Below are 72,089 nucleotides of genomic sequence, written 5' to 3'. Positions count from 1 at the left end.
TGTTCAATTAAATCTCATACTATAATGTGTCATATGTCATAGTATTGCATGTTCAGTTAAATCTCATACTATAATGTGTGATAATATGTCATAGTATAGCATGTTTCATAAAATGTCATACTATAACATGTCACAATATCTCATAGTATAGCATGTTCAATTAAATCTAATGCTATGATGTTTCATAAAATGTCATAGTATAGCATGTTTCATAAAATGTCATACTATAACGTGTCATATAATGTCATAGTTTAGCATGTGTCATAAAATATCACACTAAAGCATGTCATAAAATTCCAAAAATAAAACATGTCATAAAATGTCATAGTATAACATGTTTCATAAAATGTCATAGAAAAGCATGTTTCATAAAATGTACTACTATAACATGTCATAAGTTGTCAAAGTATAGAATGTTCAGTTAAATCTCATACTATAATGTGTGATAATATGTTGTAGTATAGCATGTTTTATAAAATGTCATAGTAAAATGTGTCATAATATATCATAGTATTGCATGTTCAATTAAATTTCATACTATAATGTGTCATAAAATGTCATACTAAAGCATGTCATAAAATGTTAAAATAAAACGTCATAAAATGTCATAGTATAGCATGTTTCATAAAATGTCATACTATAACGTGATAAAATGTGAAAATAAAACATGTCATAGTATAGCATGTTCAATTAAATGTCACACTATAGCATTTCAAAATATGTCATAGTTTATCATCTGTTATTAAATCTTAATCTGTTAAATAAATGTCATAAGATGTCATACTATAACATGTTTCATAAAATGTCATAGTTTAGCATGTCATAAAATGTCATACTACAACATGTAAGAAAATGTCATAGTATAGCATGTTCAATTAAATGTCATACTATAACGTGTCATAAAATGTCATAGCATGTTCAATTAAATGCCATACTATAACATGTCTTAAAATGTCATAGTATAGCATGTTTCATAAAAGGCCAAAGTATATCGTGTCATAATATGTCAAAATTAAACATGTAATAAAATGTTATACTATAGCATGTTCAATTAAATGTCATACTATGACGTGTCATAAAATATAATAGTATAGCATGTTCAATTAAATGTCATACTATAACGTGTCATAATATGTCATAGTATAGCATGTTCAATCAAGTGTCATACTATAACGTGTCATAATATGTCATAGTATAGCATGTTCAATCAAGTGTCATACTATAACGTGTCATAATATGTCATAGTATAGCATGTTCAATCAAGTGTCATACTATAACGTGTCATAATATGTCATAGTATGGCAAGTTTAAAAAAATGTCATACTATATCATGTAATAATATGTAATAGTATAGCATGTTCAATTACATCTCATAATATAATGTGTCATAATATATCATAGTATAGCATGTTTCATAAAATGTCATAGGATAACATTTTATAATATGTCAAAATAAAACATGTCATAGTATTGCATGTTCAATTAAATCTCATACTATAATGTGTAATAAAATGTCATAGTATACCATGTTTAATAAAATGTCATAGGATAACGTGTCATAATGTCAAAATGAAACATGTCATAAAATGTCATAGTATTGCATGTTCAATTAAATGTCATACTATAACGTTTCATAATATGTCATACTATAGCATATACCATGGGTGACCCTACCAGGGGCATAAAGCCCCCGACAACATAGCTGCTAGGATCTTCGGGACGCACAAACCCCTCCACCACGATAAGGTGACGGCTCAGGGAGAGGGCTTTATGCCCCTGGTAGGGTCACCCATGGCAAACAGGTGTCTAGGGGAGGGACCAGACCAAGCACGGCTCATAGACCCCTATGATGACGACTAACCTGGGTATAGCAAGTGTGAATTTAAATATGCATTACTGTTATAATTTCTAATTTATATATAAGTTGCAATAGGCTAGTAAATATTAATCAGAAGACTAGATACAGCTACTAGAGGGCAAAGGTAAGTGACACAAGACAATTAGGTTGCTTTAGAAGTAATATATTTTGAAAGTAGTTGCAACAAAACAAAACAATAACTAAAACCATTAACCACAAAACCCTCCAAAAAAATACAATATTTACAATAAGAAATATCAAATGCACTTCTTATTTGTTACATCCTCAACCATTTCACAGAAAAGGAATCAAAATGAATCAAACTCCATAGTCCTGAGTTCTTTTTCCTGTTCGGGGGATATTCAACAGTTCGTTTGCACCGGTGGAATGTCCATAGAGTTATTCAAATTTAGAATGATGGGAAACGCGTGATTAACTGTTGAAAGATTGAGAAGTGGACTGGTGAAACGGGTGGAGAATAGGTGGGAGAGAGACAGGCTACTTTAGCCTCCTACCCAACCAGTGAAAGGGACTCAGGGTCTTCAAGCTCCTGGATAATAGCTCGCCATCACATCACCCATTAAAGGGCACCTGGCCTGCATTGGAGAACAGGACCAATTAAATATCTGATAATTCATATTGTTAACAATAAATCCTGTGTACACATTCATATCAGAGTTTCAAATAAATGTTCAATATCTGTACATTTGAAAATGCTCAGGTTTTAAACTACAACCAAACCCATAAATAAAACAGTACAAGCAGCAAAAAGCAAGATGGCTAATGCTATAGCTAATGCTAATGCTAAAGCCAGTATTTAACCCACCAGGCTAACATGAACAACAGGATAAAGGCCTGGTCCACAATCACATGTTAGCATTAGCATGCTAATTTTAGCTAATGGTGGCTAACACCACAAACAAATTACATAGGCTCAGACAAAGCTCAGACTCACCAATTCCAAAGATCATAGATGCCCAAATGACAGGCACAGTCCCCCCAGTCCTTAGATCAAGTTGGCCTCTACAAAGTTACAATGATGCATAGTTGACTTTATACAAGATTTACTAAATAGATTGTATGTCTGTTTGAAACCAACCTTCAAAGCAGCTGTCCTCAACTCCTCTCCCACACTACTGAGCTGAGAGGAAGTGAGGCAGCATAAGTATGGAACCCTGATTGGCTGGAGAGACCAGGTGAACTGTCATGTGACCAGTGCATTCAAGGACTGAGTGGAAGAGTGGGAATTTTGAATCTCTCATGGAGAAAACATGTTAGATGTTACATTTTTCCCCTTTGGTTACATGGGCATGAATGTTCCCTTGCCCGGACGCAGGTTACCGGGACCCCCCTCTGGAGCCAGGCCTGGAGGCGGGGTACGAGAGCGAGCGTCTGGTGGCCGGGCCTTTGCCCATGGGGCCCGGTCGGGCTTAGCCCGAAAGGGTTACATGGGCCCCACCTCCCGTGGGCTCACCATCTGCGGGAGGAGCCGTAGGGGTCGGGTGCAATGTGAGCTGGGCGGCAGCAAGGGGCGGGGACCCTGACGGTCCGATCCCCGGCTGCAGAAGCTGGCTCTAGGGATGTGGAACGGCACCCCTCTGGTGGGGAAGGAGCCTGAGCTTGTGCGCGAGGTTGAGCGGTTCCGACTAGATATAGTTGGACCCACCTCGACGCATGGCTTGGGCTCTGGAACCAGTACCCTCGAGAGGGGCTGGACCTTCTTTCACTCTGGAGTTGCTCATGGTGAGAGGCGCCGAGCAGGTGTGGGCATTCTCATCAGCCCCCAGCTTGGTGCCTGCACGTTGGGGTTTACCCCGGTGGATGAAAGGGTAGTTTCCCTCCACCTCCGGGTGGGGGGACGGGTCCTGACTGTTGTCTGTGCTTATGCACCGAACAGCAGTTCAGAGTACCCACCCTTTCTGGGGTCCTTGGAGGGAGTGCTGGAGGGTGCTCCTTCTGGGGACTCCATTGTTCTGCTGGGGGACTTCAATGCTCACGTGGGCAATGACAGTGAGACCTGGAGGGGAGTGATTGGGAGGCATGGTCCCCCCCCTCTGAACCCAAATGGTGTTTTGTTATTGGACTTCTGTGCTCGTCATGGATTGTCTATAACGAACACCATGTTCCAGCATAAGAGTGTCCATATGTACACCTGGCATCAGGATTCCCTGGGCCGCAGTTCAGTGATCGACTTTGTAGTCATATCGTTGGACCTGCGGCCACATGCCTTGGACACTCGGGTGAAGAGGGGGCGGAGCTGTCAACTGATCACCACCTGGTGGTGAGTTGGCTCAGATGGTGGGGGGAGGAAGCCGGTCAGAGCTGGCAGGCCCAAACGTGTTGTGAGGGTCTGCTGGGAACGTCTGGCTGAGTCCCCTGTCAGAGCGAGCTTCAACTCCCACCTTCAGCAGAGCTTCGAACATGTCCCGAGTGAGGCGGGGGACATTGAGTCCGAATGGGCTGTGTTCCGTGCCTCTATTGCTGAGGCGGCCAGCCGGAGCTGTGGCTGTAAGGTCGTTGGTGCCTGTCGTGGCGGTAATCCCAGGACTCGTTGGTCGACACCAGCAGTGAGGGATGCCGTCAAGCTGAAGGAGTCCTATCGAGCCTTCTTGGCCTGTGGGACTCTGGAGGCAGCTGATGGGTACCGGCGGGCTAAGCGGCATGCGGCTTCGGCTGTTGCCGAGGCAAAAATTCGGGCATGGGAGGAGTTCGGCGAGGCCATGGAGAAAGACTTCCGGACGGCTTCGAGGAGATTCTGGTCCACCATCCGGCGGCTCAGGAGGGGGAACCAGTGCTCCATCAATACTGTGTACAGTGGAGGTGGGGAGCTGCTCACCTCAACTCGGGACGTTGTGGGTCGGTGGAGGGAATACTTCGAAGACCTCCTCAATCCTACCAACACGTCTTCCCATGAGGGAGCAGAGCTGGTGGACTCAGGGGTGGACTCTCCTATCTCTGGGGCTGAAGTCGCTGAGGTGGTCAAAAAGCTCCTTGGCGGCAAGGCCCCGGGGGTGGATGAGATCCGCCCGGAGTTCCTTAAGGCTCTGGATGCTGTGGGGTTGTCCTGGCTGACACGCCTCTGCAGCATCGCGTGGACATCGGGGGCAGTACCGCTGGATTGGCAGACTGGGGGTGTGTTCCAATTACAGGGGAATCACACTCCTCAGCCTCCCTGGTAAGGTCTATTCAGGGGTCCTGGAGAGGAGGGTCCGCCGGATAGTTGAATCCCGGATTGAGGAGGAGCAGTGTGGTTTTCGTCCTGGTCGCGGAACAGTGGACCAGCTCTATACCCTCTCTGGGGTCCTGGAGGGGGCATGGGAGTTTGCCCAACCAGTCTACATGTGCTTTGTGGACCTGGAGAAGGCATTCGACCGTGTCCCCCGGGGGCTCCTGTGGGGGGTACTCCGGGAGTATGGGGTGCCGGACCCCCTTGTGCGAGCTGTCCGGTCCCTATACGACAGGTGTCAGAGCTTGGTCCGCATTGCCGGTAGTAAGTCGGATCCGTTTCCGGTGAGGGTTGGACTCCGCCAAGGCTGCCCTTTATCACCGATTCTGTTCATAACTTATATGGACAGAATTTCTAGGCGCAGCCGAGGTGTTGAGGGGATCTGACTTGGTGGCCTCAGGATTGGGTCCCTGCTTTTTGCAGATGACGTGGTCCTGTTGGCTTCATCTGGTCGTGATCTCCAGCTCTCGCTTGAGCGATTCGCGGCCGAGTGTGAAGCGGCTGGGATGAGAACCAGCACCTCAAAATCTGAGACCATGGTCCTCAGCCGGAATAGGGTGGATTGCCCTCTCCGGGTCGGGAGTGAGGTCCTGCCTCAAGTGGAGGAGTTTAAATATCTCGGGGTCTTGTTCACGAGTGAGGGAAGGATGGAGCGCGAGATCGACAGACGGATCGGTGCGGCGTCTGCAGTAATGCGGACTCTGCGCCGGTCTGTCGTGGTGAAGAAGGAGCTGAGCCAGAAGGTGAAGCTCTCGATTTACCAGCCGATCTATGTTCCTACCCTCACCTATGGTCATGAGCTGTGGGTCGTGACCGAAAGAACAAGATCTCGTATACAGGCGGCTGAAGTGAGTTTCCTCCGCAGGGTGGCCGGGCTCTCCCTTAGAGATAGGGTGAGGAGCTCGGTCATCCGGGAGGGGCTCAGAGTAGAGCCGCTGCTCCTTTGAATCGAGAGGAACCAGTTGAGGTGGCTCGGGCATCTGGTCAGGATGCCTCCTGGACCTCCCTGGTGAGGTGTTCCAGGCACGTCCCTCTGGGAGGAGACCCCGGGGAAGACCCAGGACACGCTGGAGGGATTACATCTCTCAGCTGGCCTGGGAACGCCTCGGGATCCCCCCCGCAGAGTTGGCAAATGTGGCTGGGGAGAGGGAAGTCTGGGCTTCCCTGCTTAGGCTGCTGCCCCCGCGACCCGACCCCGGATAAGCGGCAGAAGATGGATGGATGGACTATAGCATGTACCATAAAATGTCCTACTATGACGTGATAAAATGTCATAATAAAACATGTTATAAAGGTCATAGTATAGCATGTTCAATTAAATGTCATACTATAACATGTCATAAAATATAATAGTATAGCATGTTCATTTAAATTTCATTCTATAATGTGTCATAATATGTCATAGTATAGCATGTTTCATAAAATCATCCTATATCATGTTATAAAATGTCAAAATAAAACATGTCAGTATAGCATGTTAAATAAAATGTCATACAATTAGGGTTCAAAATATGTCATAGTTTAGCATCTGTTATTAAACGTCATAACCTGTCATAAGTGTCATGGTGTGAAGATGTTGGACCCACATGCACGATCAAGCAATCTGGAGAATGTGAAAATAGTTTATTTGGTGAACTGAGGGGATGGTTCCGGAAAGACCCGAAGGCGGGGTTTTTTGCAAAGATAGATTTATGAGTAATGGAAATGATGGAATAATTCTCAGGGAAGTGAAGGTGTCCTACTTGTTTCGGAGTTGCCGTGAATTCGGGTGGTGTCAGGAGGTCCGAGAGCATGGATGTTGGCAGTGGGTGCCAGTGAGGGTCCTTTCGGTGGAGGGCGGATAGGCAGCGACAAGCTGATCGGATCCGGAGGATAGCCAGTGAAGAGAAAGCCAGGTTATTGGTAGGGAGTGGTTGCTGGAGATGATTGGCTGCTGGGAGGAAAATCACAGGTAGCTCGGGAGAGTCCACAAAGGAGTTATCTCTGGGAAAAAACAAGAATTTGTAAAGTTTCTCAAAGGTTAGAGGATACAGGAATTCGCTGGAGGGCTTAGGTTTTACCACAGAGGCTCAACGCTCAAGCGACGAAGGACTGGCAATCAGCTGCAGATATAGTGCTGGTAGATGATCTCAAATTCTCCACAGGTGTGCAGACCTGTGAAAACACCCTCCAGAAAATGGTTCCTCTGGCTCCCTCTGGTGGAACCTGAAAAATGTCCCAAAGAACCCACACCCCCTGACAATAAGATATCATAGTATAGCATGGTTCATGAAAGTATAATGTGTCATAATATGTCAAAATGAAACATGTAATAAAATGTCATAGTATAGCATTTTCAATTAAATGTCATAAAATGTAATGGTATAGCATGTTCAATTAAATCTCATACTATAATGTGTCATAATATGTCATAGTATAGCATGTTTCATAAAATGTCATACTACAACATTTCATAATATGTCATAGTATTGCATGTTCAGTTAAATCTCATACTATAATGTGTGATAATATGTCATAGTATAGCATGTTTCTTAAAATGTCATAGTAAAACGTGTAATAATATGTCAAAATGAAACATGTCATAAAATGTCATACTATAGCATGTTCAATTAAATCTCATTCTATAATGTGTCATAATATGTCATAGTATATCATGTTTCATAAAATGTCATCCTATAACATGTTATAAAATGTCAAAATAAAACATGTCATAGTATAGCATGTTCAATTAAATGTCACACTATTACGGTTCAAAATATGTCATAGTTTAGCATCTGTTATTAAACGTCATAACCTGTCATAAGAAATCATAGTAAAGCATGGTTCATAAAAGGCCATAATATGTCATAATATGTCAAAATGAAACATGTAATAAAATGTCATCGTATAGCATGTTCAATTAAATGTCATACTATAACATATCATAAAATTTTATGGTATAGCATGTTCAATTAAATCTCATACTATAATGTGTCATAATAAGTCATAGTATAGCATGTTTCATAAAATGTCATAGGATGACGTGTCATAATATGTCAAAATGAAACATGTAATAAAATATCATATTATAGCATGTTCAATTAAATGTCATACTATAACATGTCAAAAAAATGTCATAGTATAGAATGTTCAATTAAATTTCATACTATAATGTGTCATAATAAGTCATAGTATAGCATGTTTCATAAAATGTCATAGGATGACGTGTCATAATATGTCAAAATGAAACATGTAATAAAATATCATATTATAGCATGTTCAATTAAATGTCATACTATAACATGTCAAAAAAATGTCATAGTATAGAATGTTCAATTAAATTTCATACTATAATGTGTCATAATAAGTCATAGTATAGCATGTTTCATAAAATGTCATAGTAAAACTTGTCATAATATGTCATTGTCTAGCATGTCATAAAATGTCATACTATAGCATATACCATAAAATGTCCTACCATAACGTGATAAAATGTCACATGTTTAATAAAATGTCATACTATAACTCGTCATGATATGTCATTATCTAGCATGTCATAAAATGTCATAGTATAACCTGTGATAATATGTCATTGTTTAGCATGTCCTAAAATGTCAAAGTTTAGCACGTATATCATATCATAATATGTTATGTCTAGCATGTTATAATATGTCATAGTGCAGCATGTGTCATAAAATGTCAGACTATAACATGTCATAAAATGTCAAAATAAAACGTCATAAAATGTCATAGTATAGCATGTTTCAAAAAAGGTCATAGTATAACATGTCATAACATGTCAAAATGAAACACTTCATAAAATGTCATAATATAGCATTTTTCATGAAATGACATACTATAACGTGTCATAATATGTCATTGTCTACCATGTCATAAAATGACAGTTCAGCATGTGTCATAAAATGTCTTACTATAGCATGTGTCATAAAATGTCATACTATAGCATGTTCAATAAAATGTCATACTATAATGTGGGTCATAATATGTCATTGTCCAGCATGTCATAAAATGTCATAGTTTAGCATGTTTAATAAAATGTCCTAGAGTAGCATGTTCCATAAAATGTTATGTGTCATAAAATGTCATAGTTTCGTACGTGTCGGAAATTGTCTTAATATAAGGTGTCATAAAATCTCATAGTATAGCATGTCATACTAACACGTTTGTCACAAAATGTGATAGTATTGCATGTTATTCAGAAAATGTCCCACTACAGCATGTAGTTGTAAAGTAGTGGTACAGTATGTGTGAGAAAACCGTATTCTATGTGTCATAAAATAGAACAAACAAACAGAATAAGACACAGGTGTATTGAATGGAGCAACTGAAACTCATGAACAATCAGCAAAACAGGAAACAAGACACGAGAGAACTAAATGAAAATGAAAACTGCAAAATAAAACAGGAAACTGGAACTAATAATCCAACACAAACTCCACCTCATGTCATCAAATACTTGACCTAACAGCTCCAGTCAACACGTTATACTACATTTTACATGATGATTATATGATGTGCATGTTGATTCATGTATGTTAAGTGCCCTGTGACAACATTGTTGTGAAGTGGCGCTATACAAATAAAATTGAATTGAATTGAACATGTTTTTTTCTACACGCTTCAATCACAGATATTCATATCTGACAAAGCATCTGGCTGGGATCAGTTAGAGCAAACTACAGGGGGATCATACGGAGGTGATTATCTCCTCTGACTGCAGCTTAAAGCAGCGTGCTGCATGGCAAGCATGTCTCTGGTGTGTTCTTTTGGACAGGGGAGGTGTTTACACAGCATCAGCTGCCAACGGAGAAGACCAAACTATATCTGCTTAAATGTCAAGCAATGTCTCAATGTCACCAGATAAAGACACTAGGCTTCTTCAAATTTACTTTTTCTTTTACTAGATGAGTCTAAAAAATGGCTAAATTCAGGGCCAAAGTTGCTAAATGATTAGCAGAGATCTACTGTGTTTATCAGTGTGATGAGTATACCAGGAAATTATGCACTGATAAGCCGTGTTCTGCAAATAGATGTGTTTGTGTTTGTGCAGTAAAATTAGTTCATTTTCAACTCAGAATGAGTTTAGAAGTGAAATAACTTTGACAGGCACATGGAGAAACTAACTTCGACTGTATTTCCAGTACTTCACTTTCTTCCTCCATTAGAAGAAGTTTGTCAGCTACTTTAATCACGAGCAGTGTTTTCACTTTGGGGTTTGAAGAATTAAGCAGCGAGAATTGTTTTGCGTGAGTTTCAGCTAATTGCTTATTGCATCCTCCTTCTCGACTCCCTCTGCATCTCAGACTCTGATGTACAGAACATGGAGTTTAACTCGAGCTGCTTTTCAGATAAGGACAATTACAGTCTTCGCCCTCGCCAATAAGTGGGCTTTGTGTGCAGAACCTGAAAGTGCGTGGCGAACAACCCCATTTGAAGTTAATTATACATCACACACTCCGAGGCAGCCTGGAAGCCTGTAATTGTTGAGTCTGCCCACCAGACAGTTGTGCTCATCCATAGATATGAAAGTTGGATGAGTTTGTGATGCTCCAGCAGTCATACAGACGTGTGCTGCCTTTAGCCCCTCTCATGAAATATCTACACTCCCTTATGTCTCAGTCCTTCAAACTAAATGAAATATTTATCAGGTTCTCAAAGCCACGTCTGGATGGTTTAAATAGTTTTAATTTTGGGGTTTGGGTAGCAGAGGCAGGAGGAGGAGGAAGGCCACCATGCGCTCTGATCACATCTGGGGAGGATGGAGTTCTCATCATGGACCTGGATGGAGATCCAGACTGACGAAGTCGCCTTCTGAAAGCTCAGGAATTTCAGAGATTTGGTAAATCCAGGTGTAAAAGTAAAAATGGGATCTCTACTCATGAATATCTAAACATAGAACGTAAAATAAATAGAAAAATATAGACATGATTTGCAGTTTAGTATTACCAGGAATCAGGAATGTTTTCATTTTATGTCTAACTTCATTTCTACGGAGCCCATCTGGTGACACAGAGAAAATATTTATTTTGTGGCTCATGGGAACGAGATAATTAAAGGTAAATTACATTTCTTTACAATAATATTAATAAAAAAAAAAAAAAGCATAAAAATAAAATATCTAAAATATGTATCCATTGTGAATAATAAATATACAAGTATACGTAACACCATATGTTAGTAAACAAACATCACAACAATGAGATAATTAAATCTTTAATGACGTTTTTGTTTAATAATTATAGAAAACTTACATAATGGGAAAAAGGAACATCATAAACAGAAGTATTGCTAGTGTCACGGCGCACAGAACAAAGAATAAATTACAGTTACCAGCAAAATTAAGTGTCTCTGTCACAAACATTTATCTGGAGCACTTTTAGTTCAATCTAACGCCAATCAAAATAAAAATGCGTCACAAACATATTAGCTGATGTGATCGCGTAGATAGAAAAGAAATATTTAAAGGAAAATTTGACCATGTCTTTTTCCATCATTCCTGTAGGTGATGTTTTTCATTTGCTAGTGTGTCATATGGTGGCGTGAAGGTGTCGCGTCACATCCTGGGTTGAAACAGACCGTTGTGAAAAGCCGCTTCGCTTCTTTGGTATGCTGGAGGGTTACAACTGCACAAGGAATCTGTATAATAGATATCCATGCGCCACCAACAGCAGTCAGAAACCGTTTTAAAGGCCAGAAAGGCATTTAGTGTTACCCAGCAGCAACCTCCAAGCTAACCAGCTAACGGAGGTAAGCGGGCTAAAGCTAAGTCACGTTGTTAACCCGCTGAAAACCGCGGTTGTTCTACGTTCTTCTGACTTGAAGCGGGAGATCGGGTACCTGTCAATCAAAAGGACACGCCCCTAAATATGCCAAATTTTGAGATTAAATTACTTTTAAACAGGTGAGTTAGAAAAAAAAATTTACTCCCCCCACAGCTGTCATGAAGGTAAACCTGACCTATTAAACCTAAAATGGATTTTTGTACCAGGCTGCAAACATGTTTATTTCTGCTGTAAACATGTTTATTTCTGCTGTTGGTCGTTTTAACATGGGAGTCTATGGGGATTTGCTCTGTTTTGCAGCCCCTAGTGGATGAAGAGGGAACTGCAGTTTTATGCACTTCCGCATAGGCTTCACCTTTTACAGCTGGAGGCTGCCGCTTGATCAGGACACTAGAATGTTTATATACGAGCGCATCGTTTAACCTTTGACCTGAAGTTCATCCACAGTTCACTTGGCTTTTCAGCAACACACACTGTTCCAACACTGAAATTAAAACGCCTGCAGGTTCCTCTGCACTTGTGTTCTCGTTTGCATAAATTATTCCTCTTCCTTAAAATCCTGCATATAAGCAAGGTGTGATGTCCTCCCAAGACGTGTTTTTAACTGGCGTCTTCCCTGCTTCTTCCTCTGTGTTTATCAGCCTTTTAACTATCTGATCTCCCAGATGAATCAAGATATGCAAATGAGCTTCATGCAAATTAGACAGAAGTGTGTGTTGTAAGTCGAAGTGGATACAGAGGTGATGGCTGGGAGTGTTTTTGAAAGTCGGCGGTGCCAGACTTATTAATCTCCTGCGCTTCAGCGACGCAGCGTGGCACCTCATCTTCGCTCTGCCTGCTGTTTCCGCCGCCTCCCTCTGAAATTACAGCCTGTAATCTGTTTGGCACCACGACGAGTCACAGAGGGAAGAAAAAAAAAAAAGACAACGGGACGCAGGCTCGCAGAGAAAATAAACATTTTAATCAGGTGATGAATTTACACTTCACACACAAACCTTTTCTGAAAGCTGGCAGTTAAATATCAGCGAACAACATTTAGATTTAGACATACGTTAAATAATCTGATATATGTTTGGTGGGAAAAACAAGCTCATGCACACAACGGTGAGAAACAAGCCGACTGAAAAAAAAACTGTACAACTGACGTGGACGTCAGACAATAAATATGTATGTTACAAATCCATCTGGGAAACAAAAAGATCCGCCTCCGACAGTCGCCACCGTGGCGTCGTCAAGTAGAGAGGTAGATGTCGCTCATCGTCGATTAGAAAAAGAAAAGATAAAATTTGTTTAGGTGAGAGCTGAGACGCAAAAAGTCACGGCAGAACAGACCGCTTAGAAAGACAACGTAAACATCTACGGATTAATTATAGAGTCGGTCTAGTAATATTGATGGAAAATACGCATTCACACTGCAGTGGCTCAACGTTCATATCTGAGCGTTCCAGTTGTTCGTAATCTTGAGCGTACAGGAACAGATAACGTCATTACCGTGCCCGCTAAACCAACTACGTAAAGAGAGACTCCTCCAAAATAGCTAGTTCGTAGCGTCAATCATTACACCGCTTAAAACTGGAAAAATCTGAAACTGGTGAAAAGGTGAACCATGACAACTGGAGACAGTTTTTGTGATCGTAACGATACATTTAACAATAACTCGCATCTGTTTACAGAAGAAACTTTGTGGACGTAAAACGTGGAGGAAACCTGGGTGGAGCCATGTCTGCAGCCGGAATCTTGAGTTAGTTGTTAGGAAAAACGAGTTCACTTTGACATTTACGAAAAAAAAAAAATTTCTTCGGGAAAATTAACATTGACGTTAAACGCAGAATAATTTTCTTTCGAACTGTCTGAAACATAAAAATAACTGGTTACTGTTTGTTGTTCTATAAACAACATTTTTACTGGTATCAAGATATGTCAATTTATTTTGGATGATTTTGTTCACGTTATTTGTGGAGAAAAATCATGTCGTAAAAGTTTCGATCTTTCAAAATGTTGAAATAAACAGAAAAAAAGTCTTAATTTTGTACCTAAATGATGGGGAAAAAAAAACCTGTAAAAAATACAAATTTGCCCCCACAAACAAACACACGTGTCCCATTCTGGTCCGTCCATGTTTAATGTCCTGGGAAACAATCCTTCCGACTGCGGCATGATATTCTTTCCTTCAGAAATTTTATTGCAGGTTGTTTTGGTAAAAATAAACTTAAATAAATGTGTTCAGTGACATGTTGCTGCGGAGCTTTTGGGAAGTGACATCTAAAGAGTTCGGTACGCTGAGAAGCAGCTGTCCCAGCTCCGCTGGTCTGCAGGACAGCTGGACTGGGATTAAACTAGCCTTGTTTGGAGGTTTAATCCCGCTCCGTTTCCTCCGATGCCAAACGTCTGGTGGCTGAAAAGTCTGTTTCCTGAACTTTTCTGTCTGCTTTCCTGCGTTTGTCCGAGCAGCTTCCACACATTCCCTCGGCTTCCTTTAGGGAAAAGTTTAAAAAACAAGGGATGGACAGAAGGAGGAGTTTGGCTTCTATTTTTCTGCTTTGCTGAAAACAAAAGCAGAAAAACTGAAGATCGCTGGTTCAATCCTTGGCTGGGGAGGCTCAAACTGTTCTGGGTACTCCGGCTTCCTCCCACCGTCCAAACACATGCATAATGTTTGTCTCTCTGTGTGGCTCTGTGATGGACCAGTGACCTGTCCAGGTGTACCTCTCACCTGACGATTGCTGGGACAGACTCCAGCGACACTTAATCAGACAAAGCGGAACGGAAAATGAAGGTTTAAAACGTCTTTTCGCAGCTCGCTGCGTTCAGGCGTGAAGCAGGATGCAGGGTGAAAGACAACGTAGGAAACAAAGGCATTAACAATAAGAAGATTTTTAAGAAGCAGGAAAACAATGATGAAATTCCTCAGCTTTGACTCAGATCTTGGTTTCTTTGTAGTCTGTCGCTCTGAAGGAGTCTCGGATCGCCAGCAGGCCGGAGGCCAGAAGGAATCCGCCCACTTTGCTGTGCCACTCGTGTGATCGACCCCTGAAACATAAAACAGACAGAATAAGGTTTAAAAAAAAAGGGTTTAATTTAATTCCTAACTCCTTTAACTCCTTCCTGGGATAACTTTACTACTTCCTGGGACTGCCTTGCTGCCATACTTCTACAGTAATGTTGGATTTTGTACATAGACTGGAAATAAAAAGATGGGTGGAGCCTCCGTGACGTCACCCGTAGGTTTCTGAAGAGCTGAACAGAAGCTCGGTGGGCGGTTCCTACCATCGCCATCTTGGCAGGGGCATGCGAGTCGTCTCACCCGGAAAATACAAATATGGGCAAAGAGGTGGAGCTGAGAGGGGGGCTGTGAGCGTCATGGTGGGTGATTGACATCTAGCAAACTCCGAGCTTTCTGTAGCTAAAAGCTAACCGAGCTAACCCGAAGATAACAGGAGCTAACCAGCTAACGGAGGTGAGCGGGCTAAAGCTAAGTCACGTTGTTAACCGGCTAAAAACCGCGGTTGTTCTACGTTTTTCTGACTTGAAGCGGGAGATTGGGTACCTGTCAATCAAAAGGACACGCCCCTAGATATGCCAAATATTGTGATAAAATTAATTTTAAACGGGCAAGTTTGTGATGAAGGTTATCTGTTTCAATTTCTATTTATTAATGCAAACATATTACTTGATACATTGTATTTAATTTGTTGATATGAATTTTATTTTAGACGTCGTTGTCCCCCTACCGCAAACAAAAGGGTGGAACGAAGTCATGGAGTCATAAATGTGTACACCACCTGAGATTAGGGATGCACCGATGCACGCTCAATACCAAGCACGTACTTGGTATTTGGTATTAATAAAAGCGCACAGATACCACAACCGATACCACACTAGTCAAGCCAGCACAGATGTGTTTGACGCTTCGGGCATGTTTTAAAAGAAATAAATGCCTTGAATGTTAAAATGTGACATTTTTTTAAAGGCGAGATCTTTGTTCCAAAACCACATATTTATAGCTGTATTTAGGTAAAATGTGCCAAATCAGAATAAAACTTGTTGAAATTGTTAGATCTGTAATCTTATTATATTTGTAATGGTGAGGTAACTTCAGAAAGGATGGGTCATTTATTATAACCTAATGAAATCTTACACAGTTATAACAGCAATAATAACCATAGTCACAATAATGTTCACATAAACAGATTTGGTATCAGCAGATATTCACATTTCAGATGTCGGTATTGGATCGGAACTCCCAAAAAGTGGATCGGTGCATCTCTACCTGAGATGTTCAATGAACCAGAAGTTTCGTAGGTTTTACAGCCAAATTCAGCCGCAACAAACTGAACAAAAAGTGGATTTCAGTGACAAAAAACAGGATTTCTGTAGGAATAAAAGCATCTTTGTTCTAAAAACCACCTTTCAGAACTGAGCTGACTGGATCTGAAGTTGCGATGGTTAAACTTTCACACTAACAAGGCCAGAGAAAAGTGCCTTTATGTTTGTTTTGGACAAGAATAGACAGAATAAATGTTTATTTCCACATTAAATCTGCACATTTACGAAATGGTAGAGCAGGCCCTTAAAGGGTTAACTTGGTGTAATCAGCTCTGATGAAAGGATGCTCCACCAGGAGTGAAAGTAATCCAGTCAGAGCAGCAGAAAATCTGCAGTAAGTTGCTTTGAAAGGGCATGAATCACAAAGACACATCCTCCTCTTTACCCAGAGGGAGGGCGGAGCTTAGGATGGCGGCTGGCGGAGGTCAGAAACACGGAGCACGCTCTATTTAGGCAGATAAGATGGACTAAGCACCCTCTCCACATATTTCTTTAATAAGCTTCCTGTGGTTTTAAATCCTGTCGGCCTCTCTACGTCCTGCAGCTTTGTTTTAATGACCTTAACCTTAAAGGAACATTTCCCCCATTTTTCCTCCAGACTAATGAAGTAAAATAAATCTCCACCCTCCCAGTTAATCAAAACCTGCTCCCACCTGGTGTCTGTCCGACAGAGGTGTGTCAGTTGGGTTTTCAGGGCCCCTGTGGGCTCCAGCAGGTAGACGCAGGAGTGGACATGGGCCCTGACGGCGTCCGCCTGCACCTCCGGATGCTCCGTGGAAACTGAGGACAGATACAGCGGACCGGAGGAAGGGTTGGCCTGCCATGTCCTGAGGAAGCCAAAAATGATTGTTTTTATTCTTTTTATGCTCAAGCAGTCTGATAAAGTCACATTTTTACTGTAAATATTGATATAAATGCAAAGTGTTGCTTAGTTTTAATTAAAAAAAAACATCTTTATTTAGTTTTTTTTTTTGTATTAGAAATTGTAGCAGCGAGAAATTTCATTTAAGGGAAGCAGAAAAACCTGAATAAATGTAGAAAACATGTTTACAGAGTAAACTTTAGGCTGTGTGTTGATTTATTTATCTGACTTTTGCTTTAAACCCCCGCAGAGACATTTATAACATTCCCAGAAGAATAAAACAAATATTTATGACCTGGTTTTTTAAAACAACAAGAGTTGCAACTGATCCAAGAGAGACCCCCGCTGAACGGAGGCTCAGTGATCGGGGCGAATTGCAGCCGTCCGGCTACTGACTAAAGATTAAACTCTGTTTCAGATGAACTAGAACACCTTCATCGCCCTCGCTGCTCCGCAGAGCCCAGCAGGTGCAGCTCGGGGCCGGCTTTGCCTCATTACCTGAGCAGCAGGTGCTCCTGAGGGGGCCAGGAGCCCAGGCTGTGGCCCAGGCCCTGCAGGAGACAGCGGTAGACTTCGGCGTCCTTGGACAAGGTCTGGATGACGGCGGCCTGGCGCAGACTTTTATCCCACATCTGCTGCTCCCTCAGCAGCCGGTGGAGCAGCTCCTGCTGCGGCGCGTCCACCTCCACGGAGCCTCGCCACATCCACAGCGGGCAGCCGTCGTTCACCTGAGGACGATATTTAAAGCAGCGTGACTTCTTCGCCTGTCGTATTACACGAAGCGGAAAGCCTCTTTCTTCGTCTCATAAATGTAAAACATTTGTTAATTCTCAGGTTTCAGTCCAGAATTACTGCCCAGTGTTGCCAGATTGGGCGGTTTTCCACCCATTTGGGTTACTTTTGGTTCCACCAGGCGGGGGGGAAATGCGCTGGGCGGCTTTTACCCGCATATGGCGGGTTTTTAGTGGTGTTTTTTTTTTTTTTTAGTATTGTGAAAACAGCACAACATACTGATTCTTGCTTTCTTCTTGGTGAAGATCACTGAAGGCACAAGGAAGAAATACGCTTCAGAATGTCAGGCACGGGTCTGCAGCCGTTATAAAGGGGGCGGCGTGCCCCCGTGCCAGGCACGTGATTGGTCTGTCTTGGACAGACTTGGTAATAGAGCTTCCGTGATTGGTCAAGCCAGAGGGCGTGTTTTCAGTTTTCAGAGAACCGGGGTTACCATAGTAACCCAACGTTTTCAGCACTGTGTGGAAAGAGCTGCTAGCGTCCTTAGCGACATATTAATCATAGCAATGCCGTGTTTTGCAAAATATGTAGCCTATTTGGTTGATTTACTGTGTTCTTTGTTGGTTGCAATTTGTGATAAAATATTTGTCAACCATTTATCTGTAGCCATTTGATGCAGAAAGGAAGCTCTGGATACTTATGAGTGTTTTTTTTATTGTCCGTGTAAATATTTTACGGTTTTACACGGGTGTCTGGAAACTTCGTGGTTTGGGCTGGTTTTTATTGGATTGGGCGGGTTTTAAGCTATGATTGGGCTGGAAAATGTCAATCTCATCTGGCAACACTGTCACCGCCAGGAATTTCCCAAAATAACTGAATTGTATTGACACAACCGCCAGGGTCGCACATAGAACGCAAGTCTCAGAAGAAAGCTAAAATATTTTTTATGATTAAATATTAAATTTTATCATCAAATTTTGGGGTGAAAAAGAAACAGAACGGAGCATCGCTTGGAAAGCTGCAAGGAATTCTGGGTATTTGCTAAAGACTGTATATTGAAGGAGATACGTCTAAACTAAGCTACTGAGATATCTTGGCCCGAGAGTTGGTTTGACGCGCCGCTTCACCGTGGTTGACTTCCACATTCATCAATCTTGATTCCTTTTGCTATAATCTTGTGGAATATACACGTCTAATCGTGCCCTGCGGTCAAAAACCTTTTGCCCTTCCGGACCAAACATCTACCCAACCAGTGACGCGTTTCCCCTATATGCGTCACCTGCCCAGGTAACAATACAGCGCCTTCTAACAGCACCAATGAGGAACACAGTTTGACGAATTGGCTCTTATACTGTGTATAAAAAGATGAACGGAGCCTCATGATGATGACGGCGCGGTCCCACAGTCGCCATCTTGGCACCACCACGCATGGTGGCAGTGAGCTTCCACAATAATCATCTTCATATTCATGTTCCTGGTGTCTGGAGACGTTCAGAGGATGTTTTCCATTAAGGCTGCAACAATTTGTTGACAAAGTTGACAATGAAAACTCATTGATGTGAAATTTAATTGTTGACGTGTTGCGTTATAAACGCTGTAATGGCTTTGCTAATAAAACGCTGCTCCAGGCAACTTAACGCCATTTATAGACCGCGGCTTTTCAGACAGTATAGGAACTATAAACACTGCAATAACCCCCGGCTGCAGCCTGGAGAATGGGACGGGGCTGGATATTGGACGAGGTTGGACGTCAAATGGGCGTGGGGTTAGAATTAGGGTTAATCCAATCAAAATGTTGGGGGGACAGGGTTGGATGTCCAACCCTGTCCAATATCCAGCCCCCGCCTCATTCTCCAGGCTGCAGCCAAGACCCTCTCAAACACCAAGCAAACGATGCAAAGCACCACAGAAGTGCTGGGGGCAGGATTGTCATTTTGTTTAAACGATGAAGAAGAAACTGACGACGGCGCGACCTATTTCCAAAGGTTGGGGATATTTCACGCTAAACAAAGTGTCTGACAGGTAAAACGTGTCGTCTGCCACGCAGAGTCGGCGTACCACAGCAGCACGACAGTCATGCATGAGTATCTGGAAGGAAAACACCCCGGAGTCATGGTTTCCAGCGTTCCAGATGGCAAAGTTAGCATTAGCGAGTAGCGATGTGCTGTTGTTACCTCTGTCAAAGAGCTTCTGTTTTTACCGACGTTTATCTGTTTGTGTTCAAGATAACTCAGAAAGTTATGGATAGATTTTCATGAAATGTCCAGGAGTCGTTGGAAATGTGAAAAGGAAGAAGTGATTTAATTTTGGTGGTGATCCGGATCACCGTTTGGATTCAGGAATGTTTTAAAGGATTCTGGACCTTGTTTACCTACAAAACAGGGTTTTTCAAGATGTAAATAATCATTTCAATGCAATTCTAAGAAAATTAAGATGTTAAAATATTTTATTTATTTCATTTTCCTTTTGAGGCAAATTCTTTACAGCTTGGATATGACACTATAGCTTAGTTTGAATATTTCGGTATAAATTAGTAGTAAGCTGTTAAGCTTAAATTTAATATTCAGCTGGTTCAGGAGTCGTTCTTTCAACTTACTAAAGGACATGATGTTGTGACTGACTGGGAATCAGGGGGACATTCATATGATGCAGATGAAGAGAGTGGGGTAAAACATACTGGAGCCTGTAAAAAGATCTGCGTCAACTGGAAGCACAGATGGTGGGCGGGACAGAACTAATCGAGAGGAATCGAAATAATTATTTACAGATTAGTCGACTGTTAAAATAATTGTGAGTTGCAGCCATATTAAAACATGTTACTGCAGGGTAGGCAGGTAAATCTGGACCGGTTGGATTAGTAAATCTGGACCTGAAACCTGGACCGGTTGGATTAGTAAATCTGGACCTGAAACCTGGACCGGTTGGATTAGTAAATCTGGACCTGAAACCTGGACCGGTTGGATTAGTAAATCTGGACCTGAAACCTGGACCGGTTGGATTAGTAAATCTGGACCTGAAACCTGGACCGGTTGGATTAGTAAATCTGGACCTGAAACCTGGACCGGTTGGATTAGTAAATCTGGACCTGAAACCTGGACCGGTTGGATTAGTAAATCTGGACCTGAAACCTGGACCGGTTGGATTAGTAAATCTGGACCTGAAACCTGGACCGGTTGGATTAGTAAATCTGGACCTGAAACCTGGACCGGTTGGATTAGTAAATCTGGACCTGAAACCTGGACCGGTTGGATTAGTAAATCTGGACCTGAAACCTGGACCGGCCCGTTTCCTCCCTCTGTTCACCTTCTTGTAGGCCAGCTCCACGTTCTCCGGAGCTGGATGGGTCTCCCAGCCTGGACTCCTCTCTCTGGCCTCTTGCAGGAGCTGCTGGGTGCTCAGCTGCAGCCTCTTCATCCTCTCCTGCTGCTCCCCATCACCTCCACCCTGAGTCTGGAGAGCTGGGCCCTCTCTGGACTCCTCTGGGCTCTGGCCGGGCCAGAACTCTGGAAGCTGCAGAGGATTTGCTCCATTCAGCATGATTTCTGTGATAAACAGCTCCTGTCTGGTTTCCTGCCTGCAGTACCTGGAAAAGCTTCTGAGCCTCGGTGATCATGTTCGCCAGACCCTGGGTGGCGGCCAGGTTCTCACTCAGGTCCCGCTGGTCTGGACGACCCAGGCTGTACTTCCTGTGACTGGACCTGCAGCAAAAACACAGGAAGTCAGCGTCACGGTTGCTTTCATCATTTCCTGCTGGAGAAAATCCCCTCACAAACATCCTGGAACTGGAGAAGGAAAACTAAGTTATATAAGATTAACCCCAAAATAAACTCATTTCACTGCAGAATAAAAGTAGTCCTACCTTTGTAATACCTGTTTATGTAACAAAATACACAAATATTTCTGAATATTTAAATCATGCTGCTAAATTACAGAATTACATCCCAAAAATATGAAAACTTATGATGTGAGACAGTTTAAAGAAGTCTGAAAAGCAGCAGCCAAGTAGATCTGCACTGTAAATTATATATATATATATATATATATATATATATATATATATATATATATATATATATATATATATATATATATGCATATATACACATATATATATAATCTTTATTAGAAACAAATTGTAACTGAAATGAGCTGGCCAATCTAACGAAGGATAGATATGTCAATACTCTGAGGTAAATACTTCAATATCTGGCAGTTAAAACATCGATACTTTGATGAGGAGATACGACTCTGCTGATACAAAATACACATTTATTTTTACTTCTGACAGTTTTCGGCAATAAAACTGTGAATAAAGTCCAACAGCAGTTTATTGTTCTTGTGTCACATGATCACAGCAGCCTATCAGATGTCATGAAGACGCTGCTGTTTGTGATCTTGAGGTATTAATGTGTGTTTTTCCTCTGGGACGGGCTGTATTAGGCGGAGATCTTTCCTTCTTTTGCTGATTTCTTTCTCTTCAGATTAATATTAACAAAACAAGTGAATTCTGACACAAATGCATCACATGGATGTAATGACTGAAGTTTTGTAATGATTATCTCCATATTATAATCACACTTTCTGCACGTACGTCTGTATTTTATCTCAGTCCTTCTTCCGACAAGCTGCAGCTGCTTATCAGGAAATTGAGCCAGATTAAAACTGGATGAGGTTACGTAACTTTCTCTCTGAACAAACCGTGCAGGAAGCTTTTTATTTGCAACCAGTCGGTGTGTGTGTGCAGGATGGAGCTGGACCAGAGGTGATGAGGTGTGGGAATGGAATGGTGGCACCTAAACAACGACCTGACCAGAGTTTCAGGAATGATTTAGTCCAATCTTTAAGCAAAGATAACCTGACGAAGCTTTATTATCACTGCTGGTATCAACCAGCGCTGGACGAAAACGTTGGTTTCTGGATGAAGTCTGAGCCAAAAGACTGAACACACAACCTGAACTTGGTAAAATGTTGACTTTTCCAGTGAAAACGGAGGTTTTGAGAGGAAATGTCGCCAGTTTGGAGTTTATGGCCTGAAAGCAGCTAAACAAGCTGCTCAGGAGGAGAAAACCTATCAGAGAAATCTCCAAACTCCTCTGATCTCCGTCCGCTTTCATTTTAGGCCAAAACAGAACAGGACAGTCAGGGACAGAGCATCTTATGTAACCGTTAGCGCTTACGTAACCGGGACAATGTGGGTCGGGAACCTCACAACCTTCGATCTGTTTCCCATCCTGGACCCAGATGATGGAAGTTTCCTTTGAAAAGACCCGACCTCATGTAAACATGGACGCCCTTCGCTCACCTGGCTGCATTGGCGTCTCTTTTTATGGTGTTGAGGTGGAAGAGAGACGGCGCCAGGCAGACGGCGATGTTGGTGGGGGTCATCTGATTCTCGTCCACGCAGGTCACGACGTCTCGGAGGAAGAAGAGCAGAGTCCGAAGCGCCTCCCTGTTCTCATCGGGAAGCAGCAACATGGCCGACTGAGCTGCGAGCAGCTGCTGGTCCTTCGGAAAATCTGCAGGCAGAACAGAGATTTTCGTTTTTTACACGCTGCATATAGACGTGTGAATAAAATGTCATTTTTCCTGAAGGTGTTTGTACAGTTTAAAAACACAGACACCGGAATCTTACAAGATTAACCAGGAAAGCCGACTCCATGCTCCACGGTTATTCTTTTTTTTATCGTGTTCTCACATCAGGTAATTAATTTTCTCTTCATATCGCAATGAAAAGGGACATTTTCTCACGATAACGAGATAATTTACCTCATTTTCTTGTTTTCTCGAGGAAATGGCTGCCATTTTGTGTCATCACAGTTTCCTCGTGATGACAATAATCTATCTTGTTTTTTGTGTTTTTCAGGGACTGTCTATTCTATTCTATTCTATATATTTAGCAGATGCTTTTATCCAAAGCGACTTACATATGAGAATGAGAACAACACAAGCATGAAATCAAACAGTCAAACTGTAGTTTCTTCGCGATAACGGGGTAATTTATCTCGTTCCCTCGTTTTTTTCAGGGACTGTTTATTCTATTCTATTCTATTCTACTCATTTAGCAGACACATTTATCCAAAGCGACTTACATCTGAGAGTGAGAACAACACAAGCATGAAATCAAACAGTCAAACTGTAGTTTCCTTGCGACAATGGGAAAGAAAAGAAAAAATGATCTGCTCACACTGATAAATGTGTAGGAAGGACTCGCAGAGCCTGCTGGTGAAGATGGGCTCGGGGAGGTCTCTGAAATACTGCTTCACCATGTCGGCCACGTCGAAGGCGGACTGACTGTCGTATGAAACCCCGTCCGGGTCGGAATCCACCATCTCACGAAGATACTGAATACGAGATTTCACCCCTGACTTACGGAAAAGACCAACCTGAGAGATGGAATAAAAATGATAAATCTGAACTTATTGCAGCCTGTTAACTCTGTGGTAACGGGTAAATCTAATTATTGATCGTTTAACATATTGCATGTAGAAACAACTCATAATTTTGCTATTTCTGCAGTCCTCACACATTACCTGGTCCAAACACTTGGTCCGAAGGTAAATAAGGGCTCTGAGGATGCTCGGAGGAAGCGGCTCTCCCGTCTGCTGGACGCTGAGGAGCAGAGGAACACCAAACACCCGTCGTCCTTTCACCTCCATTGTATCGGTCTTCCTCGGAAGTTTGGGAACAGTCCTGCAAGGCCAAAATTCCCCATTAAACCTATCATGTTTACAGACTAGTTCAGCCGCGTGGAATGGGAGGAGTTATGGAAAATAAAGTCAGCTGGTCAAGTGTACAAAAATAACAACAAATAGCTTTATTCACGTTCTGGTCAGATTACATAATAAGCTTAATTTTACTACTGTCAGTTATTATAATATTGGAGGATATTACCAGACTTTGATAAAAATAAAAGTTATGGAGAATTAAGTGATCAATACCAACATCTCTATGCTGAAAACTGGGATGTAGCGTGAGCTTTGATGACTGGCACGGAGAATGATTTCATGGACTACACACAAAGAAGTATTTTATATGTCCATTGAAGTGGAGAAATATGATTATTTGCCTGCTAAAAAATTAAAAAAACATTCATTTTGGAATTTCAAATTTGAGAAAAATAAGATTTCATATGGGTAATACAAAAAAAATGTTGGAAAATATTACCTAAAGATACAAAAAAGTCCATAAAATGTCCTTTATATGAATTAAAACACATTTAAATGGTTAAAATGTGATAAACTTAAATTCCTTTTTGTTTATTATCCAATAAGTAATAAAAAAAACATGTCAGGTATGTACCTTTCTCTGAAACACAAATGATATCACACTTTACCCTTCATGTTTCCTCGGGTTTTCTAACAATACCCTTACAGTAGCTCTGAGTGCCATCCGCTGTCCTATTCATCAGATAATTTGTATATTTCTGATCATCTGGTGATCAATTTGGAGTCAGTGATTACATTATGGAAATAACATGAACAGATTACTAACTGCTGGACAGAAGATTGTCTGTCTGTATTTCATTAAACTGTTATTTATTAACAAAGACATGTCTAATTTCACAACTAATTAACAAATTTTAAGTGAAGGCAGTTTTTAAATATTTTAGGGGACACATTTTAATCACATTATATAGATTTTGATGACAAATAATTGATAAAAATGAACTAGTTTGATTATTTGTTAGGCTTACGCTTTTACAGTCCCATTTATTGCAGTTCACAACAGTCTGATTTATAAACAAGCCAAGTTACAAAATAATATTTTTAAGCTACTTCTAACAAGTTTAGCAGGATTTTATTTCTTCTCGCCCACATAGCTAGCAGCATGACTCATCTGAAAATAATAAACATATCTGTCAAAACAAACAAAAAAAAAAGCATTTAAAAGCCTCAGTTTCTGTTTATAAATTCTGTTTTTGTGCTCAGTAGTTATTTACAAAATGTTCACCATCGTAGATTCTGCGGTTTTGCTGTTCTTGTTCCGGACAAATGCTAAATTTTGTGCTTAGCTTAGCTACTGATTGGTAAATATGGTATAATAGCTTTATTGATGATAAAAATATATAAGAGCTTTGAAAATCATCCCATTAATTATTTATTTTCAAAATGTCATATTTTATAAATGTCATATCGGTTTGCGGCTATTACATTTGACCCCAACCTTTGGCTTTTGGCAAAAACTGGTGATGGAGATAAACACAGCTAGCGCTTCAGTTTATTACAGTTTTTATGGTAACTAAAAAGTAAAAATAATGAAAGAAATCTAGGCAATGGTACTTAAAGTGACATAATTCTGACTAGAAACAAGCTAGCTGTTAGCGTCTCTTTATGTGCTGAGCTAAGTGCTAAGCTAGCTGCCAGCAGCTAGGTGCTAAGCTAGCAGCAGCTGTCCAGAGCCTTACATTTACTTGAAGTATTGTGAAACTGCCTCATGTACTATTTCATTACTGATAATATGTCCAAAACTGTATTTGGCCATAATAAATAAGCTAATTTACAATAATGGTGTAAAGTAGTCATGATTTCTCTCATGTGCCTTGTGTTGTCAGATGCTAAAACTCAGCGGAGCAACAACAGGCCATGTTGAAGCTTTTTTCTTTAAATCTGCTGCAACGATGCACCTGCCTTTTCTGCATCTGATCCAGAAAATTACAGATGTCATTTCAGGAAGTGTTTCTGTTTAAAATGTTCATTTTCCACATTTATTTATTTATTTCATTTCCCACATTTAGCCTTCTCTCATTGAGCATAACACCCTGTGCAAAAATCTAATTGGTTTTTCTAGCAGTGCATAAAACAAGCAGGTCATGTGTTGACACAAATATGAAAAAATGGTAAACAAGCTGAGTATTTAAATGTTTTAACCCCAAAAAGGATTTTTTTCTTGATTTTGCTCCAGGATTGATTCTAAAACAAAGAGGCAAAACACTAATCTTAATTAAAACCACATACTGTTACAAATAAAAATGGCTGCAGTTGGGGCTTTGCAAGAAAAATTCCGACATCAGTTGTGTCCTAATTGTTTCCCTGTGATTTTACAGCCCCCTTTTACCCCCACCATGGCATTATTAAGATCACCAAAAGATGCTAGGACCACTAAGACCTTTAAACTTTGTTTTTACATGTTTAGAAAACATTAAGCAGCTGGTTTTAGACGATTTGAGATGGAGCCAAGCTAATTTCTGAGCCTGATTTTAAACAGGAAATCTGTTATATTACTTTTTATGCATATCTTGGATAATAAATCACATGATTCACCAAACAATTGGAATTTAAAATGAGTGAAAACTGCATATAAGCGTGCTTACTTGTCATTCAAACGGTATGAAAGTACTTCGAACTGTTTCCTTCAACATTTAGTCTTGGAAGTGAAGTGGAAACAGTTCAGTGCAACAGAGCGCAAAGTGAGCCGAGGCTGGAAGAAAATAAAATAAAAAAGTGGATTTTGTTCCAGCTGCTGAAACTGAAGCAGCAAGGAGGACACTTAAGATTCAGACACTTGCAGCTCTAAAAGCTAAATTTACAAAGCAACAAACATCAGCTGCCTCAGCACAATCCAAACTGAGGCTGTCAAGCTTCAACGCTCGTGATTCTCCTTCACTGATGACTTTCTGTCTTTTTTTTCTGCTTTGCAGGCATTTCTTCATGTGAATGACTGGAAAAAGTTAACTTTCCAAGAAGCAATGCAGTTTCCAAACAGTTAAATTACATGAATAATATCTTGTGACTGAGCACTAGGGAGGACTGGCGAGCTGTCCAGGGTGTACCCTGCCTTTCGCTCAAAGACTGTTGGGATAGGCTCCTGCTTCCCCACGACCCTTCATTGGACTAAGTGGTTAGGATAATGAATGAATGAATGAATGAATGAATGACTACTAGGGACGGGCGAATCCATACTCTGGAGTTGATGCGTTGATATCTGCCATTAAAAACATCGGATTTAATACTTTGTTTAATTTGGAGATACCGCTCTGCTGATACCAGTCGTTAGGGGTGTTGATATTGATCTGCATCAATATCTCAATCATAAAGTGCAAATCGCTCAAAAATCAGCACAATAATTGTTTAGCAGACACTTTTATTTTGAAAATGGGTGTATTTTGAGATCCCGGCATGTCGGTTTCCTTTTATTAGCAGCTTAATATTCATTATGAGAACAAATTTTTAAATTCACATTAATCAATTTAAACATCTGCGATGGACTAACGATTGACCTGTCCAGGTGTACGTGTCTCTCGGTCAATAGTTGCTGGGAATACTCCAGCAACCCCTTAAATGACTATTAAGCGGTTAAGAAAATGAATGAATGATTTAAATATCTGAGCTCATGAAATAATGTTAGATGACATTTTAGCTGCTTAAATGTGTTCAATCACCTGTAACATAATTTCAAATCAATCGAATCGGATTGTGACTGAATATCAGATAAAAGAGAACACTGAATGATTTTCCATTAAAATCGACATCATGTCGTATCAAGATAAAACTGGTGATTTACACGCCTACAAAACACGCCATTTGTTTTCACTTCTGTCAGTTTTAGGCAATAAAATGCAAAGTCCAACAACAGTGAGTCACATGATTATGGCCACCTATCAGTTGTCTTGACCATTTATTAACCATTTAATAAACATGAATAATCAAAGTAATTCAGTAGTTTTCTGAGCCTCAACCCCTCAGATAAACGCCGGTGTTGGGAGGGAAAGGAAACACAGTTCTTCATGCCGACAGAAGCTGTACAACGATATCATGACTGATTTACCTCTAATGATGAATGATGCTAAAATTTTATCTATCTTTTAATCTGTGTTCAAGGTAAGGCCCGTTAACACTTGATGCAGAAGATGACTGATGCCCAGCTTCATCTATCGCAAGGATAATTTGGTCCGTTTTAAAAGAGCTCAGCTATTCATCAGTTAGCGCAGAAAACGTAGCGATGCCACCGGAAATCAAAGGGCAGTGTTGAGTTGTAACACTGACATGCAACCGGGGAAAGGAACAAACTAGAGGAGAAGAGGAGGAACAGGAACCCGAAGAAAATGCATAAGAAGTTGAGAACAGCAAACAGCTTTGTGGTTTTATTCTTCTTCAGGTGTTTTCAGATGGTTGTAAACAACTTTATAGTGGCGCATCACCGCTACCACCCGGTGTCAAAACGTCTGAACTCAGTACTGCCTTCTGGTATATGAACCAAGCAGCAACCTCCGGCGGTTAAAAGTGAAGCCTATGCGGAAGTGCATAAAACTGCAGTTCCTCCTTCATCCACTAGGGGCTCCAAAACAGAGTGAATCCCCATAGATTCCCATGTTAAAAAGACCAACTTCACAGCAGGAATAAATATGTTTACAGCAGGAATAAACATGTTTACAGCATAAATAAACATGTTTACAGCAGAAATAAACATGTTTACAGCCTGGTACAGAAATCCTTTTTAGGTTTAATCGGTCAGGTTTAACTTCATGACAACTGTGGGGGGAGGGAATCTTTTTTTTAATTTTTTTTTTTTAGCTCCATTTAAAATTAGTTTTATCACGAAGTTCGGCATATTTAGGGGCGTGTCCTTTTGATTGACAGGTACCTGATCTCCCGTTTCCAGTCAGAAGAACGTAGAACAACCGCGGTTTTTAGCCGGTTAACAACGTGACTTAGCTTTAGCCCGCTTACCTCCGTTAGCTGGTTAGCTCCTGTTATCTCCGGGTTAGCTCAGTTAGCTCTTAGCTACAGAAAGCTCGGAGTTCGCTTGATATTAATCATCCACCATGACGCTCACAGCCCCCCTTTCAGCTCCACCTCTTTGCCCATATTTGTATTTTCCGGGTGAGACGACACGCATGTCTCTGCCAAGATGGTGATGGTAGGAACCGCCCACCGAGCTTCAATTCAGCTCTTCAGAAACCTACGAGTGACGTCACGGAGGCTCCGCCCACCTTTTATATACAGTCTATGGGATGAACTAAATTAATCTGAGGAGGCGGACGTTGCCCTTTACGTACATAAGGGAGCATTAAGAGGGAAACTGTTCGTTGGTATTTTTCTAACATGAGCTTTTCAGTGAATATTGTGAAGCTGCAACCGTCTGCATACAGAACTGATGCTCCACGATGTTTTAAGAAGTTTTGCGGAGCTGAAAGGATGGCAGGCTCTGGGTGAAGCTGTGCGGAAAGCAGTTTCTTCCTCTTCATGCTGGTTTATTTGGGTAAGTCATGAATAATAAAAAACTTTTCTACAGTATTTACCCTCCATCCAGATTTACCTCTCCACGCAGCTCAGCCTTTTGTTTCCATCCAGTTTCACCTTCCAACACCTACCTGCCAGCTCCGAACCCCCCCCCCCCCCCCCCCCCCCCACACAGGACTGTCATGCATGAAACCACACAGAAGCCGCTCTCAGCCTTCATCCCTTCATGGTCCTTACCAGTTCCAGCCCTGCTTGCTGGACGGGGAGTATTTGTCCATCAGAGCGGTGAGTTTGAGCAGCGAGAGCTTCTGCAGCAGGAGGATCTGGGAGGCCAACTGGCTCTCTACTCCTGGACTGGAGGGCAGGAAGGGCAGGCTCTGCTCGCTGGACCAGTGCAGCTGCTGGCTCACCCTGCTGGACACAACAGCAGAGACGGGTCAGGCATCACGGCGGCAAGCAGGCGGGAGGGCTCGTGAAGAGGAGACAGTATTTTTCTTTCAAGTTCAAAATACAGAAATATTTAATACATACTATGTCTGATATAGATTTAATTCACACATACACACATGTACTTCTGGATATAGTTTGTTAAATGAATGAAAAATAAACAGATGTATGGATCCAATATGGAAGTGACTATAGTTGTGCTCGTATTTATTCATACCCTTTCATTGAAGAAGGAAAAAAACAGCTGCCTGTAAAATAAGCTGAAATTGACTATAGCTGAAATTGGTCCTCTTCACCGAGGGCTGCCCCTGCTCTGACTGCATGGGTGTTGCAGTGGGGGCTGTCCCTGTCTGGTGGGTCGGGATCCAGCGCTGCAGCTTTACGGTTGTGGCGTGGGTCCTGTCTGCCCGGACCCGGGTGGCCCCCATGGTGATGGCCTGGGTGGTCTTGGTTGGGGGTAGCCCTTTGTGTAGAGGCTCCCTGAGAATACCGTTTCCTTATCTGGTGCACATCTGGTGCAAATGCACCTGGCCATTCATTCATCTTCTTTTAACTGTTACAGGGCAAATAGGGCATGGGTGAGGGTGGTTGTGGGTGGGTGAAAGGGGATGTGTATGTGTTAGTGTTTTATCTATTTTGATGTAAATTGTTTTATAATGTAAAGCACTTTGTATTGTTTTTAAGCACGAAAAGTGCTATACAAATAAAGTTTGATTTGATTTGATTTGATTAAAGTAATAGATAAAAATTTTAATAGAAAAATTTTCTTGAAAAAGCAAACAAATAAGATAATTTATTACATATTCCATCAGTCATAAACTAATATTTAGTTGAACAATCCTTTAAAGTTTCTGCTCCAGTCAGGTGTTTTCTGTTCCTCTCAGTCAGACTTCTGCACCTGTTGACAGGTATTTTGTCCCACTGTTCAACAGAAAAGTCTCTCATTTGTCCAGGACACATTTGTTTGTTTGATTGTTTTTCTTTCTTCAACTCAGTTAAATGAAAAAACAGTGTCTTATATTACTAAATTATATTTTTGCAAATGTTTAGTTATTGTTCCTTTTTTAAGTCTCCAGTTATTTGAGTGACTGTTGTAAATTCAGCCTTTTCTTTAATGAAAGGGGATGAAGACATATGAACACAACTATAGATAATGTGTGTGTGTGTGTGTGTTTCTTTCAAATAATTTAAAATAAATACCTTATTAAATTATTTTCTTGAGATTATTGAATAAATTAAGAGTTTTTGTGAAAGAATGAAAGAATAATCCTCTGAGAAAAAGAATTAAATAAAAATAAAGCTGCCAAATGATAAAAGGGAAAATAAACGGTGACTTTAATATGATCGTCGATCAGCCAGAACACCGGAAAGGAAATGATTCGGGTCAGGAAATAGATTGGCAGAAATCTATAACTAGCATGTTGATGTGCATCATTGCACACATAGATGCATCATTAATCTGTTGCAGCAAACAAGAAACTGGGACAGAAACGGCGTCCATCATGGAAGCAGTAGCCTGACTTTCCATCACCAGAAAGGCTCCATAACTTTTTACGGCTTCATATCTGAAAACAGAAACGCAGCGTGAGGTTTCTGCTTTTATCCTTAGTGCCTCACATTAACATCAGTCTGATTGGCCGAAGTCTGCGGCAGTCATCTCACATAACGGCCGTTATTAGCAACGGCTTACACTCACAGATGTCCAATAATTTGTGTTTTCTGTGTCCCGACGAGACCGTTAGTCTTTTCAACGATCCTGATCTGCTTTTACTTGAGAAGCATTGAGAGTTTTACGGCTTGTGAAATGTGGAACGCTTCTGTAAATACTGCTGGATTTAACTGCAAAGCGCTCACCTGCTCCTGGCTTGTGGCGATCTGGTCTCCGGCTCCTCTGGTTCCTTCTCACGGCTCTCCGCCTCCGCCGGAGGCTGCACCTCCAGGTGGATGTATCCGGGCGAGGAGGGGCATGGGGAGGCGGCCGTGGAGCCGTGGGCAGGTGAGTCCTGGGAGGAAGACGAGGACGTGGAGGAGCCTCTCTGGGAGTCATCCTCGGATATATTCTCCGACCAGGAGGTGACCAGCTGTTGGAGGTCGCTGATGCGTTCCAGGACGCTGTCCAACGCCGAGAAAACGTCCTCACCCGCCAGCAGCCGACTCACCTGAGCGACGAGGCGGGAGATTGTATCATTAATGACTTCATGATGCAGAAATTCATTCCCGGAGAAACAACTTCCTGTAATTTCCGCAAAGATTAAGGTATGGAATAAAGCGATTTCCTCCCAACATTTATCACTACTTTTCCTCTCATTGTTGCCAAATTTTTATTTAACTTTGCTCCAAATGACTCTCAGTCCAGAAGGAAACCCATGTGAGGAGATTAACAGAGATGACTGGCTGCTTCAGTCTGACATGACATTTGCTACAAGCACACACCAAATATCCCAACTTTACGGGGAAAAGCTCCAAACCCACGTGGAGCTGAGCTAAGCAGAATAAATATCCATGATTGGGTTACGTCTGTGTTTATAGACTTTCCTTTGCGGTTTTCTGCTTCTTTCAGGAGAGCAGCAGCTGACAGCCTCAAGGTTTCGCATCGTGTCTGCAGCACTGAACTTTTAGGTCATTTTAGATCCATAAATGCTTCTTTTCTACAGAAAACTCCTTTCTGTTTGGCTTTTAACGGGTTTTAGAGAAGCGACAGCAGATGAAGGCACCGATCAGGTAAAAGGCAATAACTGCAGGACATGACGACATGATCTTTGACTTCGTCTATAAAAATATTAAGCCCAAAAATCCTATATTATACATGGAAACGAAGGCATTTTTCTCTTAATGTGACCATCACGCAGTTTGCTGTCAACCGCCTCGCAGTACAGACCCCGCCCACTCCGCCTGACTCCACCTGTCAACAGGGCCGGATTAAAGGTGAGCAGGCCCCTTGGCCCAGAGTGTTCCAGGGCCCCCTTCCCCCACCGCAACATTGTGAAAATTGTTAATGATACGCTGTGAAACGACATTTCTAACGTCTTTTAGCCAATGGTACCAATAGCAACACACTAGACACTGTGGTGTAACTATCTGGCTTTTATGTACATTTTGTTTCATGTCCAAACTGCTGGTGTTTGGCCCACATGGGCTTCAAGTGGAAGTGGACCCCTAGGCCTGTGCCGTAATGCCCATTGGATAATCCGGCCTTGCCTGCCAAGTCCTAAACTTACATCTGCGTGTTCATCAGCTCATCGGTGCTGTTAAACCCACCTCCGGCTCCTCGCACATCCGTTCCACATCACTGCCGCTTCCCGACAGTTGGAGGTCGTCGGGCACGTTGTCATAGACGCTCGCCCGGTGGTCCACGCCAGCGGGTCGGCCGGAGCTGCTCATACCACAGGAGGAAGAGAACGATGCTGGACCTCGGTCCCCGCCGGCCAGAGATGACGTGCCACGCCGGAAGCTCTGTCGTCCCCGGTAACCATGGAAGCTTCCAGTCCGCCAGTTAACAGAGGTGTTGTCGATTATTGGGGACAGGATGCCGTGTTTGTGTGCGAGCGATGTGGGGAAGGTACCCGGCTTGTGTCCATGGGGGATCTGGAAGACCAGACTCTCATGGCTGCTGCTGTTGTTGTTGTTGACCTGGTTCCTGAAGTCCTGAAAGGGGGACAGATGGATCGGTTTGGGTCCAGATAAAAGGATTCAAGACTTTTTCTGACGGGCTAACCTCCGTATCAGCGTGGTTCTGGTTGTTTCGGGTCGCCGCACCACCAACCCCAGCGCCGCTGTTTGAGCGTTTGCAGTTGCTCCTGACCCGGGTGACGGGGCTGGGCGTGCTGACAGTGCTGCTGTTCTCTGATTGGCTGCTGCTGCTGCTGATGGTGTGAGGAGACGAAGGCGTCGAGGACGAACGGCTGTTGAGTCGAGCCTGCAGACTGGACACATTTTACCGTTTTTAGCGTAGTTTCAGGAGTACTTGCCCTTTCCACTGCCTTCCTAGACTTTTAAACTAAATTAATTATTAATAAAAAATGAAAAATGTAACTTTTGAAAATGTTTTTGTCTGCAGTCTCCATGAACTTGTGTTTGCAACACGTTGCCTCATGTCAACATGAGTGACCGGCCTGACGCTCCTAATGATGCTAATGCTAACGTGCCAAACGTAGGCTAAGAATGCGCGGTGGACTCGTACAATCACGCAAGTCTCTGTGGAGACTTAATTACGTGTAAAAAAACAAACCTGTATTTTATGCTTTTGTCTTGATTTGATTCCGATTTTTTCGGTGCCAATTTGATTTAAATTGTGATTCTCCTGATTTTTTGATATTGCTGATTTTTGTTGACTAAAAACAAAAAAAAAATGCAAAAAACTCGTCATTTTTCTTAATTTTAGTTATTAAAAGACAACACAGTAGCCAGACCATTGTCCTGCTGCTATGATACCCAAGAAGACACGTAAAAAGATCAATAAAAACAAAAAAATTTACAAAAAAAAAAATAAAAATTCAATTTTAAAATTATGAAACAAAAAATCCCGATATTCGATGTTTTGGTGCGATTTCCCGCCCGTACTTTACTCCTTCTGTGTCTTCACACGATCACCATGTATGCTGATATTTTACCATTTCTGTGCATGTTCTACAGAACTATGTTCATATTTGATTTATTTCACTTGTTAAAATCTTTTATTTTCATTTTACAGTAATTTTTCAAATATTTGTCCATGAGTTTAATTTGTCTTTCATCCTAACCTTGCAATAAAAAACACCACTGTACAATGTGTGAATTCCCATTAACGGTACAGACACCATAAATTAACGGTATTGCATCAAAGATAATGAAATAATTTTATTCTTTTGCTTTTCCGTTACATATTTTCATTTATATATTTGTCTTTTTTTGATGCTTACTCCTTTGTTGTTATTGTAATTGTCTTTTTCTGCAGAGTTTACGTTGTTTGGGTCTGCAGAGACACACTAACGACTTCTTCTCTTCCCATTTCACACGATTTCTAATTCTTTTGTCTGTTTTTATAAACTTGTTTTCATCAGGAAACAAAGTTTAACGACAGAAAGCAAAACTGGAGTAAAAATGTGTTTTATTTTGTAGTTCTGGACCATCTTGTTTGGGAAATGCTCACCTTGCTGGGGAGGGAATCCTCTCCACATCCTGGACCAGAACCGGCCCAGTTATAAAACGCTGGTTTAGACTCCCAGGACTGCTTCCACCACTGCGGTCCCTCCTCATCCTCAGCTTCTCCATCTTCCTCAGCAGGGTGCTGCACTTCTTCCTGGGTGGTTTGTCTGGGAGGCAGCTCTCAGCTTCCAGACTCACCGTGGACGATCCTCCGGCAGGAGAAGGAGGCCCGCTGATAGAAGAGTCCAGGGACGGGGTCTTGTTGGTGGAGGAGCAGCGGGAGGAGCTCCTGCTGGTGTCCTGATTGTCCATGGCGGCGACGGCGGCGCAAGTGGAATCAGCTTCTCTGCGACCCTTGTGGTGGCCGTCGTGGCCTTCGCTCTCGGTGCTGCTGGAGCTGTGGATGGAGCAGACGTCGTGGTGGTTGCCATCCTGAGACCCGGCGGGGCTGTCAGACGACGGCAGGATCTCCAAGGTGGAGTTGAGGCGCCTCCACTGCCGGCTCCGCCGGTCGTAGGTCCAGTTGGGGCTGATGGCGCAGAAGTCCTCTTCATCACAGTCCTCTCCCTGGAAGAAGAAGACGGACACAAGAAGTCACCAAGTCTCATTTCTCCACGAACAAATCTGCAGTTTTTCTTCTTGAGTTTATAAATAATTTGCAATAATTTATTTCCAGAAATATAAAAAGTCTGAGAAAGAGCCGCCTCAAGGCGACACATGCAGACACAGATTTCATGTGAATAAATCTAGAAAACTGAAAACAACGGCCATCAAAGTTATTAAAAATCATTCTGCTGCCCGTGGACATTACGTCCTCTAACAGAGGGAGGAGGGAGGAGGACGGATGGGATGATATCTTCACGTTTCTCACCTTGCGTTTGGATCTGCGCAGCTCCAGCCTCATTTCCATGCATTTGTTTAAAGTGATTAACCTCCTGAAAGGAAAAGAGAAGTGATGGGAGGTTACGCATCATTCCCTTCATGCTAGGTCTTTTCCAGACAACAGAAAAAAATACAAAGAATACTCGTCTGCTGTTTGAAGGATTTTCAGCGAGACAGGCTTGTGATTGAAGGCAGAGATCTCTTTCCCCTTACAAGCTGTGGTGGCTTCAGCTCAGTGCTAAACATCCAGCAAACCAGCCTCAGTAGAACTACTGAAAGTTGTTCCTTTTTATTTATTTATTTATTTTTATCATTTTATTTTTTATTTATTTTTTTATTTACTGAACCTTGTTCCTGTTTTTATTTATTTTTTATCATTTTATTTTTGTGATTTTCTTTTATCTATTGAACCTTGTTCCTTTTTTTAATTTAATTTTTATCATTTCAATTATTTAGTTTTTTTTTACTTAACCTTGTTCCTTTATTAAATCTATTTATTTATTCATTTTATTTTTTTTATGTCTTTTTTTACTTAACCTTGTTCCTTTTTTAAATTTATTTATTTAATCATTTTATTTTTTTTATGTCTCTTTTTTTTACTTAACCTTGTTCCTTTTTTATTTAATTTTTTATCATTTCAGTTATTTAGCTTTTTTTTTAAAAAAAAACTTAACCTTGTTCCTTTTTTATTTAATTTTTTATCATTTCAATTTTTTAGCTTTTTTTTAACTTAAACTTGTTCCTTTTTAAAATTTATTTATTTATTATTTTATTTTTTATGTCTCTTTTATTTACTGAACCTTGTTCCTTTATTTTTTATCATTTCATTTTTTATTTATTTATATTTACTGAACCTAGCTACTTTTTTAAATGAATTAATTAATTTATTTTCTTTTTTTTATATTTTTATTGAACCTTGTTCCAGTAAAGCCAATATGACCATACATTCTAAATAAAACATGAAGCTCATAAGTTTAATACCAAATACGACCACTAGGCGGCTAAATCAGCATTAATTTTATCCTGTCTCTTCTCTGAGATCCTTTCTTTTTCTGTCTTACTCCCATAAAGTTCTCCTGTGTTTCTGGAATCGGTCATGGTGTGCATTCATAACGGTCAGTGTGTTGATATCCTGTTGCCGGAGTGTGATGTCGTCCTGTAAAGCTTACAGATGCTGTAAAGTGATGCACAGGAGGCTGCTGGGTAATGTAAATGATGAACGCGGTAATGTACATGATGCTTCTTTAAAGACACGCTATGAAACCTCTGCATATTTATCTCAGTGATGTTCTCCTGAACGAGCGTCATGTGATGCTTAAAGTGAAACGTCACGCGGCGTCCTGGAAGAAAACGCTGCAACAGCTCCAGACATGCACATAACAGATGCAACTGCGCCATGAAACAAGTCAGGAAATCTGAGTTTTAGGGTCGAAGTGCATCTTTAGGCCTGTCTCTGTGGAACCAGCTCCCAGTTTGGGTTCAGGATTAGTGCTTCACATTTATCCACTTGTCTCTATTCTCTATATACACTACCTGTCAAAAGTTTGGACACGCTTTGCCATTGGTTTTAATGTAAAAGCGTATCCAAACCTCTGAACATGCAAAGAGAAGAGTGGATCCAGATCATTGGCTTCCTTATGTCATCATTCCTGATTAATTGGTGGAACTTTACAAATTGGACTAAAGTGGATCATATCATGGATTTTAATAAATTGGATTGAACTGTACTGCATCTGTAAAAGTCAGGAACTGATACTGTCATTATGTGTGAAGACACAAGAATTCAAACACTATAAATGATTAAATAAAGGCTTATGATAGGAGTCTAATCACTGTTACCTGCAGAGCGAATTGACGGCATCCTTGTCCAGAAAGTGATGATCACGCTTCACCCACTCAATGTCAATGGGGAACCTGCAGTCTAGCACCAATACAAACAGGAAAAGTTTGGGCATACTCTGCGTTTAACAGAATTACCGTTCACACTCGTGTTTACCTTTAAATAACTGCACATACTGCGGGAAGCCGGCCGCTCGCAGCCAATCACAGGCCTCCTTGGCTTCAATCTCTGAAAACACAGAGAGGGGGAAACAGAAACTGATTCAATTATAATCATTTCATGCTCCGTCCGCTCTGAGAGGCCAAATATTTGCAGTTAATCAGTTGTCTGTTTTTGAAGTCTAATTGCATCTGTACTTTGGTAAAAGGGAAAACCACACAGGGATAAAAAACTGGAAGCTCATGAAAGCTAATTATTTGTAGCTCTTGGAAGACGACATTTTAATTACTGCTAATTGGCTTAGAGTGAGCTTTGGATTATTGAAGAGGGAAAATGATTTACATTGTTTTTACATTTCTCTCCTCTTTACTTTCAAAACCATCTTTCCTCTTCTTTTGTCAGACAGTAGAAAACATTTGTCTCACTGGCAGCTGAAGGAGAACGTGACCAATCACACGATGCCCCACGCGAGGTCAGCTGGACCACAAATATCTTCATTTTCAAACAAAACTTAAAGTACGTCGTGTTTTCTACCAAAGACTCATTTTCTTTCCAACCATCCTTTTCTTTTCCAAGTGTTCATTTGTTGCATTAAAACAACAGCAGGAGCATGATGACAGAATCTACATATGTTAAAAAGAACACGCATTGCCGGATTTACCAAGTGATGCACATGTTTTTACACATGAATAACAGGCACAAAGCTGAGAAACACTTGCACACAATTCCTTCTGATTAAAAAAATAGATACCACATGTGAACAATGTGTTTCACATGACCACACATTTCACATTTGATCCATATGTAAAAAACAGGTACTCCATGTGAAGCGTAATTCACATTTGAAACACATTTTTATTTGTTTGTTTTTTTTGTTTTACATGTGAAGCCCATGTGAATCACATGGGCTTCACATGTTGGATGATGTGAAAATATTCCAAACCCCCAGGTTTGCACATGTGGACCGCATGTGTTTTACATATGCATGAACATTTGCTTCAAATGTGGTCCACAAACATTTGATCCCCATGTTGCTTCACATGTTTTTCACACAGAAACGCGTCAAAACCACGTTTACACATGTGGACCACATGTTTTTTCACATGAAAACATTCCAAAACCACATGTTTACATGTTTGGACTACATGTGGTTCACATGTTCTTCACACAAAAACATTTCAAATGAATGTTTTCACATGTGGTTTTCATGTGCATGTAGATATGGAACGGCAGTGGAGCACATGTGATTTTTCTGTAATAACATGACATTAGTAAAGTCGTAACTACATAAAAGGAGCATAAAAACATTGAATTGATCTGGAATGTTTCCATGAGCAGAAATCACTTTGAATCTCCACTTGGAGGATTCAGATTCTGCAACATTTTATAATGTTTGTCCAAAGTTATAAAATATTTGTCCAGTTGTTTTCACTTGAATACTAAACCTGGTGTCTCGGCAGAGAAACGCTGCGGCCATTTATTGTTTTCATTTTCAGACAGCAGTAAATGAAATTAAATGAAAATATATGGAACAGTTGGTCTGAACTGAGGAACAACAGAAAAATGCTCATGACTGAACACTTTAAATGTGTTTCACAGCCTGCTTACTCACTCCAGCTTCCAGCACTACCACGCATCCACCTCTCATTTCAGTTTGTGATTTTTTCCCAAAACTTTGTAATTCATCTGACAGCAGGATGGAAATTCGGGTGTGATGAAGTCTTGTGGTTTTCCTCCAGCGCAGCATAAAGCAGACGACCTAAATATGTAAATACTGGGTGGAAATTCAACCAGCGATCCAACCTTTCCTGCGAAAGGAGGACGAGCCGAACAGAAAAGGTAAAAAAAGCCAAATACTGAGTTAAGAGGAGTATATTTGTTCTGACCCTTCATATAACCAGATACTGAAGCGCTGAGTCCACATTCCAGCATCGCGCTGGGAGATGTGACATTTGAGATAGGAACAGGATCAAGTGTGCTTGCTGAAAAGCTTGCACACATGTCCACAGGAGTATCTGTAAATCCAGGGATATGTGGACACTTAGAGCCCTGAAACATGTTTTTCTCTCCGTGCAAGCACCATCCTGATCCATCATTACCAACACGGAAAATCACAGCCTGTCCGTCTGCAATCCCAAGGCTCACAAGTTAAAAGGGCTTGTCGTTTAGACCAATTTTCCACTTTTAACAGCTCCTGATGTCCCGATTTAAGGCAGCTGTGGCTCAGTGAAGCATTTCCTGCAGGAAATATGACAGGGCAGGGCTTTTGAGGAAAATCTGAGCAGGGGAAATTAAATCATTCTCATTAGTGTGATTATCTGAGTTTTCACAAGGAAAGTATTCAACGTTAAACAGTGAGGCTGCCGTGAACACGAGGACTGCAGGTTTACTGCATTTTTCAGGTGGTTTTAGCTTCCTAATCACACTTATGACCAGTTCACGTTGGATTTAACGATTGGACAACGCTGTATGGCCTAATGGATGAGCATGTGTGAATGAACAAATAAATAAGAATGGAAAGTATCATATTAGTCATTATCTTTTAGGCCTGTCACGGTAACAAATTTTGCTATTCGATTAATTGTCTCAGAAATTATTGCGATAAACGATGATATTGCGCTAAGCGAATATTGTTGTAATTTTGAGGCCATTTTCAACTAATATAATAATAATTTCATAATAATGCAAGTTCGCCCCTTCAGTGATCAACGTACTTTTATTTCTAAAGAACACTTAGCTGGATGTGCAGACTAGACTCATCCAGTCATCAGTCTGTTAAAACCAATCAGGATTTCTCCTGGAGTTTTGGCAACGTGGTTATCTGGATCATATGGTCTCTAAACACCATGTAACACAGTTATACAATCTATGGTCATTATTAGAGTAAATGTTTAGACTTGACTAGAGCTGGAACGGTAGTGTTTAATATCTTTGATCGCCTTCAGTACGTCATTTTTCATGTCATGGTAAATTTGTGGAATTACCGTTTGTAACATGAAAGTTCATCCAGGCGATTCATACTGGCTGCAAAATGTTTGCAACATTTTTTGAAATGTCGCTTTTTAACAACATTAAAGGGCAGCATGGCTTTACCAACCACACTCTCTGAGTGCACGCCGTGTTGCACCATGTCCTGTCGGTTAAACAGCCCAATGATCGTGGATTGTTGGGACGATGGAGCTAGCCTATCTGTTAAGGTCTGTTTTTCCCGAGCTGAGAAAACTACAGTTGATGTGCAGATGGAAGCTTGTTGTATTGCCATGTTTAGTTAATATTATCTTAAAACAAATGTGACACTTGAGAAAAGAAAGACAAAAGAAAATCATTGCGTCCAGCAAACTTTTTGTGCACATATTTTCTTATCATGCGATTGACTTATTGCGACAGACCTGTTATATTTAGCATTCTGGGACATATCCTAGGACTTTAATCTTGGAAATCACCTAAATTTAACCAAAACAGGCAAAACCATTTCTGCATTTTAATCAGATCTTGTATTTGTTTTTTTTACACCGCTTCCCTGTACAAACGAACCCTCTGACATCTCAAAGTCGTCATGAGTCGTATGGGAACAAGCCGACTCTTAAGGCCCATTTATGCCCCTGCTTTTACAGGACATGGGAAACCAACGAAAATGTGACGTTAAACACACAACAACTCTCTGGCAATGTTCTTATTTTCCAGGTGAAGACTCTCTGTGGAGATGCATATGGACATCCAGCTTTCCTGGGTCATTATTAGCATCTGCGAGTGACGTATAAAGTCATAAAATCGCCTTTTATGTGCATAAAAGAGCAGATTTCCAGATGACTCCGAACATTTGTCTAATGTGAGGCAATAATGACAAACATATAAACTATTTTTCAGCTAACTTGACAAATACAATAGATTACAGTTGATTCTTTAAACCCCAAAGTGAATTAGTGGGATCTCCAAAGATTATCTGAAATGATCCCCTTATAAGATCTAAACAAGTTCTTTGTTAAAAAAAAAAAAAAAAAAAAAAAAGTGATAGTAATATCAGATATTTCTCATTTGTCTGTTTAAGAGTCATTATATTTTGTTTTTTTTTTTGCTACATCCCAAGCCTGATTGATACCTAATGAAGATTAAAATATGAAAAATGGGTAAATATATGGTTAGAGTTTGAATTATGACACCATCCTGGCTTTCTTACAACTTCAGCCAGCACTCGAGCAGCCAGATATGCCGCGGGTGATTTATTAGAGAACACACTCAGAGAAGGAAACTCTTCCAATATGGAGCCAGCCCTCTGGTGACATAAACTAATTTCAGTGAAACCACACAAACAATGGATCAATGAGCACATAAATACTCCCTGAGAAACAAGCAGGTAATGGCGAGCCACTTCTGGACTTTAGAATAAACCTAATCCATGTCTGACCTAATTACCAAGTAAATTATGAGCCCAGTGAGAAATAAAACCATACCTGTCAGAAACAACAAAGCATGTTGTACTCAGCCTGTGTATTTTTGTGAAAGACTTCAGGGCCCCCTCTCTCTGCAGCTTGGTATTTATGTATATGATGGTATCTACTAGGCTCCTGTTTGAGTATGACCACAAAAATCCACTGCCTCTTCCCTTTCCAAATGACTTTGTCTCTGAGGAAGTTGTGATTTGGCCCCTCTGGACCCAGATAAGAGATCTGAATGTCTGATTGGGACGACTCCCCCCGGCTAGTGCAGGAAACCAAACAGCATGTGTGTGGACGCAGAGACAAGCAGTGGATGGTGAGGGTACGTGCTCGATGGGCTGTTTGTGTCTGGGTGTTTGTGCTTGTCTGGACACCAAAGCTTTGACAAAGACTAAATTGGGAGTAATTTAGGGTTCAAAGTTTTTTCTGTCAGGGAACACTTTGTATACATGGGTCACAATATGTAAATTGTGACCCATGTATACAAATGGGTCACATACAAACAATATGTAAAATAAAACAGACATATACATGACTTTGAAACCCTGTGCTGATACTAATAATGAACTAATAACATTGTGGATGTTTATTAATAATTATATATTGTTCGCCTTTTACTAAAACATTTTACCCTTAATTTATGTAATCTTATATAATAAATGTTTAGGTGTTTTGAATAAACGTTTTTTTTCTTTTTTGCAATTAGGTTAAAATAAATTATTTAAATGTTGACCATTTTTTCACATTTCCAAATAATTGTCAGATTACATTGTCTATACTTGTTGGGTCCACACATCAGGTAAACAAGTCTGGTAACCAGCAAAATTCTTTAGCCTAGCCAAAACACCTTGAGCTAGATTAGCATACCATATAGCCTAGCCTAGCACGCAGCCCTTTAACTGAGCATGGCACAAAGCACCTTCAATTAGCCTAACACAAAGTATGTTAGCTTACCATAAAGGCATTTAACTTCTCCTGATACAAAATACCTACAGCTAGCCTAACACAAAGTATGTTAGCTTACCATAAAGGCATTTAACTTATCCTGATACAAAACACCTACGGCTAGCTTAGCACAAAGTATGTTAGCCTAGAACAAAGTCCTTTAACTTAGTCTGGTACAAAATAAGTTCTGATACCCTTGAATACTAGATAGCCTAGCCTAGCACGCAGCCCTTTAACTGAGCATGGCACAAAGCACCTTCAATTAGCCTAACACAAAGTATGTTAGCTTACCATAAAGGCATTTAACTTATCCTGATACAAAACACCTACGGCTAGCTTAGCACAAAGTATGTTAGCCTAGAACAAAGTCCTTTAACTTAGTCTGGTACAAAATAAGTTCTGATACCCTTGAATACTAGATAGCCTAGCCTAGCACGCAGCCCTTTAACTGAGCATGGCACAAAGCACCTTCAATTAGCCTAACACAAAGTATGTTAGCTTACCATAAAGGCATTTAACTTATCCTGATACAAAACACCTACGGCTAGCTTAGCACAAAGTATGTTAGCCTAGAACAAAGTCCTTTAACTTAGTCTGGTACAAAATAAGTTCTGATACCCTTGAATACTAGATAGCCTAGCCTAGCACACAGCCCTTTAACTGAGTCTGGCACAAAGCACCTTCAATTAGCCTATAACAAAGTATGTTAGCCTAGCACAAAAGCATTTAACTTATCCTGATACAAAATACCTACGGCTAGCTTAGCACAAAGTATGTTAGCCTAGTACAAAGTCATTTAACTTAGTCTGGTACAAAATAACTTACGATAGCCTAGAATACTATACAGCCTAGCCTGGCACACAGCCGTTGAACTGAGCCTGGCACAAAATACATTTATCTAGCATAGAATACCATATAGCCTAGCCTGGCACACAGCTGTTTAACTGAGCCTGGCACAAAATACCTTCAATTAGCCTAACACAAATTATGTTATCATAATCTAGAACAAAAACCTTTTGCTTAGCCTGACAGAAAGTATATCAGTCTAACCTAGCAAAAAGTCTTTTAACCAAGCCTAGCTCAGCTAGCAATGAGTCCTCCAAAGCTTATAAGAAAGACTAAAGGCCTGTAAAACAATGAATCTGGCTCTGTTCCGAGTTAACCTAAACTTTATCAACTTGCCAGTTAAAACTAACTAAATTTGTTCATGCTGGATATAAATTAAAGGCTAAAAATAGCTCATTTTCACTGCACTGTCTATGCTGAGTTTTGCTAGCTGACATCTTTTAAGCTAGTATATGTGTGTGTGTGTGTTCAGAAGAAGAACAATTTACCAATGTTCTTCATTTCCTTTCAGTGTAATGTGTTTTAATACCTTCATTATTCAGTGTAATCTACGAGCTCAGCATATCTGTAATACAACTTCCATCAGTACTTTTCTCTGCCACACTAACAGCTCTTCCAGCCCTTCAGATGTCAAACATTTAACTGATCTTTTGAGGGTTTTACTCCACTTTACTCAACACCGGTCTGACCCTTCGCTGCTCTGCTTGCAGCCCAGGGAGAAGCTTAAAATCACTTTTCAGAGCTCCAGAAGTGTGGCTGTGGATCAATACGCACACTCTGAAAGCACCAGGTGATGTTTGCTCACCCATTTTCTTTATTTTATTGTTTCTCTGAGTGGATCTCCTTTCAGTCCAGTCAGGTTGGTAATGGAAAGTCTTGGATGAGTCACATCAGAATGTTAAATACTAAAATTCTAGGAGAGGCAGCTCTCCGGACACCAGACTAAATATAAAAACATAAAATGGTAAAACTCTAATACCTTGTTATATAATCAATTCTCTGAAAACTAACTGATTGTGGTGTTTATTTGTTATGATAGACCATTGAAAACAGATTTTATTTTCACTATTAAACTGTGTTTAAAGTAAAATGATTAGGGATAAATTAAAGTGATAATTGACTCCATTATTCTACATATAATTGATTACCCAAGTGTTAAATAATTATACTATGATTTATACTGAAACGGAAGGAAAAGTACTTAAACATGTTAAAAAGGAGCACAGACTTATTAACCCCAGCCACTGTGCTCATTTTGCACAACAAAAGATTTAATTTAAGGCAGTTTGCCAACACTCACGTCCACAGAAACACCCAGTGAGCTTCAGTAGTACAGTATGATGTTTTCCATTTTTAAACGCACAGCCGGAAGATTTCCTTGTTTTTACCTGAGGATGCGGTGAACTCAGGAATACCAACTTTGTTTCTTTTTTCTAACATAAAAAACAATAACATTAGCATACACTTAAAGACTTGAATATTATATTTTATGTATGAATATTAAATACATTTCTGTTGGTTATATGTGAGAAAATAAATGAAAACATCTTTTGGTCCCTCAGTGGGCAAATTTCTTGGTCAAAAAAGCCTATTTATGTTTCCTTATGTATGTAAATGACAACGCTGTCATACCTCGCCGTGCTCATGACTTTTACGTTGCCATGGTTGTTAAGTCAGTTTATCCACTAGTGAGCAGTGTTGAGTTTACTTCTGCGTTTTGACCATGGACTGCATGTAAAAAGATGGGCGGAGCCTTCGTTGCGTCACTCATTGGTTTCTGATGCCATCTTGGTGGCATCATGCATGTTTTCGCTTCAGGAAAACACAAAAATAGGCAAAGCGGTAGAGTTGAGAAGGAGGTGTGACCCCAGGGATCCACTGAGCCAGGAATCGTTGTGGAAGCGTGGCGGAGCGGGTACGCTGAGCTTTTCACCAGCTGTTTCAGAGTGAAGCGTCTGTGTCGCGGTTCACATGAGGATTGCGTCATTGTGTCATAGCTATAGATCTATATGAAAGATGGATGTACCTTCTGGCGGTTCAAAGTGAAGCCTATGCGTAAGTTCATAAAACTGCACTTCCCCCTTCATCCACTAGGGGCTGCAAAACAGAGCAAATCCCCATAGACTCCCATGTTAAAAAGACCAACTTCACAGCAGGAATAAACACGTTTACAGCCTGGAACAAAAATCCATTTTCAGTTTAATAGGTCAGGTTTACCTTCATGACAACTGTGGGGGGAGGGAATTTTTCTCTAACTCGCCCGTTTAAAAGTAATTTAATCTCAAAGTTCGGCATATTTGGGGGTGTGTCCTTTTGATTGACAGGTACCCGATCTCCAGCTTCAAGTCAGAAGAACGTGGAACAACCGCGGTTTTTAGCCGGTTAACAACGTGACTTAGCTTTAGCCCGCTTACCTCTGTTAGCTGGTTAGCTCCTGTTATCTCGGGGTTAGCTCGGTTAGCTCTTAGCTACAGAAAGCTCAGAGTTTGCTTGATGTCAATCATCCACCATGACGCTCACAGCCCCCCTCTCAGCTCCACCTCTTTGCCCATATTTGTATTTTCCGGGTGGTACGACGCACATGCCCCTGCCAAGATGGTGATGGGAGGAACCGCCCACCGAGCTTCAATTCAGCTCTTCAGAAACCTACGGGTGACGTCACGGAGGCTCCGCCCATATTTTCATGTACAGTCTATGGGATTCACCCCCTTTTGGACTGCAGGTGTTGGCTGCAACTGTCGGAGGTTGATGCTTTGTTGTGACACAGGTTAGAAGCGATAATGCAACTACTAGAAAGTTCTTTACAGCTGTCTTTAAACACCAGTTGAAATTCATGAATAAAACTATGAAGTTTTCTTTGTTATTCTTCTTAACTTTTCCGCTTCTTCTCTTTATTTTCTCCACCATCTTCTTCCTGTATCTCTACTTCTTCTCTGGTTTTTTTCCTTTCGCTGGTTGCATATCAGGTATACAATCGAACACTTCCCACTAGATAATAGAACTTAATAAACTATCAAGGTTGATTTTAATTTAGTTGGAAAAAAATCGGCAGTTTTACTCCATTGTTAGAGCTTTTACAGTGTGACATCATCAGATGCACATGTCCATGTTGTCATAATGTCCTCTAGAAGGAAGAACTTTATGTCTTTTGTCATTATGAAAAGGAAAGAAAGGGCACTGCACTCAGCATCTGTGAACCGTCAGACACTGATCCCGTTAATTCACCTCGGAAAGCCACGTTCTTAACAGATTAAGCATCTTCCGGCAGAGACGAGATGCAGCACCTGTTAGTAGCATTAGTCAGTGGTCAAATTTATTGGCTGGGATATTAATCTGCTGTGTCAAATTTAAAGTGATTCAGGTGTCACATTTTCTTCCAGCTGTTTGGTGATGATCGATTGGCATGGAATATACAAAAAGATTAAAAGACAAGCCATTTAGCTTTTTAAATTTTACATGTTAAGATGTAATTTCATGGCATTTTACTGGTATCATACATATAAACCCTCAGCTGCCAGGTATCCGTGTATGAGCTCATACTGTTATTCCCCTGTTGCTAACAACACTGTTCAGTCCAGAGCGCCTGTGCCAGTGGAAACATGGCTGTCGTAAGTTCAGATAAACATTCTCTGGTTACTATGAGGCAACCTGGACGGACCACAGGAGGCATTTCACAGAAACAGATACCGGACGGCCATGGGGTATGCCACCGGGCTGAAACCCAGCTGTCACCAGGCCAAGCCAAACTAAGCTCGGTAAAGAGGAGATTTCTTTGATTTTTGTTGCACCTGCTGACATCAGGTCACTCTACTAAGATTAACTGTCAGTTGTTACGTGGACGGACGGACCTGCTTCTCTAAACAGGACGTGAATGTGTAACTTCACATAGCAGAGCGAGGTTTTTACACAGGAGGAGGTCGAGACTTTATCTGTGGGGTTTTACACAAAGAAGGATAGTTTTCCTTTCTCTAACACACTCTCAACCACTGCTGTGGTCCCATTCCCAGTAATAATCTGGACCAGCAAGTAGAAATGTTTGCAACTGGTTCAAAATGGTCCAGAATGGTAAGTTGGTTGTTTTAAGGGTTCAGTATGCAGAGCTTGATGTGGTGTAAGTGGTCTGGTTGTGGTTCACTGTCTACTGGAGATGGTGGACTGGATCATGGTGAGTCTAGCTTCATGCTGGTAACTGCTAACTGGGACTTGGGTTTGTCTCAGCCTGATCTGTGTCCTTCCCCTTTAAATAAAAACAAAATTGTCTAATTTTCTCTTTGTTTTTATCTTATTATATAAAATCAGATAAGTAACATCCACATTTTCATGTTCCAGCTACTTTACAATCATCTTAGCTTTGGTAGCCTCATGATTAAAGCAGCTGGATTGGGTAGCGCTAGCTTAGTCAGCGCTAAGTAATGTTAATACTTTAAGCTAATTTTCAGTTTTTCACCAATATTTGGGACTAGTTTTATTACTATAACATTGAAGTTGTTTCATAAACAACTTAAGTGCTGTAAAATAAATGTTATAAAAAAGACAAAAAGCATAAAAACAGCACAAATAGAATAATAATAATAAAAAAAACGCTATAAGTGGCCATATAAGAGCCATAAGAAATTCAAAATAAAGTCGCATACAAATGCACCGACGATAACAACTCACACTTGGAAACCAAGAAATAAAGTGTTTTTAAATTAGTTTTAAACACTAAAGTGAAAGAAACAGGACTAGCTCAGTGTTGCCTGGTGACACCAAGTTTTGGTTTTATCCTCAACAAGAATCCTATAACGTTTGTAGTGGGAATAAAAAGCATGGGTGAGATTGAAATGAGAATATTTTCCCGTTAGAAATTGAGCGCTAACGACTATTTTGCGTTTCAGTTTTTTGTATCGCCATAATAAATCTAAAACTTTTGCTTTTCCTTCTGACTTGCAAGGAGCTACTTGAGCGTCCAGACAGAAAAGTCTCACAGCTCATTAATTATTAATGTTAAAACAAAAAAGGTCCCCTATTAGACTTCAGTTTGCTTGTTTTAAAATAAGTTATTGTGGAAGAGAAAGGTCAAATGATAATGTTTATCATCTACGATGTAGACTAGTTCTGCCCTATATTTTAAACATCTTCTGGCTTATTCCTCTGAGCTTCCGCTTGTGAAGGATAAAGAAACTACATTTTCAAGCAAAGACGCTACTAACTATGTAACTGACCTGGAAAATTATGCTTATTTAAATGTCTTGAATCCCAAAAGAAATGTTCCCAAATTTCTTGTTTTCTGATGGAAACAGGATGAATATAAATAGTAACGTCTAGCTGATACTTTCTATTCAAATTAAAGCTGCATTCTTAACGTTCTTATATCACTATCCCTGATTTTATTTGTATGTTTAATTCTCTTTACTTTAACCAGAACATCAAGTTAGTTCATTTACAAACACGTAAAATGGACAAAAACAACATATCTTCACATTTGAGAGGCTTTCTTCAAAGTTCATCATGTTAATTTGCATCATTTGAGAAATTTCTACTGACTTCTGTTATTCACAGATTTGGTTTTGATACGTGGGAATAATCACCTAAAACCCTGACCCTTACAGATATTCAGGAACATGTCGTTAATGTTCAGAATGATCTCAGAATGAAAGCAGTCATTCCCACTAAAGGATGAATTCCTGAATATTTAGAGTGGTCTTTAGTAGGGGATTCATTCCCACACACATTCAGAGGGAATTCTCCACATTTCCAGACAAGAAAATAAACAAAAAGCGCTTTGATTCAGCAGAGTTCAGAAAACGTTGAATGTTTTCAGGCCCACAAACATCCAACAACACAGAAGTTTTAGAATTCTTCACATTTCTCATAAAAAAAACAACTTATTTAAACTCTTATTAACATATTAAACTTTTTCCCCCCCAGTGTTGTAGGTCTTACTCAGTTTGGCGCTTTAAGCTGTCGACCAATCATCATCAAGCATGAAGCTAAACAGCAGATTTGAGAATCTAATGAGCTCCTCATCTGAAACGAGCTGAAGACAAACACATACTCACTTTTGATCAACATGCTTTGTGAGCAGCTTCAACAGGTTTCCATGTCACCCCTGAGACCTGATCCAGAATCAGAGAAAAAACCAGGCTTTAAATTCAAAGTGAAAAGTCATAAATCCAGAGTTGGATGGGAGCAGTAAAGTCCAGTAGTGCTGTTCATGTTGGACATCATGTTAATGAAGTCATTGTTGAAGATTTCCCCTTTCCCCTGCCACTCCCCTTCCTGTGGCCCGGACTGGACCATCTGAGCACCAGAGACGGGGAAGGCTGCCTAAAAATACCCCAAAGGGAGCTCCACGGCAGGCAAAACGAGAGGAAAACGAGGAGACTGAGATTACTTTGAAGCTGAGACGTGGGGAAGTTATGGATAGACTCTGTGAATATGGGAGATGAAATATCTGAGAGCTAAACACCGCCGACCTTCCTTCCAGAATAAAATGATCCCATCCAGAGCCTGTTTGACCAAAGCCAGGGTTTCAAGCTAGTCGTTTTTATCTTTCTTCTTTAAATACTGTAATTTAAAATGTCAGGAGTTCCCGTTTGCCTGAAAGAACTCCAGTACAAATCAATAGCTCCCGCTCCTCAGGCTACACAACTCTGAGATGATGAAATTACAAACAAGATGAACTTCTCTCCTCTTAGTTGTATTTTTCCCATCAGCACTGGTCTTCTGTGGTCTCAGTGCTGTTTGGTTGGACGGACTGGAGCTTGGAAAATGTGACTCAATCAATCAAACTTTATTTATTAAAAGCTTTTCCAACATAAAATATGTGACTCAAAGCGCTTTACAGTTTAAAATCAGGCATAAAGGAAACACACACACAGACACATTATATAAAAAGATACCTCCAACCCCCTTTTTTAGATACATCTAAATGAGAGAAGTAAGTGCAGATGGACTAGTTGTGGAAACCCCATCCGAGGAGCCGTTTGCACCGGGGCAGCAACACAGAGGCACAGGCCCAGGCACCCATGTGACTCAGTACTCTGTAGGTTTCATTTCTCAGTCCAACGTATACCTTTAGCCTTAATGGCCTTCCATTGAACACAAAGGTATCTGATGCGGGCTTGTAAATGTAAATAATTCCCTGAGACTCTACTCTGCTACATTAAATCACAAGTGAAGGAGCGGAAAGGAGTTTGTAAACAACTAATGGACTTTTATAACTCTTACAGAATCTAAAAAACAAAGAAGAACTAAGAAAAAAAAAGGTCTAAAGTTGAAAAGATGCAGATCACCCCTAAAATCTGACTGAATGCAGTGTTTCTCAATATTTTCTCAGCATTGTAACCTCCGAAGCACCCGCTCACCAATGAGCAGCTCCATTGACTGGAAACGGAAGTCAACACCGGGCCAATGGTGCCTGATTCATCAACATATATCAAAAGAAACACTTTCAAACGTCTAAAATGAAATGTAGGAATATGAATGTTTGTGGCGTCAGGTAAAGCTTAGTGATATGGCCTCAAATAAATATCACAACACCTTAAGCAGATCACCTTGATAAATAGACGGTAACTACTAGACTGATGTAGGGATCCATTGTTTGACTGGTCCAGAGATCGGATGCGACTGCAACGTGCTTTTTTTTTTTTTTTTTGTTTGTCTTGTCCAGCATTTAAGCAAGCAGACTGATGTTCTGGATACTGTGTTCTGCTGAGCAAATTTATTTTGCCAAGGGGAACTTTTATAGATGTAATAATCCCCTTGTATTTCTTGATTCTTATTTTATTTTTCTATTTGCTTTGGATAATAGTTTGTATTACAGAGTTTATGCTGCTGGACCTGACCGGAAAGGACAGGAAAGGGGCAGAAAGAGAACAGAAAAGAGAACATAAAAAACAAAAAGAGATCAATGCATACACGTATATGCACATACATACCCACCTACATATATATGTATATACACTCGCACATACAGTATATATATATACATATATACATACATACATACATATACACATACATACATACATATATATAGATAGATATACATGCATACATACATACATATATATACACACATATATACATACATATACACATACATACAGACATATACATACGTACATATGTACACACACATACCCACCCACACACATAAATATATACACCCACACAAGCCAACTCTAGATTCATGGTCCCTGTGGAGAACAGAACCATTGACAACCAGGAGGACCAGAATCTAGCAAGTTAAATCAGAAAGACAGAAAGAGAGGCACCTGCTGCTAATGAATAAACTTGCTGGATGACTCAGTGACTGTGATACATGCAGAACATTCATGCAGAACATTTAGAGTGGAACGTGTTCAGAGAAGAGTGATCATGCCAATGTGACCCCGCCCGCCTAGGGCTAGAGGCAGGCCAGGAGAACCCAGAGACCCGGGTAACCGACAGTCACCCCCAGGTACAGATCCCAACCCCCCCACTCCAGAGCCAGCCATGCATCTGCCCAGGAGGTGGCGAAGGAGGTCCCCAACCAGAGTCCCCCGCAGTCAGGGGGAACAGGCCCCAGCAGGCCCAGGCCGGCAAGGGCCGATCCCGCCGGGCACCGGCCACCCAGGGCAGACAGAGCGCAGGCCCCAGGGCCCCAAGAGCCCGAGAGCAGCCCCCCGCCCCCGCAGGCAGAGGGTACAGCCCACACCGACGGAGGACCAGGATCCCCAGACCGCCACCTAGCGGCAGCCAGGTCGCACCCCAGTGCGCCAGCCGCGCTCCCCCGGGTACAGGACTGCAACGTGCTTAACGTATCGTAACTCCGCTGCGACCTTTTCCCTGCCCATTCTGTACATGCTGGGAATCGCAGTTGTTGAAAAATATTTCTGCGCTGAGGTGTGTAAACCCTCTGCGCTCCACAGAAGCAATGGGAGCCATGTCTTTTGCTATGTGATAGCCTATCGCATTGTGAATTTCGATCAATCATTTTGACGTTCGCTCATATTGTTGAGAACTAGCAAATGCTTCGGTTAGTGCCTGCTTCCTTGACAAAGCACTTTTTGATTAATTCAGCACTGCTGCATTTACATTCACCATCTCAGCAGCCATACCAACCAGCTCCAACAGCCGCTTTGCTCCTGGTCACTGACTGGTTGGAGCAGAGTCACGTGACGACACACGTTGTACACGTAGTACGCAGTCTTAAAGGAACAGGAGCACAGCCTACCCACATGCAACCGAAAAGAAAGAAACTGCTTTTTTTTTTTTTTGCACACTAAAATTATAGACATGGGCAAAATTATGTCAGTTATCGCTGTAAATTTTGGTTTCTGTAAATTTTCGGTTCATTGCCCAGGCCTAGTGACGGGGTTGTGTTTCGGGAAATGACAGCAGACATCCAACAGAAAGAAACAGATCAAATCTATCATTAAAAAACATCCTTCACAGGGTAAGAAAGACAACAAATATCTATTCTGCATTGATATGACAGACGCTTTATCTAAAGCCACTTATCTGTGATAAGTGATCAATTAACCATAGAAATGAACCGAACACACACGCTTTGTGGGTGGGAGGAGGCACACACATGAGGAGAACATGCAAACTCTACACAGGAAGGCTATAGTAACCTGCTTGCTGTGAGGTCGCAGCGCTAGCCACAACGCCGCGGTGTAGCCCAAATAATTATTCAGAAACCAGATGAGGCCTTGTAACTTCTTTGTATTGTGTTGACCCACATCAGTAATCATATCAAACCGAATCAATGGCGTTAAATTGCCTGGCGCAACGTTTTATTAGCAAAGCCGTTACAGGCGTTTATAACGCGACGCGTTGACAATGAAATTTTGTGTCGATGAATTTTCATTGTTGACTTTGTCGACTAATCGTTGCAGCCTTATTAAGGAATCACATCACACTGTATTGGCAGGTGGTTCACTGTATCGGTAAAGTATCGCTGGCAGTGTATCATGATGTGTATTGAATCCGCCTCAGTGTTGGGGCTTTATATCCCCGAACCATTGATTATATTGCCCTTGCAATAAGATACAGGCTTATTGACAAGAAAAATGTTCTTTTAAAAAGCCAAACTCGATATAAAACCCTTTGCCTTGCTGCCTGTAGAAACGGGGACCACAGCGGCATTTTAAGGCTCTTTGAAGACAAAGACTCTTTTCTGCCTCTGTCTCTGCTGTGTACAAAGTTCCATAAGACTGCATTTCCTTTTCCCAAGCCAGAGCCGCTCAGGCGACAGAGGAGGAAGAACCCAACAATGCTCCCAGCGGATGGGAGTTTCTCTTCACGTGTGCATCCGTGTGAGCATTCTGCTGTTGGAGGGAAGCTGCAGCGCCGTGTGAGGATTTGTTTACAGACGCAGGCTGCATATTCACGGCCGCTTGCTTGTGCTCTTTGTGTGTGCGGGTTTGACTTTACATTGTGTGTTTGTGTGTGTCCGAGGTCTAATCGGGATCCAGCCTCGGAGGCTTCAGTCTTGGTATTTCCGATGCAGGAGGACAGGAAGCCGCCTCCTCTCTGAAACCATGCGCTCTCCTTCTAAATGCTGCTCTTTGCTGACATTTACAGCACTGGCAAAAGGAACATTTTGGTCTGGACGAAGTGATTAAATATGAAACGATGGCTCTAAAATAGTCGTGTGAATTCTAGGAAGAAGAAGACCATGCCTGAATAGGGAACGTGAGGACTGAGGAGTTCAAATGGGAGGGTTTAGCTTGCTTTGTACATGTTCAGACCTTTCTTTAACCAGATTATAAACCCATTGAAAAGCCATGGAGACAACAGCACACGTCATAAAACACAGTTAAAAACAGACAAAAATAAAACAACCAGTAATTTAGCAATTTCATACACGGCTCTGAACCAGAACGCACCATTTTCCCACCACGAAACAAGTCCGTATGATGTCATTTCCACATCAGTCCAGTAACACCATGACGGTCGCTGCCATCGGTACTGGTTGGAAACAGAAGAATAAATCCTGGTTTTCTGACACTTTGGTACGGTGAACACTCACTGTATGTGTGAATTAACTTGGCGACGCTTTACTGCCACTTTATCAGGAAATCTGATCAGACATTTCATTAGTGCTTAGCAGTGATCTGTTGGCGTGAAATGGTGCTTATCCCTGCAAGAAAACAGTGTCTGATCTCAATGGAGAGATTGGTTTAACTGGTGGCATCTTCCTCTCATGCAACATATAACGTGGTTTAATTTTACAAGTGCAGAAATAAGAAGCTCAATTTCAATATAAAAGGAAAAGGAAAGAACAAAAAACAGTATTTAAAATAGGGCTGTGAAAACATGCTTTTGTCCCGATTCGGTACTATTAGATTCTGATTTTATGGGTGATGATTCTATTTAAATTGTGATTCCCACTATTTTTTAATATTGCTGATTTTTTTTAGATTAAAAACAAACAAAAAAATGTCCGAAACTTTTTTTTTGCTTGTCATTTTTCTTCATTTCAATCAGGAAAAAACAATACAGTAGCCAGACCATTGTTCTGCTGCTATAATGCACAAGAAGACAAGTAAATAGATCAATAAAATCAATCAGAATGACAAAAAATTTATATTGATTATTTTTATTTGAAAAAAAAAAAGATTTTTTGACAAGAAAATAGATTCTAAAATTGTGAAGGAAAAAAAATCCCGATATTTGATTTTTTTCTGTTTGATTTTCCCACCTCTAATTAAAACTAAAAAGATTTGTACGTATAAATAAGAACTACCAAACAGGAGAGTCTTTAACTGGATGTTCCAGCTGATCTGAGGCTGTCTGGAGGTTTCTTCCAGACATGTGCAGCGTAGAAGCTGAATGCAGCTCCTCCGTGTCTGATTCTGGGAACTGATAAAACATCAGATCCAGCTGACTGGAGAGGTCTGGTAGCTTCATACTTTATAGTACTGGATCTGGAAGAAGGTTCATGTGGTCTGGTGAATCCAGAGTGATCCTATTCCAGAATGATGGAGCATGGGTAAGAAGAGAGGCAGATGAAGTGTCTAGTGCCAAGCCAGTATGAGCAGTCTATGATCTGGGGCTTCTGCAGTTGATCAGGTTCTTGGTTCAGGTCCTCAATCCAACGATTGAGGTCAGCTGACTACCTGATGGCAAGGCCATGTCCCAAGATGACAACACCAGGATCCATGAAGCTCAGATTGTGGTTCAGGGAACAGTAGACCTTGTTTTTACACATGCTTCCTTATCCACAAAAAGGAATCTATGTCCAGGCTCCACAAGACATCTGGACCACATCTGGACCAGACAACACTTTAAATAATTTATACAAAATAAATATTTTTTTTCTGTTTATCACTGCGATAAACTTGGTACTTTGAATGTACTACTATATATTAAATTATATATTAATTCTTTAGTAAGTCTATTCGATGATTCATTCATCTCTAACAATCTGGATAACTTTCCTCTTTATATATATATATATATAGCTTTTAAATATTTAAACTCAGGGATCATTGTGCATGAAAGGGTTAATGCTGAAATTCAAATAAGTTTTGATTCAAATACTTATTAATTTTCAATGCATTTTAATTATTTTTTGTATGGAACCAATATAGAACATTTCACATTTTCACATTAGAATAAAAATAAAAAATTTTCAAATGTGCCTGGTGTAAATAATAATAATAATGGAAAAATAATAATAATAACAACAATACTACTAAAAATAATAATAGTGAAAAATTAATATAATAGTAAAAATAGTTAAAAAATAAAATAGTTAAAAATTAATATAATAGTAAAAAAATAGTTAAAAAATAAAATAATAAAAATAATAATAGTTAAAAAATAATCATTCATTCATTCATTTTCCGAACCGCTTATTCCAATTCAGGGTCGCGGGGAAGCTGGAGCCTATCCCAGCCGGCTTTGGGCGACAGGCAGGGTACACCCTGGACAGCTCGCCAGTCCATCGCAGGGCGTTAAAAAATAATATCAGTTTAAAATAATAAAATAATTATTAATGGTGGGAAGACAGAAAAATGGCAGGATAAGGAGCTAATGGATGTGATTCTGCAATAATCTGAAAGCTATTTATCACATTTTACTATGCATAATGCAGATAAAAATTATCATAAAATGCCCCTTAAAGGCTCAAAACATTGAAGAGGCCGGTTTTATTTCCCTCTGATAAAATTTACTTAAAGTCAAACATACACAAAAGCATTATTTAAAAAAAAAACAAAAAACAACACAAACAACCCTGAAACCAAATCTCATCAAAATAAGCATAAATAAACTTTGACCTATAACTAAATTTGTAGTAATCTACAAGGAAGTTGCTAATAACAGGTCTTTGTGTTTCTTTTTTTAAAGTATTTACTGGTATTTAACTTCCAAGGTGAGCGTTTCAACAGAGCCAAAAGTCCCAGCATGACCTCATGAGGAACTCTGGAATTTCCCGTCTGCACTGAGCATGTCTGAGTCCAGTGCATGCGCATCGAGGAGGTATGATTACACGCATCATGGCTGTGTGTCACATCAACACTCATTCATATGGAATTTAGAGTCGGAGGACAAAATTAGCATCAAATTGACAGTAAAAGCCTGTCTGGAAGAGCCGTCACCTTTTATAGGAGCAGAGCTTTCGGACTGAAATGCAATTAGGGAATAAAATGGAATAGGAAGAGACAAGGAAAAGACTTTGGGTTCTGTCTGAGACACGGAGAACACCGGACCTCCCACCACTCTGCAGACACTCAGGATGCAATGCATCGTCCACAAGGGTTTATTTTTACTTCCAACAGAAGGCAGCTTTCTTTTGCTAAAGCGTGTCTGTGTTGGATGTAAAGATGCATGAATGATGTAAATATTTTAAGAGACAAAAACTTTGGGATAAACATGATGTAATGTGAAATTTTCTCAAAGAAATTTATCCATAGTAATATAAACATATTATTAGATGGAATAAACAAACTCAGAAAGTTGTTGTAGAAGATTGTTTTTCTTTCAGCTTCCGTTTAAAAGTGATGGCTAAGCAGATGAACAGACAGTCTCGTCCAGTTATGTGAGTCGTTTGGTCCGTTTTCAATGGGTTTACCAATACCGCCGGAGTTTACCTGTAATCAGCGAAAGGAAAACACCAGAGAAAAAGGAGGACAGGATTAAGACAGAAACCGCCAAATAAAAAACACACGAAGAAGTTAAGAACAGGAAAAACTTCTGTTGTTTTTGGACAGTTGTAAAAAACTTCATAGTGGTAAACTTCCATGACCAACCGGCGTTAAAACATGCAAGGGAACTCAGCACTGCTCACTAGTGGATGAGCAGACTTATGTACTATAAAGACGTAAAGGATGTGACGACGCATAACGTTTCAAACGGGCGTCTCCATCTTCGTACGTAAAGAAGCAGAAACGGAACTCAACTCTTACGTGGTATTTTTTATGTTCAGGTAAAACGGTGTGAGCCAGGGATCGGACCGCCAGGATACCCGCCTCTTGCTGCCGCCCAGCTCACATTGCACCCGACCCCTTCGACTCCTCCAGCAGATGGTGAGCCCATGGGAGGTGGGGCCCATGCAACCCTTTCAGGCTGAGCCCGACCGGGTCCCACGGGCAAAGGCCCGACCACCAGACACTCATTCTCGTGCCCCACCCCAAGGCCTGGCTCCAGAGGGGGGACCCCGGTGACCCATGTCCGGGCAAGGGAACATTTCCGCCCATGGTAGTCATCATAGAGATCTTTGAGCCGCGCTTAGTCTGGTCACTCCCCTAGATACCTGTTTGCCATGGGTGACTTTACCAGGGACATAAAGCCCCAGACAACTTAGCTACTAACCCCTCCACCACAATAAGGTGACGGCTCAGGGAAGAGCTGTGGTCATGAGCTGTGGGTCGTGACCGAAAGAACGAGATCTTGTATACAGGCGGCTGAAATGAGGTTCCTCCGCAGGGTGGCCGGGCTCTCCCTTAGAGATAGGGTGAGGGGCTCGGTCATCCGGGAGGAGATCAGAGTAGAGCCGCTGCTCCTCCGCATCGAGAGGAACCAGTTGAGGTGGCTCGGGCATCTGGTCAGGATGCCTCCTGGACCTCCCTGGTGAGGTGTTCCAGGCACGTCCCTCTGGGAAGAGACCCCGGGGAAGACCCAGGACACGCTGGAGGGATTATATCTCTCGGCTGGCCTGGGAACACCTCGGGATCCCCCCTCAGAGTTGGCAAATGTGGCTGGGGAGAGGGAAGTCTGGGCTTCCCTGCTTAGGCTGCTGCCCCCGCGACCCGACCCCGGATAAGCGGCATGAAGATGGATGGATGGATGGATGGAGGTAAAACGGTAACAGATTTTACCTGCCAACACTAGAGCATTGGAGGGATTTATGGTCTCGATGGTAACGATACCGATTCCTTCTAAATCCAAAATTTAAGTTTATTTCAACAGTCTGTGATTGTTTTAGTCTCATTCTTCTCTTCATTACGCTCCAGCATTTTCAACAGACGTCACCTTGATGGTATCTTCCCAAAACTCCAACGTCCACCTCCACATTAGCGGTTCCTTCACAGAGATCAAGTCCTCCATGGACACTCATGTCTACTGAACCACCATTGAGTAACTGGAAGTTTAACGTAAATAAAATGAAATGAAACCGTAGTCATCTTAAAAGTTTTTACCTGCTCTCACTTTTTCTACACCGATCCTGAGAAAAATTACAGCCAGCGAGACCTCCAAGTGCAGGGCAGGTAAGGTATAAAGGGTTTCTCAGCTTATTTTCTGAAAAGCGCTGACTGCTGCTGAAAACAACAATGAGAAAGTCAGCCTCACCATAAATATGCTGTAAAACAAAAGTAATGAGATATAAAACACTAAAATGCTCTGCAGAGCTGAGTGGGAAGCAGATTTATGTTCATTTGTTGCTGTTCATATAAAAATATTTATTAGTGCTTTAAAATGCCGCTTCCTGCATCCATTACAGCCTGATGTGACACTAAGCAGAGGATGTGTGATTAGAAGCAAGAAGAAAACCGGACCGCGTGTCTTTGCCAACATTCCTCGCGGTCTCCTGTGGAAAAGCCGTCACCCACACCTCCATGTCTTTGTCATCGCAGCGTGACTGCAGGAAGTCTCTGCCCAGAACGCTGTGATCCCCCTGGACGATACAACCTTTGGTGGACACGCCGTTCTGTCCGCCTGGTCAGGAAATCCCTTCGTGATTAATGGGCCCTTCCCGAGCGGACGGCGTGATGGCATGTGTGTCTGTTACAGCGGTCACTCTTCATCTACGCTGTAATCTAACTACCTGCTCACCTGGTGGGACCATAGACTGTATGTGAAAGATGGACGGAGCCTCCGGCGGTAAAAAGTGAAGTCTATGTGGAGGTGCATAAAACTGCAGTTCCCCCTTCATCCACTAGGGGCTGCAAAACAGAGCGAATCCCCATAGACTCCCATGTTAAAAAGACCAACTTCACAGCAGGAATAAACATGTTTACAGCAGAAATAAACACGTTCACAGCAGAAATAAACACGTTCACAGCAGGAATAAACACGTTTACAGCAGAAATAAACACGTTTACAGCAGAAATAAACACGTTTACAGCAGAAATAAACACGTTTACAGCAGAAATAAACATGTTTACAGTAGAAATAAACATGTTTACAGCAGAAATGAATACGTTTACAGCAGAAATAAACATGTTTACAGTAGAAATAAACATGTTTACAGCCTGGTTCAAAAATCCATTTTAGGTTTAATAGGTCAGGTTTACCTTCATGACAACTGTGGGGGAGTGAATTTTTTTCTAATTCGCTCGTTTTAAAGTAATTTCATCTCGAAGTTCGGCATATTTAGGGGCGAGTCCTTTTTATTGACAGGTACCCGATCTCCCACTTCAAGTCAGAAGAACGTAGAACCGCGGTTTTTAGCCGGTTAACAACGTGACTTAGCTTTAGCCTGCTTACCTCCGTTAGCTGGTTATTTCCCGTTATCTCCAGTTTAGCTTGGTTAGCTCTATGATACAGAAAGCTCGGAGTTCGCTCGATGTCAATCATCCACCATGACGCTCACAGCCCCCCTTCTCAGCTCCACCTCTTTGCCCATATTTGTATTTTCCGGATGAGGCGACATGCATGCCTCTGCCAAGATGGTGATGGTAGGAACCGCCCACCGAGCTTCAATTCAGCTCTTCAGAAACCTACAGGTGACGTCACGGAGGCTCCGCCCATCTCTTTATATACAGTCTATGGGTGGGACGTTTCACTCCATCCTCACCAACTTTATTACTTCCACCTACTTCGGCTTGCAGTGCAGATAATGTTTGCACATGCTAGAAGCAGCAATGCTAACATGTAGCATAGCAACATGACGGGGAAAAAGTCGGCTAGAAGACCCTACTAAGCATTAGCATCCAAACCAAAACATGAGGGAAGCATTGTCCACTTTAGAGCTTCTCATCTTTCTCCACATAAACAAGGTTTTGTATGACAGCAGAGATGTTCCTGAGTAGAGAGACAATTGTCTCTCTTGCGGGACAGAAACTCTGAAAGCCAGCAGCCACAATCACACATCATCTTAATTTTGCTGCTCTGTGATGAAATGTTTTATTGACAAACTCTGCTAATGTGTCTCCTATGACTCGCCTTTGTTTGACATAAAGCATGAAGTTCCTGCTGGTTTCCATGGAGATGAAGGCGTTTCATAGCAAAGTATTGTCTTTTCCTATCAAACTTTCTTGGGCTTCACATCATTCTGGACCCTTGTGGTGTTTTTAAGGTGAATGTGGGGTCTCACCCTGCATTCTCCTGTCTCTAACCATTGATATAGCTGTCCATCATCATCATCATCATCTGATGTATTCCTGAGATATTTGCCTGGTAACACCACAATTAAACACCTGGAAAACTGCTCAGGTTCACCCTTTACCTTCTACAGTTCATCATCAAACTGTACTTTTTCCTAGGATTACTGTACCCATTACTAGGACTACTTTACTCATTACTAGGATGACTATACTTACAAGTACTTCACTAATTCTATGTATACAGTGCAAATTCCTAGGTCTGCATCACTAATTTGTAGGACTATGCGAACAATTTTTAGTACAACTTTACTAATTCATAAGACTAGTTTACTCATAGATGTATTTAGTTGCTGTCCTCTGGTTTACACCGATAGTAATGTAGTTTTCCGTTTACATGTTCTCCTGTGTTCCAGGTTAATCTACTATGTCACAGTTACATATGTTGATTCGGACACGTCTGCAGTAACCTTACACGTCTCAGATTTCTGTAGAGACCAATATTCTACATACAGCCCGAGTAGTTGTGAAGATATACTTAATTTATTTTGGCGATGTCACGATAGATATGGGCCTTGTGAGGAAGAAGTTAAAAAAAAAAAAGGTCAGTAAGTTTATTTATTTATGTTTTAATTGCCTTGGAGCACAAAATTCTCATCTGCAGAGGGTTGATAAGGGTTTGCAGATCAATACCAGCAACTAAACAAGTATTTCTTCAACTGTTGTAGAAACTCTCTTTATCAGGAAGAAACACTTTCAGGACACTAAATTACTTTGTACTTCTTAAAATGGAAGAAAACTTTAGTTTTTTAACGTACACGAGACGATGACGACGACACTGATGATAGAGACTCTTCCCTCTCCTTCAGGAGAGCAAGAATTTTCTGATGTGATGTTCTTTAAGGAGTTCAGCATCATCCATCACCTGCCTTTATTTCCTCCTCTTCTTTCACAACTTTGTTTCCCAAACTCAATTTCAGCACCACCTTCCAGTTACTCTAAAAATGGCCGGCTTCTCCAGAGCCATCCCCCCCGAGGCCCATAAACCTTTGATGGGAACAATGAGTGATAACTCAGGACAAGGAAAAAATGAGTCTTCTATGTAACTGGTGATTCATAATCCACTCCTGAGGTGTTAATGTGGAGCCGTATTTAAGCTGCCAATGTTTAATACACACTTTGTTCAGCTCCTCTAAATCTGCTGCAGTTTTTCCTGAGAGGAGCGGCGTTAATTGAAGGAGGAGCAGAGGGACTCCGACTCGGCCATCTGCCCAGGACGGGTCTTTGCTTTTGTATTTCTAATGCACTTTAATCAATCAATCAGTCCAACTTTATCTATATTGCACTTTTCATACAAAGTAGCACAAAGTGTTTTACAAAATAAGCAAGAATAAAACCAGGTTAAAAACCCACCTTCACATACAAAAATATAGAATTTACCCAAAGTCTAACAGATATACTCACTTTTCACACACACTCACATAGATAAAACGCATAAAATACTCCCCCAAAAAAAAAAGGAAATAATTTAATTGACAAACATAAAAGAAAAGTCTAAAAACAGAACTAATTAAAAGCCTGATTAAAACGATCGGTCTCTAGCCGCCTTTTAAAAACCTCAACAGTATCCATCATCATCAGGTCCTCCGGCAGACTGTTCCACAAATGTGGAGCATAAAAACAAAAAGAAGACTCACCGTGAGTCTTTGTTAAAATACACCTTTAGAGTTTGTGGATGAGACTTTTTATTTTATCATCAGTCTCTGTTTTAGTCTCCTGGACTGTTTTATTTCTGCTTTTACTCATGGATCACCATCAGTCTCCATCCATGCATTTCTATCTTTACCTATCTTTGTGATGCTTCTTGCACAGTTAAAAGGAATATTCCCAAGTAGCAAAATCTCTAAAGATATGGTGAAAAAAAGTCAGAAAACTTCCAAGGAAAGTTATCAAACCACTAAAGCCTCATTTAGGCTCCCTTACGTACGTAAATAGTGACGTCCGTTTCAAGCTGCCTTCATACTTCTATGCGTTTATAGGTCAGTTAATCCACTAGGGGGCAGTGCTGAGTTCACACTCCACTACTTGGTAGCGCTACTGCGGTGCTATCAAATTATTTACAACCGTCCAAAAACGCCAGAAGAAGAGGAAGAGGGTCTTTACGTTTGGAATGAACATTAATTTTTGAAGCAATATTGCAGCATCGGGGTCAATCTGTTTTGTTCTAAGTGCAAGACGATATGTGTGAAGCTTTTATTCCCTGCAGGGAGGATCTACATGGATCACGATGAACATGATGAGCCACAGAGAGACTGATGAAAGCAGGGGAACTTAAATTTCCAGCTTGGCGGAACAGTAAGAGTACATTCATTACTATCTGAATTGCCACAGTGAGTCAGTGCCGGAGCTTTGGGGCTAAAATCCCTCTGACATTTGCCTCTAATGCCAGATTTAATAATAAGGAGTCCCACATTCTGCTGATGGATCAATGCATTTTGCAGGTATGAGACCTTTAAAAAGTTCAAAAATCTTAAAGGGATGTGAAAACCTGGAAAAGTAAACATAATTTAATGTGACAAGATGAACAACGGCTTTGATTCGAACTGAAAAAGCACCTTTCTTTTGGTTGTCTTACCCTCATGGAGATATCACATGACGCTGCTTTAACATGTCCTGTCTGTAAAATATACAGGACTGATTTAGAAAACCTTACTGTTCCTTGGAAATGGACTTTACGGATATTATAATTTGGGATTTGTCCAAGCTGGTGGTGTTTTGCATTTCTGTTCTTTTCCCAAACTTCCAACTCTCTTCTTCTGCTGTTTCTTTCAACAGTTAGGTTGCTTGTCTTCAGTCTCTTCTACCTCCATCAGTATCAACCATTCAGAAACACAGTTTTTTCCTTTGTTGGTGTCTGAATCGACTAAACCCTCCGCTGTGTGGAAAATCACAGTTTGGTGGTTTTAAATTAAGCGGATTGGGATTCCTAAAACCTGCCTGCGGAAGGGGTTTTATGTGACGGTGGACTTGTGCTTTATCAGCTCCACCTTCTAGAACTGCATTGATCCTCTCCTTCCTCCAGATCTGCTGTCATTCTTAGTGTGAAAAGTTCAACAAGGTGTTGGAAATGTTCCTCAAAATATTTGCTCCAGACTGACATGAAGCATCACACAGTTGCTGCACATCCATGATGAGAGTCTCCAGTTCCACCAAAGCTGGAACTGCAGGGAGGTCTAGGTCCGGTCCTCGAGATCTACTATCCAGCAGTGTTTAGATGACATTCAGATCATGGAATCTAGCATCGATCTGGAGGATCGGACTGGCTCTAACGGATTGAGATCTGGTGAAAGCGGAGGCCACTATTTATATTAAAACTAAAATATTTCGACAGGAATATCGCAGATGGTATCGATGTCACAGCGTGTGAAACGTTTTCCGCACCTATTGTTTTTCACAAACTGATTCCTAAAGTTGTTTTTGAAATAGGAAAAAACAGAAAAAGTCGCCGATGTTGAGAGATTACTGCACAAGGTTCGGTGTTGTGTTGAAAAAAAGCACTCCTGCCAAAACGTGTGCTTCATGGTTACGCCTGAAAAATGGACCAAAGTACGCAAAACTGTCCGTCTCTCTGCATATCCATCGTCTTTTTTTCCAGCATGAATGGGCCTTAAAGACACACTGCAGAACTTTTGCTACTTTCTCGTCAGCGCCTTCTATCGACAGTTAATTTGGCGTCCATCTTGTATCCTAACTGTTAGCTCACTCCAGCCAGCAAAAGATGATCTTACGAAGACTCTTATTTGTGTCTTTTAATCTTCTTACGTTTCTTTACTGAATCAGCGACGTCGCATGTTCAAACAGCCAGTTTCTTATCATACTGCAAAGCGAAACGTCACGTTGTGTCCAGGATGTAAAAGCTGTTTAGTTTCTCAGCCTGTGGACGCTGCTGGGCACCAGCGGCTCTAGAAATCCACATGATAGATGTCACCGTGTCATCGAACAGGTCAGGATGCGGAGTTTTAAGGTCAAAAAGTGACGTAATGCGTCTTTAAGATCCCAAAGAAGATAAATTTGTTGCTATTCATCTTTTTAAATAAAGAGCTGCAAAAGGGCATAAATCTTCGCTGTATAGCAAGAGAATCTCTAAGCTGAGTAGCAACGGCGGCAGGTCTACCTCTGGTATGTGCCTGATTCAACTTTAGAATCGGCAGAAGTGTGCTGTCTTTGCAGTTTTTTGTTGACAGCCCTGTTTTTGTGATTGTCTGAAGCTACAGTCAACATTCTGTGTGTTGTAGAGCTGCATTGCTTCACTCTGGTCATGGATGATGGGATTCCAGCACCGTGAAGGAATTCCGGCATATGGCAACCGGTGATGGGAGGAAAAAACACGGCAACTGCTGAATGGAAAGATCGTACTCTCAAGCAGTTTGCACATGCAGCTGCAGGTGACTAAACTGTAACAAGGGCTCCCAATAGATTGATTAGTCCAAAGCTGGGCCAATCAGGAGAACTGGAGCGGTAGCTGTGGGTTCAGCACAAGATATCCTGGACAAAACATTCTTCTTATCGATAAAGGACTTAAAGATAAGTGGTGATGAGGATGGTTAGAGGAAAACAGGGTGGATGGCAAGCTTTTTGGGAGCTGCTGCAAAACGGTGAAAGAACAGTGCATGTTTCTGCACATTAGGTGCTCAAAAACTGGAATATGACTCAAGCGGGAAGAAAAGTGCTGTCTCAGCCCGAGTCAGACCCTGGTCACCATGCAAGCTACATCACATGCGACTTGTTCGCTAGTAGCTACCGTCACGTCTGACAGACTGTCATCAATGACGGATCCTGTGGTAAAGCAAAAAGGTTGCATGTGCTCGTCCACAGCGGAACATAAACATTCATTTATTTGTTGCAGCCTCTTGTGAGTCGCTGCCTATGATTAACTGATGATAAAAATGTGAAGTCAAAACTTTGCCTTTCTAGACACGTGTTCGGTCATCACACACGGCATGGCAACATAGTTTAAAGGTGGAGTATGTAAGATTTTCAATATTTTCAAAATAAATTAATAAAATAACTACAATCATAATTAGATAGTTTTTTGAACATGTAGGTTCCAGTCTCTCCATATTTGATGCGTTATTAAATTACAAGTTTAATTATTGACAAATGACAAAAAAGCACTTTTTTTTTTTTACTGGTAGGCAAACATTTAAGAAGGGTCTTTGTCATTAATTAAACATTAATTTAATAACATATGAAATATGGACAAACTGGAACCTACATGTTTAAAAAAAACTAATTATGATTGTAATTTATTTAGAAAATACTGACAATCTTACATACTCCACCTTTAAAATGCCTTTATTATACATATTTCAGTCTATTTTAATATACAAATCCAGAAGAGCAAGAAATAATTTTTCCGGACTGCCTTCATTAATGTTGTATTGATCCTCTCAGATCAGCCTCTGCAGAAACAAGCAAACAGAGAAAGCTCCGCCCTGTTCTGCCTTTGAACTGCATCTGATTGGTCAACTGCTAGGAGTAGTTATACTGAGCAGTGAAGTGTGGGCGTGGCTTTCTTCTCGTGAACATGCACAACCTGAAGAAGATGACCGATCACTGAGTCTGTCTACGGGTGAAGTCACGGAGACTCTGTCCATCTTTCATAAGCAGTCTTTGAAGAGCTCCAGTGTTGCACATGAGTTGAATCGCAGTTAAATCACGTCATTGTCTCAGAAAGGTGTGAACATGTGACGTGATATTGCATTCTACTGGTGTCCAAGAAAATCTACCAGTATAAATCTAGTAAGAGCAAAAGAAAAAAAGTAAAAACATAAAAATCTTTTTTTTTTCTTTTTTTTTACATTAAAATCTGAAATACACAGTATCAGGACGCAGCACTTTACTCTGATTATCAGCACAGATATAGACCTGCTCAACATGACATGGAGGGAAATGTTTATCACATTTCACTTTTCTGCCCAAGCTGAAACCTCAACATGCTGCTCTGGTTCACATCCTGACGATTGAACCAATAAACTAATCCTGCAGTTTCACTTTCATAACATCTTGAAAAATTAAACCCACCATCAAATTCGTTCAGGATGGACTGACGGGACGGTCTGCGTACTGGCGGGACTGTCAGGACATAGAGGTAAAGTATTCCTATAAATGTCAGACACACTCTGAAAGAATTAGAAGTTGCCCTTAGATTGAACTTCCTCCTAATCGGACATATATTCATCAAATATTTAGGATTACTTGGCTCTTCTATTCATACATCGCCATAGATCTCAGTTTTCACCCCTCACCGTGGTTAATCTAGATCTGAACCTCAGAACAACTCCACGTGTCCAGTTTTCCACCTGCGCCTGAATGCAGCATGGATTGATGTTTTTACAAGGAGTTTCAACATGAGCGGAGTCTCAGTCACCAAGTCAATGCAACATTATTCTTCCATAAAAACAACAGAAATCAATGTACAGATTTGTTTATTTATCAAACAAGCCATTTAAATCAGATGAAATTATGAAGGACATAATCTCCTCTCTTGATCCGACACTGTTGAGGCTTGATAAGGTCTCGACACAAAGCGATATGATTAGGATTTAAAATGTTTACTGCTTGCAGGAAACAAACAGAAGGTGCGGTGTGTAGCTGTGGCGAAACCCAGACGACTGGAGTCGTGACTCCAAGAACTACTCGGGGACTTGCAACGTGAAAAAACATTCATTAGTTTCAACAACTTTGTTCATTTTCTGTTTTTCTTCTTGGAAAAAAAGAGCTGTATACAAATGCTTCACTGACTATAGAGAATGTTTTGCAGTAAAAGGTCCAAAATGAAGGCAAATGAGAAGACAAGGCTTTAATTCTGACTAAGACTGCTGCTAATCTGACCAAAACAACAATGGTTACAAGGCAACAATCAGTAGCAAGAGATGGCAACGACTCATTTGACCTTTGCTAAAACTGAACCGAAACTTATTTTAGACAGGTTCTCATTAGTATACAAAATAAATACAGTAAAGAACAATGGGATTTTATTTTCACAAAGTCTTATTTTAATTTGATGTAAAAAAAGTTCCAATATTCAAAGGAGTGGAGCGTAACTATGACAAATATCCTCGGCTAAGTATTAGCAAGGAGAAGCTAACAATAAGTGGGGGACCCTGGAGATTAATCATCCTCAGCCAAGCATGGATAAATTGACAACTAGCATCTTACTGGGGAGCCACAGGATTAATTAGCCTTGTCTGAGAATTAGCATGAAGAAGCTAACAATAAATTTAACGATACCAGAAAGCCATGAGATTAAATGTCCTTAACTGGGCCTTAGCGTGAAGAAGCTAACAACTAGCTACTTGATGCTTAATATCCACTGGAATAAATATTGTTGTCTGAGCATTAGAACCAAGAAGCTAATTATCCATGATTGTGAACCATAGGAATAAAGCTCTTCTGCTAATGATTCAGATAGAGAGGCTAATGATAAGCATACTGATGCTAAGCAAATCATGGGATTATATCTTTGCCTAAGCATTTGCTTCGAGAAGCTAACAATAGTATATTTCAACGCTAGGGAACCATTGGATTAAATTTCCTCATCTAAACATTCAGACGGAGAAGCGAATGATACACAAATCAATGCTTGGAAACCATGGGATTAAATATCTTTGGCTGGTGATGGAACTAACAACATCTTAATACTGGGGACCAACAGGATTAAATACCCTTGTCTGAGCATTAGTGTTGAGAAGCTAACAAAAATATTAATGCTAGGAAACCATGGGATTAAAAATTCTTTGCTGGTGATAGAACTAACAACTAGCATTTTGATACTAGGGACCTACAGGATTAAACATCCTTGTCTAAGCATCAGCTTTTCGAAACTACCAAGTATTTTCATGCAAGTAAACCATGGGGTTAAATATATTTGTCTGAGCAATAGCATGACAAAGCTAATGGCTACTGGGACCCACAGGATTAAATACCCAAGACTGACAGTTAGCATGGAACAGCTAATATAAATTTTCTTGATACTGGAGACGCACTGGATTAAATATCATTGCCAGAGCATTAGCACAGAGAAGCTATAGACTAGCATGTTGATGCTTGGGACCAATGGGAAAAAATATCCTCATCTGAGAATTAGCATGTAGAAGATTTCTGACGGCCTTGTTACCGTTTGGTGCTCGGGAAGTTGTTTGAACCCTGGGAGTATTTCTTGCTGCCAGCAGCTGCTGGTTCAAAACTTGATCTCACTTCAAAGTGAATAAAGATATTGATCTGTGGCTTTAACTTTCTTCCAATATTTCCACTTTTATAGAGTTAACTTTATGAAATCAGCTATTTTCCCTTTCATTTTGTAAACAGCTCACATTCAGGCATCACCAGAGACCAAAGCCAGAAGACAATCCTCACAACAACCTGCCTTCTTGTGTTGGGAGGATTCAGAAAGAAGGCTTTGACGGAAAGGTCAGGCCACCTTTAGCTATTGAAAATCATTGGCTGCTAAAGATCATGACATTAAAGTTATGAGGAGAGAGGCCATAAGAGAGCGGCAGCGATGAGGCTGCAGAGACAAAGATAGAGGGATGGGAACAGAAAGACCAAGACGAAGGAGGGAGAGAATGACGGAAGATATGATAGATGGGATGAGTTGTAAAAACTATCATCAACTGAATATTGAGGCAAAAGTAAGGTGTACAAATTACCACTAAATACCTCAAAGCCGGAAGACGAGAACCCAAGCTGAGATGCACATTTCCATTCCTGTCATGTAAATCATGTGGTTTTCTGTCTTCTTTTTGTATTTTTCTGCCTTTTTATATTCAGTCCTCATCTTTGTGTTTATTCTGATAACTGGTTTTGTCTGCATTCGTGGTAAGGTAGGATAAGGTAAGATAAGGTAAGGTGAGGTACGATGGTTATTTCATGTCTTTTAAGGTCTTCTTCCAGTAGTGACCTTTTACAGTGAGGAAACTTTATGAAGTATGTTTCACTGTGTTTAGATCACTGTCATGTTGGTCTTTTCTTTCTCTGTATCGAAGGTATTGACGCTGATTCTGCAAAAGCAAAGAAAAAAGAGGCGCTGGAATCATGTTGTTCTAAAAAAAGAGAGGAGAAATTGTTTAAAGCCGGACCACTGATGGACTTTAGGACGTCTGTGGGATAACTTCTTGATCTGCTTCAGCTGCTAGCTTGAAGAAGCAGAATGAAATAAGACAATAAGATGCTTGGCCATTGTGATAAACTTTGAATCAAGTAGCAGCGACAAAGTGACACTTTCATAGCTCGCAATCAGTTCTGGTGACGCTATCAACACAACTTCTCTGATTGGTCTATTGTGTATCTGTCTCATGCAAATTTTAAGAAAGAACGTTCCTGTTGACATTGATTTGATAAAAGGCCTTTAGCAGTAAATTATAGGTGATGGTCAGTTGGTTTATTTAAGCTAGTATTTCTCAGTTCCAGTCCCCAGGACCCCTGCCCTACATGTTTTAGACATGTTCCTTCTCCAAAACACCTGAGTCAGATGATCAAACTTCCTCGTCAAGGTCTTTGCAGCCTGTTAATGAGCTCCTTATTTCATTCAGGTCTGGAATTAAGAACACTGAATTAAACTAATTTTAAAAATATAATTTTTCAATTAGCATATTTTTCTAGTTAGCAGATATGTAGGACATGTTTGATGTCCTACTTCA

The 72,089-nt window shown here is 40.9% G+C and overlaps 1 protein-coding gene across 3 annotated transcripts; it reads right to left on the bottom strand.

Annotated features, from left to right (window-relative positions):
* Positions 1–12,805: 12,805 nt before the first annotated feature.
* On the bottom strand, positions 12,806–50,843 carry LOC306761402 (rho GTPase-activating protein 7). 3 transcript variants are annotated; one of them, XM_079247538.1, is made up of 17 exons: positions 50,686–50,843; positions 38,415–38,486; positions 38,258–38,339; positions 36,408–36,471; positions 35,541–36,103; positions 34,128–34,335; positions 33,671–34,057; positions 32,267–32,571; positions 30,203–30,379; positions 24,317–24,476; positions 23,971–24,169; positions 23,089–23,302; positions 21,370–21,484; positions 21,090–21,296; positions 17,553–17,782; positions 16,846–17,019; positions 12,806–14,896 (listed from the first exon to the last, which is right to left on the bottom strand). In XM_079247538.1, exons 1-17 carry the CDS (start codon positions 50,696–50,698, stop codon positions 14,785–14,787), a joined length of 3,282 nt encoding a protein of 1,093 aa, XP_079103664.1. In that variant the 5' UTR covers positions 50,699–50,843; the 3' UTR covers positions 12,806–14,784. The 3 variants fall into 3 exon arrangements, with proteins under 3 accessions (XP_079103664.1, XP_079103662.1, XP_079103663.1); XM_079247536.1 differs by lacking the exon at positions 50,686–50,843 and adding an exon at positions 40,030–40,270; XM_079247537.1 differs by lacking the exon at positions 50,686–50,843 and adding an exon at positions 40,030–40,270 and having other exon boundaries at positions 30,203–30,376.
* Positions 50,844–72,089: the final 21,246 nt, after the last annotated feature.

The sequence above is a fragment of the Telmatherina bonti genome (genome assembly GCF_933228915.1).
Source record: "Telmatherina bonti genome assembly, chromosome: 10".
In the NCBI taxonomy this organism is placed as follows: domain Eukaryota; kingdom Metazoa; phylum Chordata; class Actinopteri; order Atheriniformes; family Telmatherinidae; genus Telmatherina; species Telmatherina bonti.
Note: the sequence above shows the minus strand (reverse complement) of the source record. Positions and strands in the feature narration are given on the sequence as shown.

Bases quoted from the DNA above. Each gene is read 5' to 3' on its own strand.
- LOC306761402 (XM_079247536.1), bottom strand. From the start codon at position 40,054: ATGCGTGGTAGTGCTGGAAGCTGGA. The intron at 38,487-40,029 runs GTGAGTAAGCAG...CTGTGTTTTCAG, and splicing joins TGGTAGTGCTGGAAGCTGGA to AGATTGAAGCCAAGGAGGCC. The intron at 32,572-33,670 runs GTGGGTTTAACA...CTCGTCGCTCAG, and splicing joins GGATGTGCGAGGAGCCGGAG to GTGAGTCGGCTGCTGGCGGG.